The 72,089-nt window shown below is 40.6% G+C and overlaps 1 protein-coding gene across 4 annotated transcripts; it reads left to right on the forward strand.

Moving 5' to 3' along the window:
- The first annotated feature begins 9,157 nt into the window (after nt 1–9,157).
- On the forward strand, nt 9,158–36,158 carry FMR1 (fragile X messenger ribonucleoprotein 1). Of its 4 annotated transcripts, XM_072124372.1 has the most exons (17): nt 9,160–9,500; nt 16,647–16,699; nt 18,311–18,404; nt 18,528–18,560; nt 25,572–25,643; nt 25,772–25,920; nt 26,318–26,411; nt 28,070–28,186; nt 28,336–28,506; nt 28,694–28,772; nt 29,490–29,599; nt 30,262–30,291; nt 30,536–30,622; nt 31,097–31,292; nt 31,644–31,820; nt 32,281–32,363; nt 33,309–36,158. In XM_072124372.1, exons 1-17 carry the CDS (start codon nt 9,249–9,251, stop codon nt 33,468–33,470), a joined length of 1,959 nt encoding a protein of 652 aa, XP_071980473.1. In that variant the 5' UTR covers nt 9,160–9,248; the 3' UTR covers nt 33,471–36,158. The 4 variants fall into 4 exon arrangements, with proteins under 4 accessions (XP_071980477.1, XP_071980474.1, XP_071980475.1 ...); XM_072124373.1 differs by lacking the exon at nt 30,262–30,291 and having other exon boundaries at nt 9,159–9,500; XM_072124374.1 differs by lacking the exon at nt 18,528–18,560 and having other exon boundaries at nt 9,159–9,500.
- Nucleotides 36,159–72,089: the final 35,931 nt, after the last annotated feature.

Raw genomic sequence — 72,089 nt, forward strand, 5'->3', positions numbered from 1 at the left:
CTGTTCCCTGGATAAGGCTGCCCCACCAAGGGCTCCCCATCCATCACCCAGGGACATATATTACGGACACTCAGGGGTTGCTCCAGGGAGAACCAGTACATGAGCCTCTCCCTCCATATTTCTTGAACACACACACCACTTGCTGGAGACCTATCAGGCTGTAGGACAGCCCTTTGGTCCCCATATCAAGGACCGTGACCACAGCGTTCCTAGGCCACAACCGCCAGCCACTCTGGTATTCTGGGCCCCGGCTGCCTCCATGCCCCAAGAAAAGGCTAGGCCCCGGTGGGGAATTAAATTAGGGGGTGTGCCAACACAAATTAGGGGGTGTGCCAACTGTCAGTCCAACTGATTAAATGTGCCCCATTATGTTTACACCTTCAAATTAATTGTATATGGGTTTTAATAAACTGTGGCCATTAAACTAAATAAGAACAATCTTGCTCTACTCTGTCCATACAATGTTACACCGCTTCTCTTTAGGCTAGTTAACTGTACAAGGAGTTTTTGAACTGGTTAGCCACTAAACCATTTGAGCTCCCCTTCCCATCATTAAATATCAATGCAATTAGGTCCTCAATATTTTCATTGTAGTGTTTTTATGTAGGAATAGGTTATATAAAGTACTTAAGAGCACTCAACCTACAGATGACCCTTAGTTACAGACGAACCTCTCTGGCCTCTGTGACCGAAGGTGAAGCTCCCTGGATGCTTTATTTTAGTCCTAGGCTGCAATTATCAACTATCTGTAATAAAGCTTTATTGATAATTGTTGATCCCATGAAAGCACATAATTTTGAAGGTCTAATAGACAAAAAAAATTTTCTGGATCTACAATTATAAAATATGCCAGTTCCAGCTTACATCCAAATTCAACTTAAGAACAAACCTAAAGAACATATCTTGTATGTAACCTGGACATTGCCTGTATATACTGAAAACTGAAATAAGTATATCAGTCTGGTCCGCTAAAACCATTCTCATAAGACGAAGGTAAACATGACCTTTTCCATAATACTTGGAGTCCCTGGATCTCTTTTAGAACCCTACCAGCCATGTCCTGCATCTTAAAAAGTCTACTCCTAGATCTAGGGTGTTTCTCTACTTTCCCTCCCCTACACCCACTTCCCTTTCTGTTTTATTCCGTATGTTGTCTTGTGTCCTCATGTTGCTTGTAATCTTGTCTACCTAACCATTCATCTTAGCGATATCATTGCATTCGATACACTTGCTGTAACATACCTCAATTGTCAATGTGCATTCTAAATAAAGCTGTTATTGAACCATAAAACCATTCTCATTTTCTCATGTGGCCCCAGATGCTTGAGCACAGGCTTTTAGAGGTCACTTTGCTTTGAACCTTAGTTGACCTAATCTTTTTGTCCGAGGCTTGCAGTAGTCTGAAGGTACCATTCCATTGGGGGTCAGACATGGAGTTTGCCAATTTTTTTTACACTTGCCCTTTAGTTTAAGCAAAGCAGTAGTGAACTATCTCTACTACTGCACCAGTCAAAAAGGCAATGTGAGAGCTGCATTCTCGTGAAAGGTAAGAGAAAAGATCACTTTTAAAGGGTTACTGATGAATTATTCCCTTTGGTGAACTCTGAAATGGAAAATATCATCCGAATATCCAAATCAACACTTTTTGCTATTTGCCATAAGAATTTGAACAAAAAAACTATACAGCTTTCATATTGGTATCAATGAAAACATCAGCACATCCCGCAAACAATACACCTTACACAGCTTCGTACACTGAAGTATATAAAAAAAGTTATGGATGTCAGATTTTGGCGATACAAGATACGTTTTTTGCAAGGATTTTTATGTTTTTTTTTAAGTCTATTGAGACATAACTAAGCGATACAAATTTGCTATCTCCACAATCGTACTGGTCCATAGAATAAAGGAGACGTGTCTTTTCAACCGTACATTGAAAACTGTAAAAATAAAGCCCCCCAGACTATGACTCAACTGTGAGGGATTGGTAATTTTCCAGCTTTCCAGTACGTGGCATAAATTAATAAATCACATTGAAGAAAAAAGAAAACGCGGCCACTCACCATAAAAAACTTCTTCTTTATTTTGTCTTCATATAAAAGGTACAGTGGCACAAGCCGGTCAGGATAGAGGTGGGAGCAGGGGGTAACACAAGGCAACAGCCGTTTCGCGCCGTCCAGCGCTTTCTCTAGCCTCTGTGGAGTGGCGTCCACACCTGATACTTAAACTAGTAGGTGGGACGTTACTTCCCTGTAACCTAGTAACCAAGAACGCTCTCAATCGAGAGCGCAGAAACGCTATGTTCCTGAAGAGCATTGTGCAGACATACTAAAAACAATTATATTAGTGGAGAGAACGAGTTCTTCTGTACGAAAACTGTAGGAAAGCAATAAATCGATCATATTTGCATTGAACAAGGAAAAATGTGGTGCGGACGTATCAAGAAGGTATGCAGATTTCTTCAATAATACGATCCTATAAGACTTATCTGCGAAACAGCATTGACCATGATATAAAATTGCATGAACATGTACATAACTTATTTTGATTAGATTACAGAAATACCCCCATGTCATTTTTGTCATTAAGACCTAGGGGGCCCATTGCGTTAGTTCTCATGATCCATCGCGCCTCCCTTCTCAGAAGATCTCTGTGGCGATCCCCGCCATTGGGTGGTACTGGTACGTGTTCTATACAGCCAAAGCGGAGTATTTGTGTATTGCCTCCGTGTATTTTATTCACGTGTTCAATGAGTCGTGGGGCGCCCTTTTTGCTTTTGACTGAGTGACAGTGTTCACTGAATCTAATGTATAGGGGACGTATTGTTTTCCCTATATAAAAAAGCCCACATGGGCATATGATCACGTAGACTACAAATTGTGATTTGCAGGAGAAGAACTGGCGCAGTGGTATATCGATACCACCCAAACAAAGGTGCTTAACTCTTATGTTCTGATCGCAATGTTTACACTGGCCACATTTAAAGTTGCCAGCAGGAATCATTTTATTTAACCAGTTGTTTTTAGGGGGCGGTAGGCGGCTACGTACCAGTATATCTCTTATACTTCTCCGTCTAAAGGAGATGAGGGGAGGTGCTGTGGTCAGTTCCTTCAAGAGGGGATCCTCGGCTAGCATGTACCAATTTTTGTATATGATGTTCTTAATCTTTTCGGCTGTAGGACTGTAATCAAACGTAAAGGTGAAGCGTTTTGGATTATGCTGCTTTCTCTTAGTATGTTTGGGGTGCAATAAACTCTCGCGTTTAAGAGCTGCTGCTTTTTGGAAGGCTTCTTCGATAATCTTAGGGGGGTAACCTCTTTTAGAGAGCCTCTCCTTGAGATCAGCTGCTTACGCCAGAAAAAATTCTTTATTGCTATTTATCCGCTTTAAACGGACAAATTGACTGTATGGAACAGAAGTTTTAACATGTTGTGGATGATAACTTTTGTGGTGTAAGAGACTATTTGTAGCTGTGTCTTTCCTAAAGACAGTAGTGGACAGGGAGGAATCTCTAACCTGTACCAGTACATCTAAGAATTCACATTGTGTCTCTGCAATTTTGAAGGTGAATAACATATTCATAGCATTATCATTAATATATGACATAAATTCTTGAAACACCTCTTCTGTACCTGACCACACTACAAAAATATCGTCCACATATCTTAAAAAACATTGTATAAACTTAGCAAAGCGATTTCTTACTGAAAAAACATACTTATCTTCGAACACAGCTAAGAAAACATTGGCGTATGTGCACGCCATGGGCGTGCCCATGGCTGTGCCGTCGATTTATTTAAACCACTGGTTCTCAAATTGAAAGGTATTATTGGTGAGGATAAAGCGGATGGCATTGCATACAAAGTCTACAAGACTAGTATTGCGATTGGAATTAAGAAGTACCTTTTTTACTGCCTCTATCCCTATCTCATGGGGGATTCTGGTATAGAGGCTTTCCACGTCTATCGTGGCTAGTTTGAAGCCGTAATGCCAAGGGACGTTTTCGAGGTTGCGGAGGAAATCATTTGTATCTTTTAGATACGTGGGGATCTCATGTAAAACTGGTCTTAAGATCCAGTCCACGTATCTAGAAAGGGATTCAGTGATGGAGCCTACTCCGGCCACGATGGGGCGCCCTGGGGGTGACTGTAGGGTTTTATGGATTTTTGGGAGGAAATACCACCCTGGTTTTTGTGGGTGTGGCGGGAGGAGTTTTTCTGCGAAGGTTTTACTTAGCAGGTCTTTTTCAATGCCCTTTCTAAGGAGGGCACAAAGATTTGCTCTAATTTTGGGGGTGGGGTCCGATGGTAATTTCTGATAGACATTGGAATTATTTAATTGCCTGTACGCTTCTTTTTTATAGTAATCCCGGGACATAATTACTGCGTTACCCCCTTTGTCTGCTCTTTTTACTACCAGAGCCTCATTATTTTTTAGCCAATCTAGAGCTGCTTTTTCTTTTTTAGTTAGATTATCGTCATCTTTACTGTATATTAAGGCTTTCATGCTCTGTAGGACTCTCTTATAGAATTGATCTACAGCTCCTCCTGGTGGGATTAAATCTACATTTGTTTCCGCCTCTGAAGCCGATTTCTGTCTCGGAACCAGGGTTGGGGGTATCCTGTTCTTCTAAGTCCATAAGGGACAATAGGAAGGAGGAGAGCACATCCAGAGATAATTATCTTTGCTAATGGATAATTCTGCAACCGAGTCCATGAATATCGAGATGACTGAGGACGTGGCTTTGCAATCAGGTAGAGAGGATGCAGGGGAGTTTTTTGCTCAATGTAACCAAAAAGACGAACTACAGGTTCTGAGCACCAAGGTCCTTGAGCAAAGGATTTTTAATCTGGCAGAACGCGAGGTACAAATTTTTTGGACTGTTAACTCTTTACGCTCCTATGATGCCAGCAACAGAGTCCCAAGGGGACTTAGAGTGTTCAAGAATGCCTCACAATTTAAAGATGACCCCACTTTTTTGGCAGAGTGGAAAAAACTCCACCTCGATCACTCTGTTAGCCTAATGAGACTTGTGCTATCTAGGAACGAAAAGGAATATGTGGCAGTGACAGAAGAATTATGCAAAACAAAACTAAAATTAAGAACAAGACTAACAGAACAGCAATTCACCACGTTCATTAAAAAATTAGAAAAACGTCTTATACCTATTCAAGCAGAAGTAAAAAAAAAAGAAAAAAGTTTATAGTGGGACAAACATGATTTTGATAACGTCAATATTTTTTATTGGGGCAGCCAGAGGCAAATTGAAACACGCAAAAGATTTAACAGCAAAAAGAAGCCCAGCGATTATTGGACAACAGATTCCGATTCAAGCGTCTCCGATGAAAGCGCCGGAAATCGGGTTCAGAATTTATAATCCGAGTTGCCCACAACCACAGAGAGGAGCGGCCCTTTAGGAAAAGCAAGAGGAGGGGCCGCGGAAAAAGGGCAAGGAAAAAAGAGGAAGCAAGTGTCATGGCGGCAATAGGAGAAGGAGCCCCCACTATGACAGAAAAAGAGACTAGCGATGACAGCCTATTAGTGATTAACCTCACAAACATTGACTTAAGCCCTGCATGTATTTCGGTACTGTCTAAAGGTCTTGGGTTTTGTCTTACTAATGAATTTGATTTTGTTGAGTTTGAGATAGACCTCTTCAGGAGTGTACGTAACATTAACCTGAAGAGATTTTTCTCAATAAATGAGACTAGGGACAGGAGTACTGCGATATCTGCAGCACGCGAACCAAAAAAAGAAGGGGAACGACCAATACAGATCGGTCCTCTCGGATTTATTGTGAATGAACCACTGGAATAGCAAGATAGAGAATTCCTATTGTCCCTTGTGGACTTAGAAGAACAGAATACCCCCAACCCTGGTTCCGAGACAGAAATCGGCTTCAGAGGCGGAAACAAATGTAGATTTAATCCCACCAGGAGGAGCTGTAGATCAATTCTATAAGAGAGTCCTACAGAGCATGAAAGCCTTAATATACAGTAAAGATGACGATAATCTAACTAAAAAAGAAAAAGCAGCTCTAGATTGGCTAAAAAATAATGAGGCTCTGGTAATAAAAAGAGCAGACAAAGGGGGTAACGCAGTAATTATGTCCCGGGATTACTATAAAAAAGAAGCGTACAGGCAATTAAATAATTCCAATGTCTATCAGAAATTACCATCGGACCCCACCCCCAAAATTAGAGCAAATCTTTGTGCCCTCCTTAGAAAGGGCATTGAAAAAGACCTGCTAAGTAAAACCTTCGCAGAAAAACTCCTCCCGCCACACCCACAAAAACCAGGGTGGTATTTCCTCCCAAAAATCCATAAAACCCTACAGTCACCCCCAGGGCGCCCCATCGTGGCCGGAGTAGGCTCCATCACTGAATCCCTTTCTAGATACGTGGACTGGATCTTAAGACCAGTTTTACATGAGATCCCCACGTATCTAAAAGATACAAATGATTTCCTCCGCAACCTCGAAAACGTCCCTTGGCATTACGGCTTCAAACTAGCCACGATAGACGTGGAAAGCCTCTATACCAGAATCCCCCATGAGATAGGGATAGAGGCAGTAAAAAAGGTACTTCTTAATTCCAATCGCAATACTAGTCTTGTAGACTTTGTATGCAATGCCATCCGCTTTATCCTCACCAATAATACCTTTCAATTTGAGAACCAGTGGTTTAAACAAATCGACGGCACAGCCATGGGCACGCCCATGGCGTGCACATACGCCAATGTTTTCTTAGCTGTGTTCGAAGATAAGTATGTTTTTTCAGTAAGAAATCGCTTTGCTAAGTTTATACAATGTTTTTTAAGATATGTGGACGATATTTTTGTAGTGTGGTCAGGTACAGAAGAGGTGTTTCAAGAATTTATGTCATATATTAATGATAATGCTATGAATATGTTATTCACCTTCAAAATTGCAGAGACACAATGTGAATTCTTAGATGTACTGGTACAGGTTAGAGATTCCTCCCTGTCCACTACTGTCTTTAGGAAAGACACAGCTACAAATAGTCTCTTACACCACAAAAGTTATCATCCACAACATGTTAAAACTTCTGTTCCATACAGTCAATTTGTCCGTTTAAAGTGGATAAATAGCAATAAAGAATTTTTTCTGGCGCAAGCAGCTGATCTCAAGGAGAGGCTCTCTAAAAGAGGTTACCCCCCTAAGATTATCGAAGAAGCCTTCCAAAAAGCAGCAGCTCTTAAACGCGAGAGTTTATTGCACCCCAAACATACTAAGAGAAAGCAGCATAATCCAAAACGCTTCACCTTTACGTTTGATTACAGTCCTACAGCCGAAAAGATTAAGAACACCATATACAAAAATTGGTACATGCTAGCCGAGGATCCCCTCTTGAAGGAACTGACCACAGCACCTCCCCTCATCTCCTTTAGACGGAGAAGTATAAGAGATATACTGGTACGTAGCCGCCTACCGCCCCCTAAAAACAACTGGTTAAATAAAATGATTCCTGCTGGCAACTTTAAATGTGGCCAGTGTAAACATTGCGATCAGAACATAAGAGTTAAGCACCTTTGTTTGGGTGGTATCGATATACCACTGCGCCAGTTCTTCTCCTGCAAATCACAATTTGTAGTCTACGTGATCATATGCCCATGTGGGCTTTTTTATATAGGGAAAACAATACGTCCCCTATACATTAGATTCAGTGAACACTGTCACTCAGTCAAAAGCAAAAAGGGCGCCCCACGACTCATTGAACACGTGAATAAAATACACGGAGGCAATACACAAATACTCCGCTTTGGCTGTATAGAACACGTACCAGTACCACCCAATGGCGGGGATCGCCACAGAGATCTTCTGAGAAGGGAGGCGCGATGGATCATGAGAACTAACGCAATGGGCCCCCTAGGTCTTAATGACAAAAATGACATGGGGGTATTTCTGTAATCTAATCAAAATAAGTTATGTACATGTTCATGCAATTTTATATCATGGTCAATGCTGTTTCGCAGATAAGTCTTATAGGATCGTATTATTGAAGAAATCTGCATACCTTCTTGATACGTCCGCACCACATTTTTCCTTGTTCAATGCAAATATGATCGATTTATTGCTTTCCTACAGTTTTCGTACAGAAGAACTCGTTCTCTCCACTAATATAATTGTTTTTAGTATGTCTGCACAATGCTCTTCAGGAACATAGCGTTTCTGCGCTCTCGATTGAGAGCGTTCTTGGTTACTAGGTTACAGGGAAGTGACGTCCCACCTACTAGTTTAAGTATCAGGTGTGGACGCCACTCCACAGAGGCTAGAGAAAGCGCTGGACGGCACGAAACGGCTGTTGCCTTGTGTTACCCCCTGCTCCCACCTCTATCCTGACCGGCTTGTGCCACTGTACCTTTTATATGAAGACAAAATAAAGAAGAAGTTTTTTATGGCGAGTGGCCGCGTTTTCTTTTTTCTTCAATGTGGTTTATCGGACTGTCTTTAGTCACACGCTGATCACCACCTATACACTTCTATTACAGTGGACGTCATCTCAGGACGATATATACTATTACATCTATACACCTATGTGAAGTGGCCCGGATAGTGCCTCTTTTTGCTCGTTCTTTTTGCTTGATAAATTAATAAATGATGCCAGTAGAAAGTTTGCTTTGTCTCACAGAAAACAAGCCCACATATAACTTTTTAAACAGAAAACTCAAAGATATGGCTTGCGGAAAGATCAAAGTGAAAAACGAAACGTAGTTTTGATGGGGTAATAGAGACCACAGGCCTAGGTCATGTGACTAAGCTGGTCCCAGTGTATTTTCTATTGGTAATGGGAAGAAACATGAGTTGTATCCATGCTCTATATGTGTATATATACACACAGGCCATGGTGCAGGCTGAGGGGCTCCGTCCTTCCCCCGGCCGCTCCCGCCATCCTCTCTCTCTCCCTCCTCCCTCGCGTTCCTCTCCCGCCGCCAGACGCGCTCTTCAGCCACACCCCTGTCTGCTCCCTCACCTCCATGGCAACCCCAGCTGAACGTCCCGCCCCCTAACCTGACGTCAGCCGCGAACGTTCCACACAGTCCAAATAAATAAATAACTGGTCGTAGAATGCAACGTGATTGGAGCACATCGGCGAACGCCGCCGTTCTATTGGTTCGTGCGTCCATCAGTCGCGGCTGACGTCACGGAGTTACTAGGTTAGGCTGCGCCCGCTGTTTGTGAATGGGCGTGATCGAAGCCGCGGCCTCCGTCACGTGATCGCGTTTTAATGTTTACATTCGAGGCGGGTGAGGGGGGAATCCTTTCGCCAGACGGGGGCCCGTTTCGGTTTCATTTCCCGGGAGGAGGAGGTGACGGGAAGGCCGGCCAGCGGCGCTCATGCTGCGGTGCAACCACTGACGAGAGGAGACAGAGGCCTGGAGGGACCGCCTTATCCGCAGCCAGTGACCAGGGCACCGCGCCGAGCAACATGGAGGAGCTGGTGGTGGAGGTGCGGGGCTCCAATGGAGCCTTCTACAAGGTGAGGCCTGCGCATCCCCGGCGGCGGATGGGGGGATGCCCGGGGGTGCAGCGGTGCAGGCCGCGGCTGGAGGAAAGGCCGCGGCTATAATGACTTGCAAACTTCCCCTCCCTCCATTCATAGAGCACAGGGAGCCATCCTGCAGCAGCATCTCCTGTCACCTCCCTGCTGATAGGTGCTGTCACCCCCAGGGTGCCTGGAGGGGGTCCTGCTGCCAGTCACCCTGACATCTGCAGCACCCTCCATCCATTCTGTCTGCTCCGGGCAAGCAGGGTGACAGCCAATATGGCCACCCACAAGGCTGGCACCCAACTCTACTGGGGTTTGGACATTAATCATTCCTCAAAAAAACAGGGATGGCGCTATATTCCAGATAATTTGGTGATGGAGCAGCACCCTTCATATGTGGTGGCTCCCTCAGGCTGGCACAGGTACGATTGTGACAAGGATGCGCAGAGCACTAGAGGCGTCTGTAAAGTTGCTGCTGGATTCAAACTTTTTTTTGTTATGTGATTATTTGTTTGAAAGAATTTTATTTGTTGACAACCCACAAATCGGGCGCCCTGGAGATTAGCGGGTAGCCTGGAGATTAGCGGGCGCCCTGGAGATTAGCGGGTAGCCTGGCAGCATCGGAACATGAGTAGCAAGAGATCAGAGGCGAGAATCGCTTCCTTTAAAGCCCAGTACATACCTGCGGCTGTTTTCAGAAGATTGGAATAGTCTTCCATTCTCCTACTGTTTCCTGTTGCCGATATTGTACAGAATGTTACCTTCCTCCCCGCTTCTAATATTTAACCCTCTGACATCTTACCGCATGCTTTCTGCTCTAGCGGGTGAGGACCAGAACTATAAAGAGATAAGTAGTGGTGCAGAGGGATGGAGATGATTGACAGCCAACCTCCCACTGTCAGATATAACTCCCATCAGATGTCCCTTGTCAATAAAACCTTATAAATATTGTATTCTATGGATTGCGCATTGTGGACCCCTTCCATTAGTAGACCAGGATGATGTGGTCCTCGCAGCAAGAAACACTTTGGACACCCCTAATCTAAAGTCTTCAGATGCCCCTTCCTACCCTGGCATAGGAGACTTATTCGCACACAGCCGACTGACGACCCTTTTCTATTGGCTCTGGAGACTTCTGTTACGAGTCAAAAAAGCTGACCTTTTCCAGGGTCTCAGTATCAAAGATATAAATCAAGATCCAAACAAATTTCACAAAGACCTTACCGGGGAACTGTGGGCCTCCCCTGTAGATGGGCATAAGGTGCCAGTCATTGTGTGAGGTGTACGTCAAAGGAGAACAGCATTTCTGGGACCATAGGATGTATCTGACCATTAGATGTGGGGTAAAGCAGAACAGATACATATGTGTAAATTGTGTTTTGTTTGGATGCTTCCACCTGATCCACAGTGGTATTCACAAAACGTCACTCTTCTTTGAAAATTAAAAACTCTGAACCATGTCAAAGAGAATTCAATCCTCTGATTTAAACCCATGATGGATTTTCCACACAAAGCTCCTAAATGTCATATATTTTGGTTATTCAATTCCCTTTCTCAATGCCGCACCCTACAGAAGACCTGAATTGCAGCAGATTTTCCACGTAGATTTGTGTATTTACAGGTCCTATAGAACGATCCAGAGATTTTTTTTTTTGTGTTTTACTGTTAAAAAGTCAATTTTAATAACACAAGTATATGACAATGAGGAGCTTCTACTAATATAACACATATGATGATGCAATAGTCCTCTCCCTGGCGACTCTTTATCTGTCACATTCTGTCCTGGTATTGGTTCTTCTAAAATAGAATTTCCACTTCTATCCATCATCAGTTGTTGCAAGTCCTTGATCCGTCCTCTGTCAGGTTAGAGATACTTCTATTTGGAGCCAGTGAGTCGGGGAACGCTCAATGGCAACGTATAAGTCATGTTGTAAAAGTAACGTAGATCATGTCACCAGGACCTAGTAATGTAGAGATGGGTTACACCTATATTACTGCAGATCTAGGCCAAAGTCCTACTCGGTTCCACGGGAAACAGATGCCCCACCTTGGAGCTGTTTTAGTCACCATATTGATTGTCAGGAAATTCTCTCAGAAACCTGAGAATAGAGATCTTAAAGAGGTAAACTCTTGTATGTATTTCCAATTTAGGCTGCGAGAAAAGATATTTAAAGATATTCACCATTTTTTATAAACAAATGTACAGAGATAAAGAGCTACTTTCCTCATCTTTTCTGGGGAATCCAGTGCCAATACTCTGGTGGACATCCTTTGCCAAAACTTGCTGGTGCTTTGGAGTTGGTTAGCCAAACTTCCGGTCCTGATGCTGGCACAAACAACCAGCACGGGACACAGGGCAGAACAGCACATAGAGGAGAGAATTAGTCATTTTAGTTTTAGAAGTAGTCCTTGTCTCCTCTGGGGCGTCTCTGCCGTTGCCTGCGCGGTGCAGTTTCCGCTGTCAGCTCCCAATGCTACACCCAGCACTAGATGACGGAGGCCAGTGACTGGTTACAGCGGAGGAGCTTGCTGCTGGGTAATGGTGGCTTTCCTTCTTTTATAACATTTCCTGCTGTTAGGTTCATCTCTTCTACTCTCGTACAGCCTCTTCTGTTTAATTTTTATTTTGCATTTGGGGGTTTTTGACTCAGTTTTATTACAATATTGCGCAGCTGAATAAGAAACTATTAGCAATTGTGGAAAACCCGTGGAGAGTGGGACGAGGGGGATGTAATCTTACAGCTTCAATAATGATAGCAATCTGCACGTTGCCCAAGTTTAGGCTGCAGAGTATTTCTCTGAAGGACACATTAGCCAAGTAGGACTCCTGTAGAGATTCACTCCGATCAGAGATCAGACAGGAGATGCTCCTCGGTTTCACCTCTCATGTCCATCTGCCGACATTATTCTTATCACTGATAAATCCTGATGAAAGATGCTTTTGGCAAGATTTTGGTTGATGACGTCCTAATGTACTGCTTGTAGTTAGTGACATAGTAAAAACATTATGTTCTTTTTCAGGTATTCGGTATGTGGAGAGGTTCTTCAATGTTATTTCTGTACTTAAAAAAGAAAGCTGCCTCTTTTTTTTTTAATGGAGAACAAGGGTGACCTTTTTTATTCCTTGTCCAACAGACCGACACAGCATGAAAAATTCTTTTTATGTTGGTTTTCTGACCCTTGAGTAAGTCCCTGTGTGTGGGGAAAAAAATGTTTTCTACTTGTCACGTTCCAGTATTGCCTGCTCAGTGGTGTAGTGAAGCCATCGTATTACAGCCTGTCTTCACTTTGCATGCGCCAGGGTTATGGCACATACACAATGAAGTCGGGGCGTGTGCAGGTCCGGGGAGGACCAGAAATGGTTCTGATCTATCAGGTAAGTATAAAAATTTTTTTATATATATATATATATATATATATATATATATATAGCACTCACAGAGGGACTTACTAAAGGGCGATTTTGGGACATTAAACCACCAATCCATAAGGACCTGTGGATGATTTAGTGTCCAAATCACCCTGACAGGTCCTCGCTCAATACGCCAGTCTTACCCCTAACTTTCTAAACATTTGACCATCATTGTTGTTACTTTTGTTGCTCATTTAAAGGAAATCTACCACTTTGAAAATGTTGTTTTAAACCAAGAATCCCTCCTGCTAGCAGAGTCCATGCTGATGCAGGATAATGTTCTTGATGATGCAATAAACCTTGTGTTTTCTCAATAAAAGAACCTTTGAAATTTAGCGAATCAGTGCCGGGTGCTCCTGTATACAGGCTGTTTCTAATCATGTACACATACTGTATTTTCTATATTCTATTCACTCCCTCCCTTCCACAGCGCGTGCGCGGTCCTTACACAGCCGGCTGCTTCTCAGTGACAAGCGCGCATGCGCTATGAAAATTAAAGAGTGAATAGAATATACAAAACGCAGTTGGCGTGCATAGTTATAAACAGCCCCAGCGCCCTATGTAAAACACCCAGGAGCAACTGGCACTAATTTACATAATTTCAAAAAGTTCTTTTATTCAGAAAACACAAGATTTATTGGATTATCGAGAACAGATCCTGCATCAGCATGGCCTCAGCTAGCAGGAGGTATGCTTGGTTTACATTTTCAAAGTGGTAGATTTCCATCGAAGAAGTTGCTCAAAGTATTGTTACCAATCTAATAGGTGGGTGTCTGGCTGCAGGGATCCCTTTTTGTATTGACTTTTGGGGCAAGTCGAGCCTGTGTCCTGCTGCTACATTCAGTAATTTGGGAGCACACGAAATTGCAGAGCAGAGACCGCCAAGTGATGTGCTTAGCAATTTGTGAGGCTCCTATAGTATTGAGTGGAGTCACAGGACATGAGCTCGACCTGGCACTTACTGACACCTCTCCATACTTATGGTTAGAATTGTGCTTGGTAATTACACTCACTTGAATCCCCCTCGTATGCTAATCCCGACGTTAAAGGGGCGTCTCCCTGTAGTGGGCCATCACTCGGTTATTGCTTACAATAACCAATGCAAAAACTCATAATATAACTCTTGGATGAACTTGCCCTTAGTGATGATCTTCTTTGACCAGTTTTATGTGTAGTCTACCATCTGTTCTGCAGTAGGTATTTGTACCCTAAGGTAATTCGCTTTGCAAGACTAAAATATAAATACAGGGTTGTTTGTTCAGTTCCACAGCTTTTATTACCTTGAAGGAAATCTGACCTCCAAATCCATCATGTTAATCCAGGGGCACTGGGACAGTGGTAATCTCCTTATATTTATCTATGGCCTTCTTTTTTTCTAACATCAACTTTTAAAATTATGCACCAGAAGGGCTTGTGGGGGCGTTACCAGAGATGCTCCATGCTATAGCTTCACAGGCTGTTTATTCCTAATTTCTTTGTAATAGGTGTATGAAGGTGTGTGAGAGCTGCCGCACTAGAGGATGTGGTTGAGGGGAAATTTGAGTAGATTTATATGGATGGTTTGATCATCAATGTCAGGATCACAATGATGTCTTTCCATATTTTGGGAGATCTATCATTATGCAGATATATAATTGCTTGCTGTATTCAATTATCCATAAAGGGTACAGAGAAGAGGAGGTCCACTTCTAGCATAGGCCAGGTGCATCATCACAAGTCTGGCAGACAGATGCTAAAGATATCGTATGACAATGAACGTCCTATGGCACTTTAGTCATGTTAGGAGGTACAGTGTGTCTCTATCGATCATAATGATGTAGTGTCCAAAGTTTTTTTTTTTTTTTTTTTTTATGCGTAATGCTGAATCTTCCATAATATAGAAGGGCATAATTGTTATCCTCTTGTCATCCCCCATAGCAGGTTGCTGGCGGCTTGTGGGCCCGGTGACCGCTTCCTTTTAAACCTGATTTCTCAATTTTTAAATTCTAAAGTTGAGCACATTGGCCTTAAACATTCCCCTTAATGATAATTAAATCTTTCTGAGTTATAAAACAAATGTTTTATTCCCAGACAGCATTTGTGTACCAACAATCTTTAGGGATATGACAAGGAGACTTCCTGCAGATCGTAGTCATGCATTCGTCTTGTGATGTCTCTACTGCAAGGCAGCCGAGGATCCTGGGAGTTGCAGTCTTTCTGCGGAATGCGCCGACCCTGTTAATCTTTGTTCCATGCCAAAAGGGTTAAATGATAAAAAAGCTGTTAAAAAAACTATATCACAACCAAAAAAATTCGAGGACCTTGGAAAATAAAAGAAGGAGCATCGGAGGTGCTCTGATTTTCATATTTTGCCTAGAATGGCCATACAGCCCCTTTAAGGATACTAGAGGCAAACTGGCTTTTCAAGTTTGATTTGTACTTTTTGCCTAATTAAGGCAAATCAATTATCCCATTGTGTTGTAGTACAATGTTACTGGAGAACTGAGTATCTCTACAGTCTCTATTTGTGCATGTCTTATACAATGTATATATGAAAGAGTCTGCACAACCTATAAGACCAGCGTTAGTGGTGGCATTTATTGGACCTGCTTTCTCAATATCTATCTCCTCTGGTTGTATTTGTGGTATTTACATTTTTACAGGTGTTTGCCCATGAAAGAAAGTTCTCAAAGTTGAATGTTTACACAATAAAGATAATTTGTAACCCCCTTTACAATTTTACTGCGTTATATTGCTGTTCACTCAGTAATGGTCAGTGTAAAATTCCAGAGTGTGGGCGGCACTAGCTGAGCAGACACTTCACGATTCCTCTAGTGCTTTGTGATGCTGTGTGCTGACAATGTGCATGAGGCCTAAGTCAGGAGGGACACTTTGCACACATGTATCGATTTATACTTGTATGATTTAAACAGACCAAATTTTTTTTTTTTTTAAGTTTGGTCAGATATCCGTCTTAGTACTATCCAACCAGGCATTTTTGTTTTCTTTTGGTAGTCCTAGTGTCATTAAAGTTGTACCAAATTTCATCAGCTCACACACTGACAGACACTGATGTCCTGCCGGCATGTACACATCACATCGGGAGGAGAACTACAAGCTACAGGCAGATACGTGTTTTTGTTTTTTTTTAAATCCATGGAAAGGGAGAGGCATGCACATCAGATCTGAATGTTGTGGAAGAGCAGAGATGTAGCAGAGCTAAGCATGTAATATGCATCTCATGGATCTCATCATCACTGATCTGTCTGATCTCTTTATGTGTCAGATACTAGAACAATGTTTAGAAGCTATATGAAAGTGTATATAAACCTGTACTCTGATAATCTAAGCACATTGTCAGCTCACAGCACAGAGGAATCATGAAGTGTCTGCTTGGAGAGTCCCCGCCCACACTCTGGAATATTACACTGACCTTCACTAATTGATGGGAGCTAAAACAGCAATAACAGAGTAAGAAAATAGCATGTGCACTATTGGTTTTCGGGGCAGTGAAAATCCATAGCAAGTTACTGTACAATACCCGAGGATGGACAACCTTATATGGTGGATGATGGTACAAGCTGAAGAAATGAATGTTATATATGCCGCATGTCAATTATTTTGTACTTTATTTCAGTTTGTTGTTTTATGTCTAGAGGCTTTATATTCCCTTGTATATTGTAGTTCCACGATGGGGTTATTTTCTATATCTCTTTACCAGAATCTCTTTGTCTCCTCTCTTCCAGGCCTTTGTGAAGGATGTACATGAGGATTCCATTACTGTTACCTTTGAAAACAAGTAAGTACCCGAGGTGACGATAACCGAGGCCAGATGTGCCGAGCACCCAGCGCATATCCTGCCTCCTGTGTTCTATATCATTACACGGCTCTGTTATATCATGATAAGTCTTCTATGCCCAGTGTTTTTCATAATCTGAATCTAATTTTTTCAATCTGAACTAGAAGTATTGTTTCATCCGTAACTTAACAAGTAGAATTAGGACTCTTCTTGTGAGGGTGCAGTCACATGTTGCGTTTGAATCACAGACGGCTCTGAAGATTTGCCTAATTTCATTGTGTTAACATGGAGTTTATGGAAACTAGTGAACTGTATGTAAACATGATGTACTGGAGTAACCCGTTCCTGCACCTGGGCGTAACAGTATGTCCTATGCGGGAATATACTTTCCACACTGGGACGTGTTATCATGTCCAGCTTCTGGCATCGGTTTGAGAACAGAGCCGGCACCAGAAGCAGCGGGTGTCAGCTGTACAACACCCGTGATCGGAGCTATCGCCGATCGCAAGTGTTAACCCATCACGTATGACCGTTGCTTAACCCCTCAAGCTTTCTGGTGGATCTGATCATCTTCAGTGCAGCATGGCCTCCCTTGTCTGACTGTAAACTTTCAATACATTAGCATTTTAAGTAGCCAATGATGTTCTTAGTACTATAAGGGGAGGACCACTGCCTGCTAGGGATGCAATGATAAATAGCCCTGTCCTCTCCTGACCCAGCTTTATTCCTTCCTTCCTTCACAATGTAATAGCACTTTTATTACTGCAGTTTCAGTATTTTGCTTAAGAGCGCAAACCCCTAAATGGCAGATCTATGGACTTGTCCATGTAAGACCCTGAACAACTTAATCATGTACCATCATCACCAGGGCTAGGCTTCCCTCCTGTATAAACCCCTATCATTGTCATTAAAATGATTGTTATTTTGTTCCGAATCATGTGCCCTCCCTGTGTGTAGAGGAAAGTATAATGCGTCCAGGCAGGGAGGGCACATTATTCTGCAGCTGACCTGGTACTTTGGAGGGTAATGACTACAAATCTAGGAACGTGTTGTTCTTTATGAGGGTAAGTACACAACTAAGTTAATGGAAATCTACCATCTAAACCAAGCATGATAAACCAGGGACACATCCTCATAGATCCAGGCCCCGTGATTGTTATCTATGGTCTCCTTCTTTCTAACATCAGCTTTTAAAATTATGCTAATGAGCCTGAAGAGCTCTGGGGGCATTACAGCCTCTTGGTGCTGAGACTTCCTGTGCTGCTGTGAGATTACATCAGGCAGAGGAAGTGCTGAGCGGGAAACCGTGTCACAGCATGGGAGACTTCGGCAACACCCACAGAGCCCTTAAGACTCTTGGCATAATATTAAGAGTCGATTTTTAGAAGGATTGAGGCCATGGATAACAAATATAAGATTACCACGGTCACAGTGATAGATCTGTAAGTGTCCCTGGTTTATCATGATGATGATTTTGAAGGTAGATTTCCTTTAACTGGCTCATAGGAGCTGTATATTTTGTGTAATATGTTCAGTTTGTGGTAAAAATTGTTATACCATTTAGTGCATGGCAAATGACAAAGGACAACTGTGATGGACTTGTATTTGCAGCTGGCAGCCAGAGCGACAGATCCCATTTCATGATGTAAGGTTCCCGCCACCTTCAGGTTACAATAAGGACATAAACGAGAGCGATGAAGTAGAGGTAAGTAGGAGCCATTGTGCTAGTTGAATGTGTGTAACTTCTGTCACCTCCCTTTCCCTGTGCTGTTCTACTGTATCCAGTCATAGATAATAAACTGTTCTCTTTTCCATTTATTCTTTTTAGTTTTTGAGGGTGAAAGGCGAAGATGATTTCATGGTAGGTTGTCAGGAATGCCAGTTCGTTGAACGGAGCATTTTCTTTTTTCCGCAGACAAGCCGTGCGCCCTGTATTGCTTTGCTGTAATGGGGCAGATTTACTAATCCTCTCTAATACCTAGGGCAGTGGTGGCTAACCTATGGCACTGGTGCCAGAGGTGGCACTCAGGGCCCTTTCTGTGGGCACTCAGGCCATCACCAGAGATGATTCCAGGTAACTTCCTGCAGTCCCAGATAGCCCAGGACTTGCTGTGCACAGAGCCATTTTAAAGCGACAGGACCACCTGGACTACAGGAGGAGTGGGAAGGTGTGGACAGATCTGGATCATCATTGTAGCTCCTGCTCCGGCCCTGACAATTCTTCCTGTTTATGGGACCCTGGAATGAAGCTACAATGATCATCCAAATTTCTTCTATTTTCTGCTTTATTGGTTTCCTCAGGGTGCTGGTATCAATGTAAGCTGGGACAGAGCAGGGAGTGTAAATCACAAATTAAATTTCTGTGTTGGCACTTTACGATAAATAAGTGGGTCTTGGTTGTAGTTTGGGCACTCGGTCTCTAAAAGGTTCGCCATCGCTGACCTAGGGCTTGTCTCATGAAACACGGACCACATGGTAACTGGATTTCATGGACCAAACTGTGCCCCGGAGATGGGACAAGCATCAATCACACTTGTATGTGCTACAAGGAGCCGGACAGCATCTCTGTAGCTCCAAAATAACGTTGCAAGCTGTTGTCTCACAGGGATGCTGAGAGTTGTAGCGTCATATTTTGCGATGATACCTGGAGTCCCATCTCTGGGGCCGGGTTTGGTGCATAAAATCCACAAAATACTGACCACATGTTGGGAATGCAGCTTATGACAGAGCAAATCTGGTGCATCTAAGCAACCTTGATGCCAGGGTCTTGGTGCAATTTTATCCTACTTCTTGAGCCACACCTCTTTTTAGCAAACCCAACCCACTTGTCAGGTAAGTTGGAAAAAACATGTGTTAAGCACCTTAAAAAATAACTAGTGGTGCACAGCATGCAGGACAGCTTCTCTACTTGTATTAAGCCATCATTTTGGCAGAATTAGCTTAGTAAATCTGCCCGCTGTTTCGCTGTGTGTACACTGTGTTGTCATCTTGTTTGGACGTAAAAAAAAAACTGCTTAAAGGGAGCCTATCAGCAGGGACCTCATTTTCACTAAAGACAGGTTGCAGAACCTCATTGCAGCTGCATTGCAAAGATTTCTTTCTGCCTTTTCTGAGCATTTGCATTACAATATAATTGTGTGTTTTAACTTCCCTCGCACCTTGACAGAATACCAGGTTTTTTTTTTGGTTTGGATGCATTAGAAAAAAATAGTGACTCTGTGTCTGTGCTGCTCACTCCTCAGCTCTCAGCCTCCACCTTTGTGCCCCTGCACAACTCCTCTTTCCTGCTCTTTTACTCACACAGGGACAGATTGCAGGCATGGCATGCTGAGCTGACATCAGGGGTGGGGGAGGAGTTGTACAGGAGCAGAAAGGTGGGGGCTGTGAGCTGAGGAGTGAGTGCAGCTCATGTATCCAAACCAAAGCAAACTCAAGGATTCGGAGCAGGATTCTGTCAGGGTGCAAGGTAAGTTTATACACATAATTATATTGTATTGCCCAAAAGCATCTCTGCAATCCAGTTGTAATGGATTTCTGCAAGCTGTCTTTAATGAAAATATGGTCCCTGGTGACAAGTTCCCTTTCAGATCTTCATTGCGATTGGTGTTTTGGGGTCAGTGTACAGTTGCTGAGACAAGACCCCTTTTTCATGGACACTCCTAGTCTTGCAGACATTTTATATGCTGTGTCTGAATTATGTTTTTGGATGGGGTATTGTATCTGCAGGTCTTTCATGTAGTTAAAGGGGTTGTCCTGCTTCAGGAAATCTTGTACATATGGCTCTGGGGGTATAAAAGTAATAGAGCTCATACTCGCCCTTTGTTTTCTGTTCAGGTGCAGTACCACCTCTTACCATCATCTTCTGTTTGTACACAGAGGCCAGTGGTGATGCAGTGACTGCAGCCACAGGCGTGCATTGTCAACTTACAACTTGTACAACCCCTTTAAGCATAATGAATAATACAATGTAAGATCAAGATATTAACACGTATCTATTATAAAATAAAATTCTGGACATCCAATCGGTGGTGACTGCTGCAACAAGATTTGTGATAACCGTTAGGTCTGAACTTACAAGTTTCCAATAGGAGGGACGGGAGAGGCGCAATGTATGGATTTCACATCCAGTTGGGCTAACAGAACACTAAATACAGGGAACCTGTCATCCGAAATTGACCTAATAAATGATTCCCAGTATGTTGTTAAGCAGTTGAAAAGCTTCTAGACCAGATTTCTTTCATGGCCCAGGTTGGTGGCATCATCAAGAAAATCAACTTTGAAGTGTGTTGTAAGTTGGATGTATAAAGTCAGGGAGGCGGAGAGTTTAACACCAAAGTCAAGCTCTCCCTGCCTCTGAACACCAACATCATGCGCCAGACTTCAGGAGATCTGGTCAAAGATGTCCCTGGATGCAAGACCGTCACTTACAGTGAATGGGGCGTTCTGAGGCAGAGAACGCCAACTTCAGTGTTAAAGGGGTATTCCAGGAATTGGCATATTTCATATACAGGTGAGTCAGTAAAATATAAGCTAATGTGTAATTAGTTGTTATTTAAAATTTGCTCCCCTTAGCAGAAAAATGCTGCTGACATTCACTGTAATGAGGAATTAAAATTCTACTGGCCCTTTTATCAGTCCGTTGATTTTCTCCGCGCGGAGCAGACACAGGACAGAAGATGGCTGCTGGTCACATGTCCACATCACATGTCCTGCACCTGCCTTGGCAGGTCATGTGATCACCACTAAGTTCGGCTGTAGTTGGTTGGTTGCAGTGCATCCAGTATGGTCAGTGTTGTGGTGATGGCAGTTACACATCATTACTATGGTAACAGAGCAAGAAAACCTGTTACATCATCACTGGGAGCAGAACGTAAGAGGGAGGAGGAGTTACTGAGAACTAAAGGATCTTGGGACTTGTAGTTTCCAGTGGCAGCCATCTTGGTGATTACTCTGCCTACTTTAGAGAGGCCATAGAATTTTGTGAATCATAAAATCAAACAATCTAAGCTCTATTTTGTGACTAATGACATTGAGTTTTGTTGTATGCATTTATTTATTGCATTATGGGTTTTTGTTTTCAATGGTCATATTTCTGGAATACCCCTTTAAGCTCTCTGCCTCCTAGACTTCACTAAACCAATTTACATCTCACTTGAAAGTAGATTATCTTTATGATGCCACCACACTACAACAATGAGAAAGAGGTCACGGTCCAGCCAAGAATCTCCAACTTCACATTTCTTTATTCAATATTTCATCATTGAAAGTTCCAAGGCATTGGGAAACGTCACCACACTACACCATGAAAGAAAGAAACACGATCTAGAAGCTGCTCAGCTGCTTGTCAACATACTGCTAGTGGTTTATTGGGTCAATTTCTGATGACAGGTTCCCTTTAAGCCCACAGTGATGGAGCCCAAAAGACACAATTGATTACACTGGAGTCATTTGGGCTTCCAGTCTTCGTCTGTGAGATGTGAACTTGGCTTCGCTCAGATTTAATGTTATTTTGAGTTCCTCCTTTTGGAGTGGATATAAATGTGTGGTTATTTAAGGCTGCATTCACACAAGTGTTGGTGAAGCTTTATTCCGGTTTTTCAGATAACGGTTAAATGGGTCTTCCCATTGCCAATGTTTGCTTCCCATCACAGAATTGGGGGGGGGGGGATATCAAATCGTGGGGAGACGATTGCCAGGTTCCAGAATATGGACATTAACATTTCAGCGGCCCTGCCATGCCGACCCAAGGCATTGGCTTGTCCTTGCATATACTGCTGATCCTCTGAAGATCTGCCCCATGTGTTCCTATTCTTTTGATATTTGTTATCTAGTTACATGCTCTGTGCAGTGTGTTGCGTGCCCTCCTGTTTAATTATGGTTGTATGGTTTTTAGTTAGGGATTTTTGTGCCATTTCCAGGCAGAAAACAATGTGCCCTTGGCTGACAGACTGCCTGAGCCAAAAAGACAGCCAGGAATTGGGATCTGCTCTATAATTTGCAGCCCGACCAATTGGCTTTCTGAGGACTGTGGGCATGAACCTAGAGAGCTAAATGGGGATGTGTGCAAATCGCTGGAAAAATGTCCCTATTATAGCTGTGCATGCAGACTTAGACCTACATTGTAAATGGATGCTATTGCAACCCTAAAGTGAACCTCTCAACAGGAATTATATTTTAACTGGCGACCCGTTCCAATAACCTTAGTGAGCGGATGGCGCACTTCACCCCGCCCCTAACTGGCTCGCCACGATACAATCGGGTTAAAAGTGGAGTGGCATGAGGTGAATGACTTCGCTGCGACTCCCTGTTATACATTTAATAGGGAGCTGTTTAGGAGCCAGAAGAGCCGAAATTCCCATCACTAGTGCACATGACAGGAAGTGGGGAGGGAGCTGGATGAGTGTGGACTATGGAGAAGAGGAGACTGACACAAGCACGCACAGGCTGCAGGCTGTTTGATTAGTGAAAAACTGAAAAGTTCCATAAGATCTCAGACACTTTACTGTCACTTTTTACTGTGTTTTTTCGTATAACTTTGGTCTATGTTTTCTATGGCAATGCTTAATTGAAGGACCCATTGCATTTGCGTACAGTGGGATCTCCCTCATGGGTCTGCTGTGCCATGAAATCATGTGTACACCACTTGTTTTTTTTTTATATTTTGCAGGGTTTTTTTTTTTTTTTTAATGATGGCTGTTTATTATTCCCACCACTACCCATTATGTTCCACAAAAAAAAAAACGTTGAGCATTTTTGAAGAGGCTTCAAACTTTTTAGAATTTATTTCTCCAACTTTAGAATTTCCAACATCAAATCCATCTCTGCTCTGGAGACTAAGCAAAGTTGGAGCACATTTAGCCTGCTGCTATATTTATGGACTGGTTTGGAGCCCTTTTAGAACAGACTTGGACATAGAGAGGTGCAAAACATTCCCGGAAAGTAAATAAGTTAGTATATAAGAAGGGTAACATGTCAATTCCAGGTTAAAAAGTCTTAAAGGAAGAAGTTTGAATGTTTGAAACAAAAGTGGATGATGTTTTCAACCTTCTATTTAACTAAAGTGTGTCCTGGCAACATCCTCTGCTAAGCAAGTATGTCCCCTGTTTGGGGGGGAATAACCTGCCAAATACTTTGAGTGATGGTTTGTCCACCGTACCTATTAGATGGGCCTCCCCTCTGCTTTCAGTGGAGAGGGGAGGGGTGAGGAGCACTCGCCCCTCCTGCACCCAGCTGAATGCTTGCCTGGGCTACAGCAATCCACACATGGCAGACCTGGAATATACAGCATTGTCCCATAGCTGGTTTATACAACACAACCAATATATTGAATCAGAAAAGAAAAAAAGAGAAGTCTTAAATCCAAAAGTACAAGACTTTTTTATTTTCCACACAATTAAATGGCAAAACAACAGAAACAAACATTTAAAAGTTAACAATGTATGCCGTATGATGACAAAGGCATGTGATTATACGGCATACATTGTTAACATTTAAATGTTTGTTTCTGTTGTTTTGCCATTTAATTGTATGGAAAATAAAATCTATAAGTCTTGTACTTTTTGATTTAAGACTTCTCTTTTTTTTCTCTTCTGATTCAATATATTGGTTGTGTTGTATAAATATAGCGGGGGGTCTCTTCAACACTGTACTTTATGCCCTTACCCCTAGTCTAGTTTTCTTTTTGGGTCATCCATAGCTGGTATATGTGGAAGCCTTTTGTAAAGCCCAATTCACACATTCTGTACTGTACAAATTTGTCACCAGTAGTTAGTCAGTCAATGGTTAGTGAGTCATTGGACAGCAAAATTCCCTCAAGAACTTCAATTACCCCATATTAGAAAAAAACTATGTAATTGTATAGAACCTGGCTGGTTCATACGCTGAAGGCCATACCTTTTGTAGTTGAATGGGACAAAGTTTCCGTACGTAAAGGGGTTGCCCATTTTCAGTTTGTGTAATGAAATGTTCTAAAATTTCTAACACCTGTGTGACATCACATGACCACGGATAGAACGAGCTGTGCACCTGTGTGACATCGCATGACCAGAGAGAGATCGAGCCATGTACCTTTGTTGACATCACATGACCAGAGATATAATGAGCTATGCACCTGTGTGATATTACATGACCAGAGATATAATGAGCTGTGCACCTGTATGATATCACATGGACATGGATATAATGAGCTGTGCACCTGTGTGACATTACATGACCAGTGATATAACGAGCCGTGCACCTGTGTGACATCACATGACCAGCAATAGAACGAGCCATGTACCTTTGTCGACATCACATGACCAGTGATATAATGAGCCGTGCACCTGTGTGACATCACATGACCAGCAATAGAACGAGCCATGTACCTGTGTGACATCACATGACCAGTGATATAATGAGCGTGCACCTTTGTGACATCCCATAACCAGGTTCCAGTTTTTATGCACAGGAAGTAAACAATTAGGCTTTCTATATTCTATAGAATGACAGCAAGCAGAGCTATAGAAAACCACAATGAAGTTATACAGAAAGTAATTGGAAAATTGTATAATTTCTAATTACACAAACTATATCAATAATTAAATAAGGGGGGCACAACCCCTTTAAGATGCCTAATTTTGGGGGGGAAGCCTTAGAATAGACATAAAATTCTAGATAACCCTGAAATATGAGTTTGATCTTTCGTGCTTCGTATACAATGTGTTGTATGATTTGTACATGTATGTGATACACATTCTTATTTTATATGCAGATTAGTTGCATCTTTGTTTCCAGGAAGACATCTCGTGTATATGAAAGTTACATTCTACACTTGAGATGTGATGTGTTGACCAAAGATTCCCCTGATTTAATATCTCTTCAATATGTTTTCCAGGTTTATTCCAGAGCAAATGAGAAAGAGCCATGCTGCTGGTGGCTTGCTAAAGTTAGAATGATAAAGGGTGAGGTAGGAATATGTCTCTGTTTTCTCATGGCTTGCGGATAAGAGGGGGTGGGGGGAGGATTTGCTCTCCGAGTACCCGGAGAAGAGTAATAATATCAAAATCTTCTGTTCTTGTTTTTCTTCTGGTCTAGTTTTATGTAATAGAATACGCGGCTTGTGACGCCACCTACAATGAGATTGTCACCATAGAAAGGCTGCGCTCTGTAAACCCTAACAAGCCAGCAACGAAAAACACCTTCCACAAAGTGAAGCTGGACGTTCCGGAAGACTTGCGGCAAATGTAAGGATTTTAAAAAACGAAGCTGCATCAGCTTACAGTCAAAAACAAAAACTTCCTTCCCTCCCCCACTCAAGTTGACCCGCACCGCCGCCCCTCACTTTAGTGCCCATTTGTATACAGAGGCAGATGCTCCTGTCTGGTTTGTTCCCCTTTCCCTATATAGCAGCGTATCTAATGCTATATCAGGTGTGTGGCATTGGACGGATAGGAGTGAGCAGGGAGCAGGCAAGGTCCTAAACAATCTGGGTGGCTGAGTGCCAAAAAACGCCTTGAAGGTTTACAGCCCAGTCTTAATGAATCCCCAGCCTCCCCATAATGATTTATGAAGTATATTTTCAATGGCAGTGTATGTAATCTGTATATTCCTGGTACTTAATTGTGATTTTCTTGCTTCTAGGTGTGCAAAGGAATCTGCTCACAAAGACTTCAAAAAGGCGGTGGGAGCATTTTCAGTAACATACGATGCAGAAAATGCCCAACTTGTCATCCTGGTAAGTATTGTCATTACACTACACTACCAGATGCAAGAAATGTGCTCTGTGTGTTGTGCCTTTTGTGCCTGCTGCATTGTTCTGTTATTCAAATTGAATTTTGTCCACAGTTGGATAGTAGTTTCTTTAATATTTTGGCAATCATCTACCTAAATCTACCATCAAAATCAAGCATGATAAAACAGGGGCACATACTCTTAGACCCATGCAACATGACTCTGGTAATCTTCTTATATTTGTTATCCTTGGTCACCTTCCTTCTCAAATAACTTTTCTTATGAGTCTGAAGGGTTCCAGGAGCTTTACTATAGCCCCTACGTGCTGCAGATTCACAGGCTGTTACAATGAGCAGAGCATGAGGGGAGATCTGCTCTGCTCATTATAATAGCACGTAAAGCTGCAGCACCGAGGTGCTGTGTTGATGCACATCAGAGCCGTTGAGGCTTATTTGCATAATTATAAAATTTGATTTGAGAATAAAGGATTTCATGGATAACAAATATAGAAAGATTATCACAGTCACAGTGCCTGGATCTAGGAGTAAGTGTCCCTGGTTTGTCATGCTTGATTTTGATGGTAGATTTACTTTAAAGTGAACCTGTGATGCAAATTCACTTTAAATAAATACTTCATTTAAAAACTATGATCAAAAAGCAATTGCCCTTATCAAATAACACTGCGTGAGTCCAATAAGGCCCTGCATGTTCAGTGGTTACTGCATTGCCTTGCCTCTTTGTTCCTAATTGACAGGTCTTCTGCTGCTGTCATTGGCCACTTCATGTGATGTGACCAGGGTGACTACTCTAAGATCCTGTTACATCTGCAACTTCCACCCCATGTATGTATCCGATTACATATAATTACAGTAGCCTCCATGGAGTAGAATAAAGAAGGGAGGAGTAGAAGTCCATGGATGCATGCTGTGATCATGACATGATACCACCACATGATCAGATACGTACATGGGGTAGAAGTTGCAAACCTAACTGCTTAGAGGCGGTATGGGAAGGAGTAGATGGGAGGGATATGCCGAGCAGGACACGCCTCTCTAATGCCAGGTATATAAGATAAAGTTGATTCATCTGGATCTAAGGGAAACAATTTTCACCTAAAAGAAGGTTTTCAGTTACTTAATAGGGGTCTATGGGAACCTTTCCCTAGCTGTATTTATGAAAATGTGGTGGCAGATTCTACCTGAAGCTTAACAGATAAGTTACAGATTGCCGAGGGTGCAACTGCTGATCCAGAGACTGCGGTGAATTGAGCAGAAATGAGTGATGGGTTTACTCCCATTCCCACGAATACAAGTGCACACACAATAGAAATCCCTATACTACGGCCGTGTTCACACCAGCACTTGTCCTTTCCATTCTGCAGTTATGAAGCGAATACTGATTCACGCTTTGGCTGGCGCAGAGTCCCACTTATTAATTCTCACATTGCCTCCTTTATCTCTCTCTGATGATTGTACTTTTTCTCTACATGGACAATTCCTAGTATAAATCCCAGCTGTGTACAATATAGACAGGTTTTATTGGTTTAAAACTTTAAAGCCTCACATCTACTTTATTAAATGTTTCAATAAGTAAAAATCTGAGACAAGTGCAGTTTTATTACATTGTTTTATATACTGTTGGCTTCGCTTTTCCTTCTTTCAGTCTGTCAATGAAGTTACCATCAAAAGGGCGAACATGCTGAGCGACATGCATTTCCGAAGCCTCCGGACAAAATTGTCTCTAATGTTGAGGAATGAAGAAGCCAGCAAGCAACTTGAAGTATGTAGCTGTATAGCCCCTCCGCTTTATAAGATGTCATTCACCTGACCAAACCAGAACAGGGCAGAGTTACTGGATGTCAGGATGTGATTGCACAGATCAGCTTGTGGCCAGCATGAGGAATACATGATGTGTTTGTCTTTCTGCAGAGTTCCCGGCAGCTAGCATCCAGGTTCCATGAGCAATTTGTTGTACGAGAAGATCTGATGGGTTTAGCGATCGGCACTCATGGTGCAAATATACAACAAGCTAGGAAAGTTCCAGGAGTGACTGCTATAGATTTGGATGAAGATACGTGTACATTTCATATTTATGGTGAGGTACGTGTTACCCTACTGGGAATGGCGGTCATATCCCAGCTGTCACATACATGTATGTAGCATTGCCAAAAGTTTACATGCAGTATATAAAAGACATATATATATATATATATATATATATATATATATATATATATATATATATATATTGCAACTTTATATAACTCAAAATGATTCACTTACTTAGGACCAGGACGCTGTAAAGAAAGCAAGGACATACCTAGAATTTGCTGAAGACGTAATCCAAGTTCCTCGAAATTTAGTAGGTATGTAAATTTGGTTAGTTTAAGGGAATTATATACGCACGGCTACGTTTATACACTCAGGAAGATCTTTTAGCTCTTCAACGCCAGTTTCTGGCATAGAAGAGCTGAAATAATTGCAATTACCTGCACACTGCAAGAAATTGCAATCATATTTGCAGCTACGCCACCTCCACACCATGTGGGCCTGGCACAGGGTGAACTTTCGTTTGCAGGTTTTTCCGTAAAACTATGCAAGGTCCGACCTGACGTAGTTGTGCCGATTGTTGCCGTCACCTGACAGATGCATCAAGAAGCCTAAGCCTCTTGCTGTATCCAGCGGGCCAGGGGTGGCGTGGTCTCTATCGTACAACGTGCTCCGGCGTATGAGAAGTCTCCCCCACACTCTCTTTTTCTTGCTAAAAAGTGCATTTTAGGATCTAAAAAATACAGTGATTTTTACAGCAAAGAGCTGACTGTGGCCTTTGCCATTACATAACATGACACATAACGTTTTATAGTCCAGTATCCAGAACATGGCGGTTTTGCCTGTAATCGGCTCTTCATTCTGCTTCATTTATATGCAACATTCAATTATTGTAGACCACAGGATGGCGGACTGCAGCCACCAGGATCAAATTGTTCTTTTAATAGGGAACAAATAATTGAACATTATGGTTACTGATGATCTTTATGATCTTTTATATTTTGTCAAATTTTTTTTTTTTTTTTTTTATACAGGAAAGGTCATTGGGAAGAACGGAAAACTCATTCAGGAAATTGTGGATAAATCTGGAGTTGTTAGAGTTAGGATTGAAGCTGAAAACGATAAAAATATTTCCCAAGAGGAGGTATACATTTCCTTTTATTTGATCTTTGGCTTTCTGTTCTTTTTCATTGCAGATTTATGTGATATTTGATCTCAGTGTTTCATCTATAGACAAGATTTCTGGCTTGTATAACCCATTGGCTGCCAATTTTTTTTTTTTATGATGTTTGTATGGACAAACATGTTTGTATGAAAAACACAGGGCAAAATTGTTTGAAAAACAAAGCTTTCTTCCTAAGGCAGCTCCTCTCCAGACTATGGGTATTGAAGCTAAGCTCCATTCGTCTCTATATAGCTAAGCTGAAATACCAGCACAATCCATGGTCAGATGTGTCGCTGTTCTTAGTAGAAATGTATTCAACCTTCTGGACAACCCCTTTAAGAGCTACCTCTTGTATTGACTCACAGAATAAAGAAGTTGTGATGTTCTTACAGCAAAGCGAAACTCTAAATGCCAAAAAATAATTTGGAATAATAATAATTTGGCTCATGGGATGCAATGTGGTCATTACGGTCAGTCAAGGGTTAAATGGGAGGAGGAGTTAACTTTGTTTATTTTCTTTATTTACTGATGGGATAGGAAATCATACAGTTTACAAGGGTCACATGACTGACACTTCTAACCCTTTCTAAGGGGAGTATTGCTATAGACTAATTTACGGCTGTACCGTTTTTATCTTCTAGACAGGGGCCTACTGCACCAGTATGAGAAAGGTATGTGCGCAGAACTTTACATACATGTATGTTTGAAAACTGTATGATTTCCTATTCTATAGATAAATGCATTAAAAAAAAAAAAATCAATAAACCAAGGCATTTGGCATTTTTACAGCTCAGCAGCGCCGCTCCTGTGCGTGGGTGGTGGCTGGCATTACAGATTTACTAGAAACACATTGTGTATCATGTGTACAGGATAATATTCAGAAAACATATTAAAATTGTCATGATCTACTTTTAGGGGATGGTTCCCTTTGTGTTTGTGGGCACAAAAGACAGTATCACCAATGCGACCGTTCTTCTGGACTACCACCTTAACTATCTGAAGGTAACTTTGTCAGATTTAGGGTCTTATTACATTCTAATATTCATTTGCTTTTAATATCGTAGTTATTTTAAGGCTTTTAAATGCGAGAACACAGGCTGGCGCCAGCGCAGTCTCGGGTCCTAAGCCGGAGCTACTGCGCATGCACAGAAACCTGATTTGCAGACAAGTAGCTGTGCGCTGTAGCTGGATTAGTAGGTGGAACGCAAGAGGCTACTGAGGCGTTTTTTCCCATTATCAATTAAGATAATTGAGGGGGGGGGGGCTGTCAAAAATGGATGCGTTTTCAAGAAAGGCTTCCCTTTTCAAAAACTGCATAGGTTTTTTAACAGACTGCTTAAAAACTGCGTAAAAAACGGGTTCAAAACACCACGTGTGCCACCACCCTAAGGTGGTAGGTTTCCTTTAATATAGATTTACCAGTGATTGACCAAAACAGATGTCATCAGAAAATGACCATATTTCATACCCTGCTAGGAAGTGGACCAACTTCGTCTGGAACGGCTGCAGATTGATGAACAGCTCCGACAAATTGGCGCCAGCTCGAGGCCTCCACCAAATCGCCCTGACAAAGACAAGGGTTATTTGAGTGAAGACTGCAGCGGAATAGGACGAGGAAGCCGACCTTATAACAACAGGGGACGCAACAGGAGGGGAACTGGTTATGCATCGGGTAAGTCAGTAAGCACGTGTAGTACAGTGATCTGAATAATAATGTGTACCTTTACCATATGGTGGAGCTCCAACACATTGTTGCGGGCCAATTTGTCATTGGTGTGTGAGGTCCACTCACATGCCAGTGACAGTAAAAATGTTTGTGTGTATGTAACCTAAGGAAGAGCACTGCATCCTTTTCTTTGGCCCTGTTCCTCGGTCACATGGTCTCTTAGTCCCATCCCATCCAACTTGTCTAAGTGCTGTAGCGTCAACAGTTAGACATATGGATATTGATGACCTACCCGATGGACAGCAGTTAACTCCCAGAAAGCCCCTTTAAATGAGACCACAAAACATTTTGTTGCAGGTACAAATTCAGAGGCATCGAATGCTTCAGAGACCGAGTCTGACCACCGAGATGAACTAAGTGATTGGTCCTTGGCACCCGCTGAAGATGAGCGTGATAATTATATCCGGAGGGGCGATGGGAGAAGGCGTGGTGGAGCACGAGGTCAAGGACTGAGGGGACGTGGGGGATTCAAAGGTAATATTTTTACTAACCGCATCCAGTCTTCTAATATTCCCACTATTAACCACTACTTGAATAAAGTGACATATTGGGCGACATGTATTATCCTATCTGCACAAAAATAATGCTGGGATTTTACTTACAGTCCATGTAAGATTTTGGCGCACATCTGAATTTTATGGCGCACGACTGATTAGTTCCGTCTACCCATTAATTACTTACAGCCGAGCACCATTTTAATACATCGGGCTGTGCTTTCAGGTGACTGATCTCCAATGCCAAAAGTGGTGCTTGCGCCAGAATTGGTAGACCCCCCCTCCTATTGTGTTATGAGAACTTTTGGACTTTGTACGATCAAGTGTTTGTGAGCTTAATGATCTCTGCATTTAAAAAGTTTCCATAAAATATTAAACCCCTTTACACCCTCTCTGGGACTTTTACGCATGTTATGAGAATGTTGCTCTGCTTGTTCTAGCAAATGACGACCAGTCTCGAATGGACAACAGACAACGCAATTCCAGGGAGCCTAAAACGAGGACAGCAGATGGCTCGCTCCAGGTATGTCAGTGTTATTTTATCAGTATTTATTTGTTTTTGGATATCTAGCAGAATCTGTTTTATTTAGTTTGTTCTAAATTTCATTAAGGCTGCATTCACACTACCGCAAGGGGGACTTATACACTGCCGGCGTATATACGGCCGATATACGCCCCACATAGACGGCAATGGGCATGCGGCACCGTACCGCTCCATACCCCGTGAAAAAATAGGACATGTCCTATTTTTTCAGGGCATATGGTGCCGTGCGCCATGTATCCCTATGGAGAGGGGCGGGGGTGAGCAGCGTGGGCACCGGTCGTGTGAATCCAGCCTAAGGTAGTAGTGCACACTTGGCATTTACTGCTCAGATTCCATTTAGTTGAATCCAATGGGAGGGATTTATCATAAGGCGGCGTATGATGAAATCCGCACCACCAGATACATTAAGAGGCTGCCGCTTTCCCCACTCCTATACTAGCTGCGCTCCCTTCACCTGCTTTCTGCTGGCAAACGGAGGCCATATTGGCCTATGCGGATGGTTGCCAATGTATGGCATCCATCCCCGGCCTCCGCTAAGCCTATACTGTCGATGTTTCTATAAAGATGCAGCTGTCCATTTACATCACTCCTCCTCTCACTTCCGTGAGGGAGTAGCCGAGCAGGAGGACTTATCCCACTGTTGGAGCATACAGTGGGGTAAAAAGCTTACCTCGTTTGCAAGGATAAGGCAGATGGCAAAAAATTGGGTATGAACATAGCCTTAAAAAGTGCCTTTATTTTCTAAACACCAGCAAAAAACATTACAAAAGGACATTTTTTCAACATTTTAGAGAAATAACCTTAACGGAGAACAAAATTAAATGACGGAAAACCCCGTTGATCCAGCTTGAGACTACGTATAGAATCTGAGTAATACATTTTAATGCGTGACCGCTCTTTTTTTTTTTTTTTTTTTTTTTTCAGATTCGTATTGACTGCAATAATGAGAGAAGTGTACATACTAAAAGCTTGCAGAACACGCCCATCGAGGGCAACCGACTCCGCACTGGCAAGGACCGTATTCAGAAGAAAGAGAAGTCGGAGGCAGTGGACGGGCAGCAGATGGTGGTTAACGGCGTACCGTAACTTAACATGTCTCCTGTCAACCCTTCACACACTAAGCAAATTCTAAGATTCATCCTATTTCACGTAATAGAAGCCTGTTAGGCCAAAGACAAATAGGCGAGAAGACATGGGGCATGAAACAAAGCGTTCCTGTTAGCCTTATTTTGTTTAGTATTGGCTTAAAAAAAACAGTTTTCAAAAGTCAGACAATGGAAACCTATTTGCATTATCAAAAAAAAAAAAAAACCTACTGAGGCTTTCAAGTACATATTGCACTTGACTTAAAAAACTAAAAAAAAAAAAAATAATAAAAAAAAAAGTATTTTTTGTTTAAAAGAGAAAATAAATGAAAAAATACTAAGCTGTGTGTTGGCATAATTGTGTTCAGTTGCACTATTGTCAGGCAGCTGAGTGGTAGATGACATGAACACTGCATCTATTCAGCCGGGCTCATGTTTCCACTTATGCAGTATGTCTTACGTCATTCCTTCACCCTCCAGTTCATTGGACAATATCTTAGTGGGACCTAATAATTGTGCAACGTAATGTCATTTCTTATTTGGTTAACAAAAAAAAAAAAAAAAACCCTGGCGAAAAAAAAAAAAAAAGTTGTATGATCTGTGCCTTTTTTATATCTCAACCTGTACGGCTAGTGTTTGAATGCAGAAGTCATGGGAGACGATGTAAGTGTAATATATATGTAGCAAATCCTTTAAACCCAATAGAACTCTTAAGATGAGTGCATGCTCTCCACACATACCTAGACGTAAGCCTCAGAAGCAAAAAGTTTGACATTTTTGGGTTTGCACTGATTATGGTCATGCCAGGGACCCGATTTCTTCATAGGCAGAATAGTTGGGACCATTTTTTTATGATATTAGTAATGATTTAGCTTCAGAGTGTCACAGAATTGTGTCCAATGGATGAGTGAGACTTGTTTAGTGTCTGGACTTTCAATATCCTTTTTATTTTATTATTATTATTTTTTTTTTAAGACTCCCTGTTCCTGTGCAGGAAGGATATGTAAATGCTTGTATACACCTGAAGACCTTATGATCATGTTGTTTAATGAACCCCCCTTATGTGTAAAGTCCATCAGCAGTTTAGACCCCTCATAACCGATGATGATGCTAAGGGTGAGGCTACCTACACACAAACGCACCATAGATCCGTGGTCCGTTGTTTGCGCTACTTGTGTCGCTCACGTTTCACTGTCCAAAATGATGAAAAAAAGACTGTCCAAGCTGAAATTATGGGCAAGAATAGGACTTGCTCCATAATTTGTGGCTTGGGCAGGCGGCTCACACTTTTATGTGAGCCCATTTAAAAGATTTTGTCCAGTATATGAGCAAAAAATAAAAAAGGGAGAATCCAAGCGCACATCTATCATGTAGTATATCGGAATCAGTCGCTTATATAGACAGAACGTTGTACAGGTGTGTTCTCACCTTGTTTGGTCAGGAGACTGTAGCAAGGGGCAGCCCATGGAGATCCTTGTCCCAGTAATCCTCGGGGGAGGTAGGTACAGCAGGGGATGCAAGTCTAAAAACTTGACTACCTTTTAAAACCTTCTACTTTAAGGTGCTCCTCCTTATATTAAGTTCTTTTTATTGATGACCTTGATTTTGAACAGAAATGTAACTATAGGCACATAGATGAACCTAACTTTATATCCTAGACGCATTTTGAGACCATACCGAGCTCTTCATTTGCTATCAGCCCGGGTTTGGGCTCGAAACGCGTCTTGGGTGTAACGTTTTAAGTTGCCTATAGAGAACTTGTTTTGTTTTTTTTTTTTGTTTTTTTAAATGAACCTTAGCAATACAAAAACTTTTAATATAAGGAGGAAATCCTTGAAGTGGAATGTTTTGAAAGAAGCTGTTGCCATCGGTTGCCTCAGCAGGACAAAACAATCCATTATTGTGCAGGAAGCCTTAGGGAGTAGATCATTGTGGACTTTCATGGAGTACTTAGAGGTCCATATCTTAATGCTTCTTGGAATTGTGATCCGTGTGCCCCAAAAGCAGAGCGGGAAGGTGCAGAGAGCTCCAGGCACTGCACATGTCAGGGCTGCCTCCCGGGCATCATGATGCGGGGGCAATAGATGTGGTAGAGTCTGTGACCATGCTTCATGTTATGTTTCCTCTGCCCTCCCATCATGAAGGATCCAAACTGCTGACTTGACTCCGTTCAAGATGTCTATTGACAATACAGCTGTAGCTTTCATCTTAGTTTGTCACGTACATTTCTTTATCGCCTCTGAATTGACAGCATGTACTTAATAAGCCCTAAAGATAAGCCTTGCTTTCTCCTCTTCTACCTGAAAGGGATTTTCATGTAGTTCCCCATCTTCCTGCATACACAATGGCATCTTGCTGCACTTAATTTAACAGATCTAAAAAAAAAAAAAAAAAATTAAGGAATTGCCAAACACTAATTTTAGTTATTTATTTTTTGTTGTTTTGGAATGTATAGTATTTGGAAACTGAATGATTTGGTACATTGCACACATCATCTCTACGCTGGTTTGGTTTAAAATACTGTAGATAACTAACCAAGGTAGTCTAACCTTGTCAAATGGCCACAAGGCGTTCTCCTCTGTACATAATAGCTACAATATATTGGACTTTATGTTGACATTTGTTTGGTTATAGTGCAATATATTTTGTATGCAAGCAGTTTCAATAAAGTTTGATCTTCCTCTGCTAACTGCATCGGGTTGACTGTTCAGAATTAAAGAATTGAAGCCCCTTCTTTTTTTTTTTTTTTCCGCCCCCAGTGTTCCTTTTGTTTTAGGGTATGTTCACACAACGCTAGTATGCTGCAGATTTGTTATTTGGCTATTATAGTGTATTGCAAAGTGAAAGGGATGTCAAGAGTTCCCATTGGAAAGTCTACTATATATATTTCCAGTAGAATCCATGGAAGAACTCTATGAAATCCATAGTGCAAAGTACTATACATAGTATAATTGTAGAATCACATTTACAATAAGTGGGAAAATGCCTATAGTAATCTTGATATAGGCACGGAATAAATGGAGAAACTACCCCTATGGACACATCTTAACAAATCTCATCAATGTGTTGCAGGAATAATCTGCACAGAATTGGACATGTGGTGCCAATTTGAAATCCTCGGCCTGTGGAAATTTGTGCAGTGTGTACAAGCCCTTAAAGGAAATCTACCATCAAAGTCCATCATGATAAACCAGGGACACTTACTCATACATCCAGGCACTGTGACTGTGGTCATCCATCATGGCCTCCACCCTTTTAAAATCAACTATTGAAAATCCTACCCCCTCTGTGATCTGCCTTCACAGACTATTACACTGTCTGACCTTCCTCCCTGCTTCCTCAGCTCTTCCTGCTCACTGCATAAGTGCTGAGGAGAGACAGTGTAACGGTCTGTAAAGCCAGATCACACCAACCGAACACTGTGCTGGGGATGGGACTCCAATCATCGTAGTAATTTTGTGTTACAAGGAGTCCCTGCTTCTCTGCAAAACAATTCAGCTGTACTGAAAACGTCATTAGAAAGTCATCACATGATTAGAGTCAGTGAAAGGTTTTTCTCCATGCGTCATATAGAACCATATTACTTGGAGTCCCCAACACTGCACAGTTTGGGCGCATTTTGTGTGTTTATACGCTTAATTTTTTCATTAGTAATCTGACCCTAGTGGCAAGTAACTAGTGACTATAAGAAAAGAGCAGGAATTGATGTTCAATTCAATAACCTAGAAGGTATAAGACACATGGAGCCAAACTGTCTTTCTGCAAATAGAAAGAAAAGAACGGGGAAAAGAAAAAAAAATCACTCGGTGGCTTTTGTAGTGGCCCATCTGTTCTGCAACCCTTTCTTGAGCATTGTGCAGGTTCTGTGGCACATTCACACAATATTTTGGTCTAATTCAGCGTGACAAGGCCCGGCAATGGATTGTGGTCTGGATTTTCCAAAGGAAAGTGTGGGTCAAATAATGCATTTAAAAGCTCCAAATCCGAATGTAGAATCCCACCGTAAACCTATCCGGTTGAGTGTTGTATGTGTAGCATGCATCTGTAGGATGGTGCAGATTACCAGCGAATCCATGGTGAATAACCTGCAGCAATTTCATCCTATGTGTCCCTGGCCTTACATAAGCACATACGTTGTGCCAATAAACGGTTTTTAAAGGATATTTAGGATTATAATTTTTCTTCTTTGGTTTAAAAACAGAAAAATAGAAGCTTCCCTGCATTCCATAACCTATGATAATATTAATAATATTTCTATTAATGAGCTTTGAATTTGGATTTAAGCGAGAAAAAAAAAAAGTTCATTAACGATTCAAAAAAAATTAACTTAATTTTATAAAATGTTGCCTTTACACTTTTTAGTAGGGCGGCAGAATCATTGTTGCTGATGCCATTGTCACACTCTCTAGATTATTATATTTGTGGGGTTGTTGGGTGCCGACAAAAATAAATAAAATATATAAAAATGAATAGAAATGAAAAAAATAATAGAATTAAAAAATGAATATAAGAAGCCATGACTTCACCTCCACCATATGCTGCCCTGGACTCTTCATTTATGGGAAATGACCACTTGTTGGCCGAGGAAGTCAGTGGGTTTTTCTTTTCATTTCAGAGAATTTTTTCTAACTCTTTTCAGCAACCCTGTTAATATACTGTGTAAATGTTAGAATGTCTGATTCCTATCACAATGTATTTGGATTTTCGCATTGATTTAATGGGAAATATTGAATGTTCCAAATATGTCAGTGACACTTCTCGATGGTTTCTGTTGGCTCTTAGAGTGAATATATGCGCGTCCCCATCATTCGGGAGACTTGTGTCATGCCGATATGTTTTCTGCTGTTGAATATCCGAGTCCCTTAGAACTAAACTGATGGCAATTGATATTTCTGTAACTACTGGCTCTTACTTGGCTTTCAAAATTTCATAATTCTTCAACATTGTTTTGAATAATCTGTCTTTGTGTTCTCATTGAAAATGATATATTTTCCCTAATAAACCTGGTGCTGCTGTTCTATAATGCAGTATTTTTTTTCTGAGAAATCTTGTTATTTGTTTCGCGGACTCCAGTGTTGTTTAAGGCTTCCATCACACAGTTTTGGATATGCAATTTCTTTTCCAAATATAAAGGTGTATATGAAAGTCCTTGGAAAAAAAAATTAAAATAGTCCAATCACTTTAAAAAAATGAAACAACACTACCGGGGTATTTATCATAGTTCTAGCACCAGGCACTAGAGTTGCACAACTTATGCAAACCTTGATACTTGTTCAATACTTTCATCGTACTGAATTTCCTCCGCTGTTCTAGTAGACTCCTAGTATCTGTCTACAGTGGAAGACATCAGACAGGGGATCCTGTATCTCGTCATCCCTTAAAGGGAACCTGTCACCAGGGTCCTCATTTTCACTAAAGACAGGTTGCAGAAGCCCATCACACCTGCAGTTCAAATCTGCCTCTCTGCCTATTATAAGCATTTGCATTACAATATAATTGAGTGTTATAAGTTACCCTGCACCCTGACAGAATCCTGGGGTAGTCACAGGGGCTGGACTTTGGTTTGCATGCATTTCAAAAAACAACATGTGACTTGTCTGTGTTACTCACTCCTCAGATTTAGCCCCCACCTTTGTGCTCCTATACAGCTCCTGTATATATTTTTTAAAAATCTACCGGCTAAAAAAATTCCACTGACTTAAAATGTAGAAACTTATTATAGTCTTATACTTATATTTTAGCCAAAAAGATAAATAATAAAATATAAATCCATCTTTGGTTGAGGACACAAGGGCGTAATTCCTGCAGGTGAGCCGTAGTAATTACAGTCACAACTTTAAAGGATTTTTTAAGCAAACCTTTCAGTAAAACCATTCAGTAAAAAGCTGCCATTCCGCATGAATCTTCCACAACTTGTTCAATTGCTGTGTTCAACTGAATCTAATTGATTTAAATTCGGTGCTCGGGGCCCTGGATGCCTGGAACGCAGCCAAAATATCTTAAAAACATCTTAAAATGCAAAGACATGACTATCTGTACTTAACAGCTGACGCGTTTCGGACAGAAGAAGTATTACATGCCATTAGTGATAGCTAATGGAACCATAAAGGAAGGGACAATCCATCGTGGGGCTCATTTACTAAGGGTCCACGGACCGCACTTTCAGCGGGTATTCCATCGATTTCTCTGATTTCAAGGGGTTTATGTTGCACACGATGGGATTTTGGTGCATCGACGCCAGCTTTCATTCGACAAAAATCGGGGCGGCAGACGATCCAAATGATTCGGACTAAGCACAGGATTTAACTTTTTAATTGTGTCGCAAGACAACGCACTTACATGCACCAGGAAGAAGATGGTGAACTCCGGGAGACTTGAGCGGGGAGTGACACATGCAGGATATCGGGCGCACAATCTATGTGGATCGCGGCACAGTGCAACATCGTTGGGCTACCGGATTGGTGATCGGGACTCGGACAGGTTAGTAAATATGCCCCCGTATTTCCCATTTCTTATAAATCCAATTGTGGCTTAGGGTTACTAAAAAAAAATGTAAAAAAATAATACTATACAGTCCTCTATTGGCCCCAAACAGATCTTGAGATATCATCTTTGCTTTAATTATAGGGTGAAGAAGTATAACATTATAACTGTATGTTTACACACATATATTAGATTTGATTGAATTAGGGAATGGAACTTACCGTATTATTGCAAATTCCAGGTGGTGTTTTTTTTTTTTACAGCTTGTTCATTTGTTGCTGTGGCAACTAGATGAAAATACAGGGAATTGCTTAGCAACTTAAACCAGAAAAATATACATTTAAATAAATGAAAGAACTTGTCAACCAAGCGGCTGATCTCTCTGCAAATTCTTGTGTATATAGATGGCATACATTTTGCCTAAATTTCTACCATTTATCAGACCGTGTTATTTCCCTTCTCTTTCTAGCATTGTTACTGCCAGTCACAGTGTAAAAAAGATACATAAAAAGCATAAACCCAAGCTTAAAAAAACATTACTTTCTTACTGCACAGCAAATCCTGTCCCAATGAGGAAATCACTTCACAGTTCTAGGACAGCAGGAATACTACTCTAAAGGAATTTTGCTGCACACCAAAAGAAATGTTAAAGTGTCGCTAGATGATTGGTGATTTCTGTCTATGTGTCTAACTCTACTCTCCTCCTATCCAACCACAATTTACTCACTTTCTCTACCAATTCGGATTCATCCTCTCTTGTAGTCCACAGGCCTATACAACTACGTAGGAGTCTCAAACATCTGGATACCTGCAAACTCTCCTACCTCTATCTTCCATATCCTCATTCAAGGAGGTAGAAACTGCTGCCACCTTCTACAACTCCACAGTTTCTTTTGCCCTGGACTCAGTAGTCCCCCTCACTCCACTACTTCTAGACAACTGAACCAGCAACCCTGGGATTTGGAATTTGCCACACACTTTAAAAACAAAATATACAACATCAGGGAAAGTTTAAACCTTTATCCCCTGTAACCCACCCACAATATCCAATCTCCATCCCTATTAACCGACAGTATCCAATCCAAGTCACTGTTAACTAACTTCTCTTCCCTTACTGATGAAAAAGTTGCCCCCATGCAGTCAAGCTGACATCTCACCACTGTGTCCGCTTAACCAAATCCCATCACATCTTATCCTCAACCTCACCACTGCGCTCATTCCAGCCCTAACTCATCTCTTTAACCTTTTGGTATCCACTGGTGTTGTTCCAAAACATCACAACTCTGTTCAACTCCATCTTGACCTGTCCTCTGCTTTTGACACTGTCGAACATTCTCTCCTGCTGCAGATGCTTTGTTCTCTTGGTAACGCTTACCACGCCGTCTCCTAGATCTCCTCATACCTTTCCAACCGGTCGATGGCATCCCTCAGGGCTCTGTCCTGGGACACCTGCTCTTCACCCTCTAGACCGCTGTCCTGGGACACCTAATAAAGTCCTATGGCTTCCAATAGCATTCATATGCAGATGACACACAGATTTATATTTCTGGTCCAGATATCTCCTCTCTTCTAGCCAGAATCCCAGATTGTCTGTCAGCCATTCCTTCTTTTTCTCTTCCCGTTTTCTAAAACTTAACATGGACAAAATAGAACTCATAATCTTTCCTCCACCTAACACATCCCTCCAACCTGACCTAACCATCACAATTCATGGCTCCACACTAATGGATCCATGACTCCCTGGTCCCTAAAGTCTGTTGCCTTGGAGCCATCTTTGACTCTGCCTTATCCTTTGAGCCTCACATCCAGGCCCTTACTTCAACCTGCCACCTCCATCTAAAGAACATCTCTCGCATTCAAACCTTCCTAAATCCAGAGTACAAAATTACTAGTCCATGCTCTCATCATCTCTCGTTGGACTACTGCAACATTCTTCTCTGCAGTCTCCCAGATAACTCCCTAAAACCCCTCCAATCTATCCTAAACTCTGCTGCCCGGCTTATCCATCTGTCTCCTCGATTCTCCTCTGCATCTTTTCTCTGACAGTCTCTCCACTGTCTGCACAGCAAATTCAATTTAAAATACTAACCATGACCTACAAAGCCAGCCACAACATGTCCCCTCCACTTTCCAAACCTTCAAACGTAACCTGAAAACCCACCTGTTCAGGATCGCCTATAATGCTCAATAACTGTTCTGCTCCCTCACCTCATGTCTCTATCCCCCCCCCATATAGATTGTGAGCCCTCACAGACAGGGTCCTCCTCTTACTTGTCTCCTGATCACTGTAGTTTTGTATTTTGTACTTGCACCTGTTTTTGTCTTCATGTAATGTATGTGACCCCCTCACTGATTGTACAGCACCATGGAATTAATGGTGCTCTATAAATAAATAATAATAATAATAATTATTTCCTGTATTTTGCTTTGACTAGCATCACAGCATCAGGGTATCTGTCCCTCTTTAAAAAAAAAATATGGTCCAGTCTGGAAACCAACTTAATATGCATATTTCCCAGAAAACCCTAGTGGAGCATCAATGGCTATAAGTCTCCACACAACTACAAGGTGGCAATAATAGGCAAATTCTCCATAAGGAGAACTGTTACTTCCTGACCCTAGTCAAAAGCCTCTTACTCGGGCAAACCAGTTCCCTACGCTGTACTGAAGAGACACAACCACGGTGAAACAGTGCTGTATATAGTTGAAAATCTGTTCATTCTGTAATGGTTATACTGGTTTGACTTTAATCCCAAGTCATGCTTGATGGTTAAGGGGCTGCCTTTCAAGCTAGCAAAAGAGGCTTTTTTTCCATGTCCCATCTAGGAAAACTTATTTGCATATTTCCCTGATCCTCAGTGTTTTTAGTTTAAATGAATAGACTTATTATAAGCTATCGCCAATCCTCAAACAAATGTATTGAAGGAAGCCAATGCCAGTCGAATCCACATGCTAACTTGCAATGTGGAAAACCCTCCATTGTGAGGCCCACATGGTGTAGTAGGGCAAATGGATACGGTGTGTATCTTACAAGTATGGATAGTTGGCTGTTAATCCTTCATCACCTACTCCACTGAAGGAGGACTAATGTAAAACTCTTTGAACAATCATTAGAGAACAAAAAGTGAGAGTGAATCAAAAGAAGGCATACATTTATATGTCCAGAAGAAAGGTAAATGAGTACCACTTTGGTTGGAATAGAGACAATGGATCTTGCCATGGGTCCAACGTTTATGGAGTACCTTGAAAATGTACACTTAAGGCATCAGGCTGTATCTTTGGGATATCATATGGGCCAAGGATGTCCCAGTTACTACTTCTAAACATTTGCCAATATGGTTAACTCAATCCCATAAAAGTGATGGTTTATAAATTCCCATTCCGTGATATATAGTAATCCACAGCCCTAAATGTGCACTTTTTACTGGAATCTTTAATTTGTCTATCTCTCTAAATAACAGTCTTCACTCAGATAAGCCGTTTTATGCATTTCCATATAAATTCGAGAGTATAAATAAATTTATTGTACAGCTCATGTTACAGAGATTGGTTCTAAGCCATTCTGCCTTCAGTAAGCCGGAAACTTGATTCCAATGTATTTCATATCACTGTACTTCAAGGCCACAAACAGTGAGAAATAAGATTGTAGCATTTGCAATTTCTGGTAAGAATGCATTACACATGTACTGGAATCCTGTAGCAAGTTCATCGCCACAGGAAATGTTTTATAAGGCATGACCACTTCTTATTAAACATTCAGGGACATCTTTCTTATTAAACACCAATGGCTGCACATCGCCTCTTCCAAGCATATGTATTCCTGAATTTTTATTTATGAGATGGAAACATTATGTAAGTATTTCAAACACACATGTACAATATTTAGATATCAATTTTTATGACATATATTGTATAATTTTATGTTTTTATATAATAATAATTTTGCCCGGTTAAGTAATTGTAAAAATTTGAATATTTAGTTTTTGTTTGTGCTGATCTGAATAGATTTGACGTTTGGCTTCTCTAGAATGCTGTCTAAGCTGTCCCTTGGTATTTTACCCATGAACTCCTATGTGGATATATAGAATTCACTGCAGTGAAGCACCGATTTCTACCTCCAGGAGTAATCTCTATTCAATGTCAGCTGGTTAAGAAACATTTAGGCATGGCACTAACCATACAGACAAAGACATGATCAGTGGACAAGCCAAGGTCAGGGCAGGTGGTACAGAGTCAACATGGATTCAGAGTTACAACAGTTGGAACAGGTTCAGAGTCAGGTAAAGCACTCAGAGGTTAAACATGGGCATATAAGCAAACTATATGCTGACATATTTGCAGGAGACCTAGACACAAGACTCCTAGCAACTTAATTGCTCCAGTTCCTTCCAGTGGAAATCTGGGTGCATCGCCACTGGATGAGCGGTTTCATAAAAATTTGATCCGTCTTGACTTACTACAACTGAAATTTAGGTCTGTTGTTGATACATTGATACCTCAGACACTAACAGGAAGGGTTGTGAATGTTTCTTGTAGAGTAGAATGCAACCCTTCTTAGATGTAAGACCTGCTGAGCCCCCTTCCTCCTCCCAATAGAGATGCACAACTAAACTTTTTTAAAACATTCAAAAACACATACAGAATAATGTGTAAATACAGATGGCTGTTAAAAATACACCAGATACCCTTACTCCATACAGAATCTTTCATTGCAGCCAATTGGTAAGAACAAAAAAGTTATTTTGTTTACTTATTAATGTACACTCTGCGTCTTATCTCAACATAAAAAAACAGAAATGTAGATATTTTTGCTAATCTATTAAACAAGAAATACTGAAATATCACATGACCATACATATTCAGACCTGAAGTGCTGTTGCACTTAAATTTTACTCACATGCTGTACATTTCCTTCTGAGCCTCCTTGAGATGATTATACTTCTTCATTGGGGTCCAACTGTGTCTAATTAAACTGAATAGGAAAGCCACATACCTGTCTACATAAGACCTCACAACTCATAGTGCAAGTCAGAGCCCATGAGAATCATGAGTTCTAAAGAACTGCCCAATGAGCTCAGAGACAGAATTGTGGCAAGGCACAGGCACAACAACCACATCAATTTCTAAACCTGGCCATCCAGCCAAACTAAGCAATCGTGGGAGAAGAGCCTTGGCGAAAGAAGTAAAGAAGAGCCCTACAATCACTGTGGCTGAGCTCCAGAGATGCATTAGAGAGATGGGAGGAAGTTCCACAAAGTCAACTATCACTGCAGCCCTTCACAGGTCAGGGATTTATGGCAGAGTGCACCAAAGGAAGCCTCTCAGTGCAAGACATATATAAAAAAAAACCATACATACTGTTTGCAAATAAACACATGAACTCCTAGAACTAAATGTAACTATCCCCAGGTACTTTTTTAGTAAATGCTCATAATTTAGTGTAAATGTGTTCATTTTCATGCCATTAACTTGGATCTTTATTTGCATTTGTTTCAGATATGATCTCAAATATATACAGTATACATAACTTTATTTTCTACTGAAGTTTTTATTGCTGGGTTGGACTGGCCTGTTCCATTAAAGATAAATGTCTGTATAATGGATGTGTAACAGACGGGCAGGTGAAATATTGCTGAGAATATATTTGGCTCTCAGACTCAATGTGTCTCTCAATCCGCTCCTCAAGCACTCTTAAGGATATCCATGTCTGAGCACAAGAGAAGTAATTATTGTCTCTATCAATTAGCTGAGGTTTGGGATACACTTAAAACATGACCTGGGGGTACTTGAGATGAGAACACTGAGATATGCGAAGTGAGAACAGTAATATGTATAATGTCCACCAGATGGTAGTAGAAGCCTTACTTCATTTTATTGTGCTTCACATTTACCATAAAGTCTATTTTTTTAACAATGAAATTCACGGAAAAAAAAAATAACTGTGTTCAAAAAATAAAGTTTGATAATAAATGTGTAATGAAAGACATGCTACTCTCTTCTGCAGCACATTGTGGGAATCTATTAAATCTGGTGTAATATACATCAGAGTAAAAGATCCTATTTATTAAAGGAAACCTACCATGAGGAATCTCCCATCAGAAGTAGATCTGATGGTAGATTCCTCCCGCGGCCTCTGTCCTAATCGGCATTTTAATAATCTTGGAACCTAAAATAACTTGTTAAAAACTTTATTTTAGTAATATGTAAATTATCTGCAGAGGCTACTGGGGCTTGGAGTAGCCAAATCTCCCAGTGCCCGGCCAGGCTAGTACCCGCCCCAGTAGCCTCTGCAGTTAATTTACATATTACTAAAATAATGTTTTTAACAGGTTAGTTTAGCTTCCAGGATTATTAAATTACAAATTAGGACAGAGGCAGCGGGAGGGAAACTATCATCAGATCTACTTCTGATAGAAGATTATCTTTAAGGGGTGCAAGCCCCTAGTAAAGTGGGTCAAGTGGTAGATACAAATGAAGCGTAAAAAAAGTGAGTGACTTGTTTTTTGCAAGTGAACAATGTGCAAAAAAGTCCAACAGAAATGAAGGAATCATTCGAGATTTGCCTTTCTTAAACTTTGCTGAATATTTTTAAGAATCAAATCGGTTGAGAACCAATGTTGCTTTTATTGTGCTGGAAATGTGTATGTTATCCTCCTCTAATCCACTGAAGCAGTTTTTTGCATTGAAAACCTTCCTACCTTGAATTTTTTAATTTTCTGTTTTTATTAAAAAACCTTAATTATTGGACCGGGTGCAATTGGACTGTAACAAAAACCATAAAAAGTCCTTTAAAATCAATAGAAGTTTTATTGGTTCGGTAGACTTCCAGTATTTTTGTACTTACATCATTCATCCAAAGCGAATCAGAAAATATTAGGATTCGAATTGGTGTCTGAAAATCACCAGATTCGTAATGCATATATGTTTTTTACTTTGTGTTTATGTATTTCTTTGCTATGGTACATATTCAAATAATAATTCAAATCTATTATTTTATCTATCAATATATTATTTATACTTAATCACTCCACTGCTCCTTCAGAGTGCACCAACTTTTTTTGGTGCACCTTTAACATTGGGTATGAACCACTGCATCATAAGTGGGTTGCATGGTCTGCTTGTGTACTAGAATGACCTTTTCAGTGGAGAATTTTGTGTCGGATCGGGCATAGTGCAGCTTTTACACAAATATGTCTTGAACAATTTGTAAATACAAGCAGTTTGCACTAAAAAGAATGTTTTACACAGTACATTGCTGGAGTATTGAGAGAGAGCTCTGTTACATCATTCAGCACTTCATGTCATGTGACCAAAGTGATGTTATCTAAGGTCCTTTACCCCTTGAAATTTTCAAAAGCTACCCCGTGTATGTATCTGATCACATGAAATCACTGCATGTCGAGAACTAGAAGCCCATGGAAGCATGCTGGTCACATGACATGAAATGTTGAATGGTGAGAGGCATGGGAGATAGGGGGGAGGTGCAGGACTCAGATAAGGAGGCCATGCCCCTTCTGACTCACAGCTATATGCCAGGTAAGAGAACAAAGCTGATTTTATGGGGAAGTGAGGGAAACAATTTTTAGCTAAAAGAAGGGTGTAATTTAGTTCATAGGGCTCTATGGGAACCTGCCGCTGTATTTATGAAAAAAGTGGTGACAGAATCCCTTTAATTCTCATCCTTATTAGACTTTTTTTTTGTCTTTACTTTGTTCCATGCGTTATTGCCTATAAACTAAATGCTTACTGGGTTACAACATCTCCAAAAACGTTGCATAAATCTGTTTTCCAATGTAACAAAAATGTTTCCTCTCCATATAGTGAACACATTATACACCTGCCTGGAGGGAAATCTGGATTATTATTCATGGGAAGGAATGCAGTTCATATATTTGAATTTTAAGTTCAACAAGACTTGTTTCCAGCTACTTTAATGGTGTCACAATAGGATTAGGTTTTTCAGCTTATGAGCTTTTTTTTAAAAGGAGTGTAGTAGACCGTATGCCTTTATTAGTGATAGAGACATCTCTTCCATAATAGGGATTATTGCATAGGGCTTTAAAAAAGGGTTACATAATAGGGATTGTGGTATATGTGTATAGAATTGAGACTGAAAACCTATTTGATGTAACTGTACAAAATATATAGAAAAGTATTGGAGAGACAAAAACAGACAAATGACCATCTCATGTTATCAGGAAAGGGACCCTCGTATCTGTAATGTGGCCACCCAGATATATCCATGGCAGTATTTACCATAAGGCTACGGAGGGCCTGTGTCTAGATGTGTTGTTTTTTTTGTCATCTCATGCTTGTTTAGGCTGACTATGGTTACGACCCCCCGGGAGTTATAGTATACAGGAGTAAAAACAATTCAGAAAAAGATGGGATGCGTAGAAGGGACTAGACAATAAGACAAAATGTATTTATATCAAAAAACACATATTCACAGGACAACAAAGATTAAAAACACTTAAAAAATACACCCGAATGGTGTATAAGACTGCCAGGGACTAGTGAGCCCTGAAATCCCTCTGACTTACCCCTGAGGAAGTCACCAGTCGGGTGACAATACGCGTGGGATCTGCCCCCACATCCCTCTCCGTCTGACTCTGCCTGTCTGCTCATTCGGAGTCCACTCCGTCCGGATTGATATTACTCATACATCGTTCCCTTTAGGAACCTGGTATTCCTTTACAGTCAGGCTTTCTCAGCACCAGGTCCCTTTTTTGCACTTAGCACTTTGTCATACTTGTCTTATACTCATTATTTTATCTTGTACGCCTGGTGTTTCAAATTGTACAGATTTGCTTTTTCATTATTGTCAGCATTAGTCAGTACGTGGGAGGGATTTCAGGGCTCACTAGTCCCTGGCAGTCTTATACACCATTCGGGTGTATTTTTTAAGTGTTTTTATTCTTTGTTGTCCTGTGAATATTTGTTTTTTGATATAAATAAATTTTGTCTTATTGTCTAGTCCCTTGTACGCATCCCATCTTTTTCTGAAGTGTTTTTGCATATTGATTTTGGGGATGCGTGGACATTGTTTACATTCTCAGTAGTGCCTGCTCCACGTGTTGCTTACCAGTATACAGGAGTATAGAGTATACTTTACCTTAGTATATAGGAGCAGAATGATGGGGGTTATAGTATACAGGAGTGGAGGAATAGGTATTATAGTCTGTAGAAGTAGATGAAATGTGGTTATAGTATATAGAAGTAGATGAATAGGGGCTATAAGTGTCAGACTGGGGTTCCTTACGCTCACCAGGAAAATTAATCTGTGGGCCCATCTTTTATCATCCCCCAGGAAATAGACACCTCCAAATTGGGTTGTTTTCTGCCATCTGACATCTGTGGCTTAGTATTGGGTTGAACTAGAGCCCATTGGATGATCCTCTGGAATTCTGGTGGACCAGTCCAACAGAGCTATTGTATATACCATATATAGACAAGTATAAGCCGATCCGGGTATAAGGCGAGGCACCTAATTTTAACAAAAAAATGGGAAAATCTATTAACTTGAGTATAAGCCTAGGGTGGGAAATGCATTGGTCATAGCCTCCCCGGGAAGGGGAGGGGGGAATGGTTAATCAGAAAGGTGAGTACAAAGTATTTCTTTAGACTTGAGTACAAGCCAAGTTAGAGTTTTCAGCACAGTTTTTGTGCTGAAAAACTCAGCTTATACTCGAGTACATAACGTAGAAGTGTAGGAATGGGAATTAACCCCTTAGGGATCACCCATTCGGATTTCTCTGTCAGTCACTAAGGGGTATTAGACTAGGCTGACAGGTTTCTCCATGGGCCTAACCTAAGGTCTGCACGGGCCCACATACAGGGTAGAGCCGTGCCCCGGCTGTCTTATGACAGCCAGGACGCTGCTCTAACAGTGCAGATGGAACTCCGTTCTCATCCGGCTGTTAACCCGTTAGATCCTGCGGTCAATGTAGTGCCCGCCGGATCTACATACCTGCAAAGGGAGGGGGCTTGCGATCGCAGGGTGCCGTCTTCAAATCCAGGCAGCAGGGGACCTAATGAAGGTCCTGGGTTTGCCATCCCCTGGCTGGACTGAGTAGCTGCCTAGTATGAACTATTGGTCACATGATCACTAGTTCATATGATAGTATTGTAAAAACCGTAAAAGTTAGAAAAAAAACACAAAAATAAAAGCCTCTAACAAATATAAAACAATAAATAATAATCTATAAATAAATCTATAAAAATGTAGAAACTGTTAACACCTAATGAAACCTATATAAATTTTGTATCCCTGTGATTGTACCGAACCAAAGAATATTACAGAGATGCTATTTGGAGTGAACAATGAAAGACGAAAAAACAAAGCCCACAAGAAAATGGCGCAAATGTGGTTTCTTGTCAATTTTACTACATTTTGAATTGTATTACCACTTCCCAGTACAAGGGATGGAGTATAAAATACTGTCACTAGGAAATATAATTTGTTATGCAGAAAATGAGCCCTCATACAGTTCTGTACATGGAAAAATAAAAAAGTGATTGATTTTTTAAAGTAGGAAACGATAAACAGAAAGTAAAATGATAAAAGCCCATCAATGGCAAGGGGTTAAAATTCCCCATATACCACATGATAAAAATTTACAAATTCCCTGGGGTTTGTTGCCACAAACCCCAGGGAATTAACCACGTTAATTTGGCATTTTGGTTGCGTTTGGAAACGCAATCCAAAGGCTCCACTCATGATCACATATTTTGGTAACATTGCATTTCCAACGCGTTAACTAAATGCAAAGGTGCACAGCTCGTTATATCACAGAGAGTAATCAGAGCCGTGTGATATAACAAGCTGAAATCTCAAAAAACAAAAAATGGACTTGCTGTCACGGCAGGGATATTGGGAATATATTTAACACAAACCGCTACCAAAGGTAGCGCAAAGAGTACCCATATCCGGACAGATGAATGAAAATAAAACGTCACTTTTATTATTATCCGAAAGTAAAAAGTGGTAGTAGAATCACTACTGGTTGCTCAGCTTGAGATAGAAAGGTTAAAAACACAAGTGCCTAGGCTAACAGATTGCACAAAATAAATCGGAGATCAAACTGTAGGGAGAAATAGTGGTAGAGACAAGGACCACTGATAGGGGTAAGGCTATCTAGGGTACCTACTAGGTGTACCTCACAGCTGCGAGTGTATACCCTAGGGATGAGTGCTAGGGTTAAGCTTAGTAAGCTGAATGAACCATGGTAAATGTATCTATAATGTAAAGGGTTATTATCATTTAAACCCGATGCATTAGGCCCCTTCCACACTAGCGAGTGTGATGCGATGAACTCGCATCACACTCGCAACGCAAGCTGCCGGGAACGCACGGCCTGAACGCTGCACCGCGGGAGTGAACTCAGCATGTCAGTTCACTCCCGCGGTGCAGGGTTCGGGCCGTGCGTTCCCGGCAGCTTGCGTTGCGAGTGTGATGCGAGTTCATCGCATCACACTCGCTAGTGTGGAAGGGGCCTTAGGTTCGGTAGTATGTGATCAAACACGATCGCATTACATACCAGACCAAACTATAGCACTTCAACTTAGGTAATCTTACTGTCTAATCCTAAGTGGATATAGATTCTCAGGTAATGACTAGCCCCTAGAAACCGCTGAACTGCCCCTTATGATCTAAGAAGTGAACTGAAGATAGCCTAGGCGCTCCTGCTGTTAAAATATACAGAAATTAGCCCCCCGACATGTTTCACCAGATAACCGGCTTCATCAGGGGTCGGGCTAATAGCCGGTTTAAGTTAGATGTAAGTTATATGTATAAAGTCAGGGAGGCAGAAGGTTTAACATTGAAGTCAAGCTATCCCTTCCTCTGAACACTGCCTCATCTTTTTGTGATTGACATCATGTGCGGAACTTCTCAACCTCTTTGACATCATAAAACCAATTTACATCTCACTGGATCATTCCACCACTATGGACCATGTTAGAAACATCATCAAGAAGCTGCTCAGCTGCTTGACAACATACTGCTAATGGTTTATGACAGTGATGGCAAACCTTTTAGAGACCGAGTGCCCAAACTACAACAAAGACACCGCTTATTTATCGCAAAGTGCCAACATAGAAATGTAATTTGTGATTTATACTCCCTTCTCTGTCACAGTTTTTGTTGATACCAGCACCCTGAGGACACCAATAAAGCAGAAAATAGTCCCAGGTACAGCTGTCACTTTAAAATACCTCTGTGCACAGCAAGTCCTGGGCTGTCTGGGACTGCAGGAAGATACCTGGAGTCATCTCTGGTGATGGCCTGAGTGCCCACAGAAAGGGCTCGGAGTGCCACCTCTGCCATCACTGGTTTATGAGGACAATTGCTGATGACAGGTTCTCTTTAAGGTTGAGTTTACTGGTTATATGTTACATATTACAGTCAGAACCCACTGCTCCGTCCAATATACAGGCCATTCATTTTCTAAAGTTAGAAAATCCCTTTAATTCGCTCCCAAGAAATATAATTGGTATCATTATTAAATAGTTATCCAGTTTTGCATCTAACCTTCTGCCATCCCTTTCAGCAATAATATTGCAACATCCTCTACGGATTAAGCTCATCGTGGCCATACAACATTACATTTTAATACAAAAATGAAATAGTTACTATCCTCTGCAAATGGCTTTAACTGCAAATGCAAAACATACAGCCTAAATTGAATTAGACCTTAGCAATCTGTGCAGTGTACAACCAGAAGTTTCACAGCAATCTCAATTGAAAAGTCAGCTGTCATCTTTCAAACTAGTGCCCCTGCAGCTAAGCTGCCAAAGGATGGAACATGTCTATTTTTCATAATAGCTCTTGGATGTTAATGATGTATATCGGCTGGAATTGTTTTCCATTGTAATAATTCGAAATTGTCTTTTCATAAAAAGATAATATATGACTAAAAGGGAAAAAATATACAGCACATTAATTTTGTGAGATATACACCCGACTCAATTTCCTCCATGTTTGCAGATTGGGTTTGTCAGTTCTGCTACATCACTTTTCAGAGATTTTTTACAATACCTCTTATGTATCATTTCACCATTTTTCTCCGACTCTGCCAACGTTTAAAAATAATACATTCTTTTGCTTATTTGAAAAATCCCCAAACTTTTGGACTGATTTTTGTTTTTATTAAATTTCCATAAATAAGAACTTCATCCTGGTATGTTAACACAGATCACTGATTCTAGATAAGTATCTGCACCTCCCATCCCTCCTTGGCAAATGAGGCAGTCGTGGGTGACTGGATTTCTCAACATCCATATGTATAAGCCCTAAAGAAAGTAAGAAGGGAATAAAGTCATGGTTGTAGCCTTAGCATTTCTTCCTTAAAGTGTACCCAACCTTTCAACAAAGTTTGAAAAATCAGTCGTTCAATAGGTTTAAATGAAAAATACAATAGTATCTGTCATTGGGGGGGATTTACTAATTCTGGTGCAAGCACAACTGTTGGCATCGGAGATCAGTCTCTGGAAAGCAGAGCCCGATGTATTAAAGTGGCGCACGGCTGTAAGTAAATAATGGGTAGATGGTAATAATCAGTTGTACGCCAGAAAAATGCCGACATCAATGAGATGTGCGCCAAAATCTTACATGGACTGCGCCTTAATTTTGCTTTCTGACCAATTTTTTCCTGGTCTATTGTGCGCCAAAAATTGTGCCTAAAAATGCCGACAAAATACACATAAATGTGACAGATAATGTGGAAAAGTTAGGCCACCCCCACTTGTCCGAAAAAAGACGGAAGAGTCGAGATAGTCGGAAACATCTGTTCTTTCTGATGCAAACTCATTATAAATGATCCGCAACAATTGTGCAACCAAAAAAATGAAAGATCACGGCATTTTTTAGGCGCAGATACGATAATACATGTCCTCCTTTATGTCACTGCATTGTCTAGCAGCTGTCATCTTGGCATTTTGTATCTGTTACTTGCAGTTCTCTCTGAGCTAGTGGGTATAGCCAACTGACTCAGATTCTACTCACTTATCTCCTCTTCTGCAAATCCTTGTAAGCAGGAGCAGATTTCCATGAGCTCTATGGGGGAGATTTATCACTGCTTCCATGCCAGCTTTCTCGCCTTCAAGCAGTGAATTAATCCCAAAATCTTGCATAGAGCAGTCATGGGGGCCCAGTGGGCAGTAGAGAGGATGGGCATGGAGTTTATTTGAGAAAAGCAAAAGTACACCAAATCGGCATGGTTTTGCCTGGCGGTCATGTCGCCTGCCAGATACATCAAGTGGCTTAAGACTCACAATATATCTTGCCGGATGCAGGGAGTGTGACAGCTCTTGCGCTGACTTATGATTAATCTCCCCCTATGAAAATTCTTGGCCTCCACCAGTCTAATATATCTAATGGTTGGACACTTACTGTTTACATAGGGTATACTGCTTCCTGGAAAACGGTTGGTCCCTCCACTCAGCCTTTAAGGGGTATTACCATCTTGGCATTGACAGTAAATCTCATTCATCTATCATTTATATGTATTTATTCAAGTGGATTTTATTAAAAGTATTACCTGTGTGACAATAATTTCTTATAAATGTGGCCAAGTTGTCCATTAAAAATGAGATAGCTGTCCTTGGATACGACCACTACTGTGCTTTTCCAGCAGTGACTAGGCACGCACTATTAAATCGTTCCTGACCTCCTGGATTCAGCGCTCATTAACACAGGACAGTGAGATATGCAGTAACTTCTGACCATTTCATATGTAAAAACTATGTATTTGTACATTTGTGCAAGCACTGCAGCAGCAGTGGTCATATCCAACGACAGCAATCTCATTTATAAGGGGCTGCATTTATGGGAAATTATCTTTACATTTTTTTTAAATAACATCCAATTGAAGAAATGTATCTATATGGCAGGTGAATTAAATGTCAATGCCCAGTTGAGAATATCACAATATCCTTTTAAGTGTTACTCTGATCTCTTAACTTAGTGGATGAGCCTTGGACCCTGGGTGGCCATGCTTATATTAAGTAATCTAACATCCCAGTGGGATTTTTTTACTTAGTTACATAGTGAGTGTCGTTGAAAAGACATATGCCCATCAAGTACAAGAAGAGTAGGAAAAGGAAGAGACTGGATGGGGAAGGGAGTAAGGGAACACAGCTCTATATAATAATATACCATCAATGTTATTTTGATGTAAGAAGGTATCTAGACCCTTTTTAAAGCTCTTTGCTGTCCCTACTGTGAGCAGCTCCTGAGGCAGGCTATCCCACAGATTAATTGTACTTACAGCAAAGAAGCCTTCATTCCACTGGAGATCAAACCTTGTTTTTTCGAGGCAGAGACTTCTTGTCTTTTGATGTAATTTAACCTGGAACAACTTTCCATATTTTTGTATGGATCATTTCTACATGTTCCCGCTTATTTGTTTCTTTTTGAGACTAAATAAATCTTTTTTTTTTTCTTCACCCCTTACCATTTTTGTGCCTCTTCGAAGTTCCCTCTTTAGGATGAGGAACTCTCCCAGATTTACTCCAACGAGGACATATTTCCAGCTTCTAACCATTATGCTGACATGACAGAATTCAGCCAAGATTGTCCACTTACCCAATGTAAGTGGACAATAAAAGCTATTTTCTCTAATAATAGCAAATATATTCCAGACCGCACTAAACTTGTGGGATACCCTCTTAAAGGGACGTGTGCTATGGTTGTACTGTGTGTCACTCGGTATATAAAAAATGCCACTAATCAAAGTAAAATCCCATGCACTACTGAATTCTGTTTACCAACATGTGTTTAATTTATACAAATAAACATAAATATAAATATCTTGTTATACCACATCTGGATACAAGGCATATATACAATACAAGGCAATCTATAATATCACAGTAGGCTATGTGGCAGCTAAATCAACATACGTACGTGGATAAAAAAGATCTACTTATTTTTCAGTGTTTTCTTTTTTATCCACGTAGGTATGTTGATTTAGCTGCCATATAACCTACTGTGATACAATAGATTGCCTTGTTTTGTATATAAAACCTATCCAGATGGAGTATAACAAGACTTTATATTTATATTTTCTCTAATAATATTATCCTATTCTCTTGTGTTCCTTGAATAATGAAAAGTTTGTGAAAAAGTTAGTGACTATTTCACCACATGATGTAGACTTTCCTGAGAACAACTCATTCTACACTACACCATGGTAATGAAGTTGGAACCTGTAGTACAGTTAGGATCCAGCTGCAATTGTGAACCATTGGTCCGATAAGGTCTCATGGAAGCCGGATGCCTAATGTATAATGTAGATCGTTCTATCTTGCTATAATTATCTGGCGCTCATCAAATGTATGTAAGCAATGGAGGTTTCGCTATGTTCTACATGAGTAACCAAGGTTCTTGGTGTTACTTATTCGAGTGGGAATAAACCAAAAGATTTTTAAAAAGTATGTTAGCGATTTTAAAATAATTAAAAAAAAATCAAAACCCCAGCAAGCCACAAATGAAATATAAGAACCATGGCCATATGCTAAAAATAGTTGAAAGTCAAATATAGATCCTTACTCAAATTCAGACAGCAAATCAGACCCCAAAATCAATTTAGACCAAGCAATTTATATTACCACTGCATTTACTTACAGCTTTCCACACAAAGATCTTAAGGAGACAAACTAAAATCTTTGAGCTTCAATCCGACCCTGTCCACATCTTCTCACTATACTGACAGGACCAGGCAGCACAGGATGGGTCACTTTAAAATATCAGGGCACTATTTGGACTGCCTGAGACTGCAGGAAGGTGCCATGTCAGGCAAACTCTGTGCCTGGGAGACAGCCCGCGTGCCTACAGAGAGGTCTCTGAGTGCCATCTCTGGCACCAGTGCCATAGGTTTGCCACCACTGCTATAGGTCAATGTCATTGCTCTTCATGTGGATTTTAGTATTTTTTTAAGGAGGTTCATTGTTGTGAAGAAAGATATTTGTATGCACAGGTTCTAGATTCATATCTTGGGTGGCCTGGTACCAGAAAATTCTGGTGCAAGCGCAAATATTTCCCTCAGGCTACGTTACATTTATTTCTAAGCATACCATCCATGTGGAGCTGGATCTACAGCATTAGGCATGTTCCAGCTCAAGTGCCTTTTTGCTTTTTCTAACATTCAGTTTACCCATGGAAACATCAAGTACCTTGGTTTTGTCATTTTCTCTTTCTATTGGTTGTTGGGATTTTCAATTAAATTACATTTGAAGAGATATTTGTATGCACAGGTTCTAGATTCACATCTTGGGTGGTCTGCTACCAGAAATTCCATGCACAAATAGCACCGCAACCATAACCTGCAACATTCATACCATAAATAACTGGCAGAGGAGTCCTGAAAAAACTTTCCCCCATTCTTCTCATACAATTGCAGTTATTCCGCTGCAGAATTTTTTCAGCTTCCATCTCCCGTATTCTTCATTGACTTTTCTGTCCAAGTGTAAATGTTTCCCTCAGGCTACGTTACATTTATTCCTAAGCATACCATCTGTGTGGAGCTGGATCAACAGCATTAGGCATGTTCCAGCTAGAGTACCTTATTGCTTTTTCTAACATTCAATTTACCCATGCAAACATCAAGTACCTTAGTTTTGTCATTTTCTCTTTCTCTTGGTCGCTGAGATTGTCAACAAATTACCTTTAAAGCTTACAGTAAAAATGTTTATTCTTTCAGCACTTTAATGTGTTTCTTTGTGCCTTTAGTATATACTGAATTAAAACATTTGTGCCTGGACTAATCTATTATGGGAAGGATATATGCACCAAATCATGATTCACATTGAAATGACAATCCAGTCATAAAGTTCATAGGCAAAGAAGTGCAAATATTTATTCCCATTAGACTCAAGCTGACCTCTGACAGGGGATTGGTTGACTCTGCTGGTAGGCTTCAGAGTTAAGAGTAGACCGCCACTCCACCACACATGTAAGGCTTTGCATGATGTATTACGGTCCTACATAGGATAGATTAGGCATTAGTTAACAAACTATTTGGTTTGTTACTATATTGTTGCATAGGTGTGCTGAGATAGCATACAGGTGCAGGCCTCCAGTATCCTCCCACCAAAGTCATGTCTTCTCAACATCACAATGATGCCCCATAACCATTTATATTTCAGCTTTGTGCTAAGAATTCTTAGTCTAAGGCTACATTCACACACATGTATGGGGGACGTATATACGGCCGATATACGTCCCCCATACACTTCTATGGGCTCACAGCCCTGTACGGGAGCGGTATGGTGCTGAACACGTGCGGCACCGTACCGCTCCGTGCCCCGGGAAAAGATAGGACATGGCGCCGTGCGCTGTATCTCCCTATGGAGAGGGGCGGGGGTGAGCTGCGCTCATCCCCTGCTCCTCTACGCGGCGCCGATGTATGCCCGCCGTACTACGGTACGGCGGGCATACATCGTGTGAATGTAGCCTAAGACAAATGCCAGGCAGTAGACTAAAGAGAGAGTCTCCTGGGACCAAAACAGTTGATAGAAACTGTGTGTGTCCAGTCTCCAAAAAGGTCTTTAAATTTGGATGTAGAACTACAGCCCATAGCGTGCCATGACAGCTGCAAACCTTGCTATTAGTTTCAGCAGCCAATCTGATAAATAGGCTTTCTAGTGTTAGGTGGGCTGTCCTCGGTTGGAGAAGACTGTCTAGCACCACCAACATTTCAGTAGAAAGTAGCTTATTTAGTGCTAAGACTATTGGTAATGATCTTTCTAGTATGTAGAGGGACAACAGAAAACATTTCAACTGCACCAGAAGTAGATTTCAACAATTAAAGGGTGTGAAGCATTGGTGTAGATGATGAATGGGTTAGGTTTTCAATCACCCCATGACCAATGCATGTCAGTTAACCCTTTATGCTGCTAACTCTAAAATCTTTACCTATTGGATGAAAAAGTTGTCTACCAAAAATGTAGCTTCCATTGAAGTATATGGAGAATGTGATGATCAAGGGTGATAGGAATCATCAATATATCTGCCATGTCTATCAGGTAGAAAACTTCCTCTAAGGGATGACTGGCAATTATGGATAAATAGACTACGTATCGGTCAATGTTTTTTTAATTTTTTTTTTAAATTGTTTCTTTCTCTCCTTAGTTGGTGCCTCTGGGATGGATTAGGTGGGGGTTATATGGAAATATATTAATACACGTTGGCTATGATGTAACATGACGAAGTATTTGCACTCTGTATGTATTAATCACTGTTTGAAAAATATTGCATCATTGTTCTTATATTTTAATCTTTTGTGGTGTGAAAAAATTGAAGAAAAACATTTTTAAAAATATATGCTGTATATCTGTCATGTCTGTCAGAATGAATATTACTGGTGGGCCATACGCTGTCTAACGCGATAGTAATATAGCGAAATCACATTATTAGGAAAATCTGCTCATTTTTTAACAGAAACATCTGGACAAGTCCTTTCAAAAGACATTTGAAAGATGTTATACTGGTGAATCAGGGAATCCATTACATTTTGAATCTCAGTCTAGGTAGTTCTGTATGGATTATGGCTAAGATAAATTACATTTCTGGTACATGACTGTAACTGTATGGCACATACTATGAACATCATAAACCAAATGAATGAATAATAAAAACTAAGGGTTATTAATTGGTTTATTAACAAATTGGTTTAAGGACAACACTGAGATATTTGCATGAAGTTGAATATGATACTTTATACAAAATGTATAAATTGTAACTCCGATTAAAGATTTTTATTACGCCACCTCGATGGTAGGACATGGTGCTGGGGCAATAGACTGCGTTTGTTTTATGCAAACTATCTCAAATGTTAAACACCAACAGAAAGGAACTTGCCAAAGACCTTGACTTCCAGATCATATACTGTTTATGTACCATAACAAATATGAACTATGGTTTTGGTGGTCACCTCAGAAGTATAGATGAGCGGACTCGAACTTTAAATAGGACTGGAACCCAGTCCTATTGCCATATTGGTGGCTGTAAAGACAATCCGGGAAATTAATGCCCCTAGCTACTAGCCATAGCCGTGATTGGGCAGGGGGACAACATTAAGTTCAGGTACGCTCATCTCTACCTCTGAAGTGACCACCAAAACCATAGTTCATGTGTAAACAGTAAACAGTATATGATCTGGAAGTCAAGGTCTTTGGCAAGTTCTTTTCTCTTGTTGTTTAACATTTGAGATAGTTTGTATAACACAGACACAGGCAATTGCCCCAGCACCATGTCCTACCATCAAGGTTGCATAATAACAATCTTCCTGGAGTTTAAAGGGTTCTACTCATACAATTTCCTTCTTGACTTCTGCTCATTATTACTTCAATTTTCTTGCAAACAGACTACAGATTGAAGTTTCGACATAAAAAGCAATGTTTTCTAGACAGCTCCATCTGGGTCCTGGGGAGTTTAAGATGGTCTGTTTCACCAAAAACGTAAACGCTATACATCTACAATATTGCTGTTACGGGATTGTTTATCTGCAATGAGCAACAATTAAAACACACAGAATAAAAATATAAAATGATGTGGAAAGACGGCAATGCAATCCAAAGTCATAGACATGAAATCAGCATTTTGTATATTCATGTCTTATATGAAAAGATAAAGAATACAAAAAAGATGTGAAGTAACCAACTTACTGTGCACAGCCCAGATGGTTGCATAAAATAAATTGCTTTCTCCTTGGTGGGAGCTCTGGCAATTTGGCTGAGGGAAGCTGCATATCCTACTGAGATCTTCGAACAGCTGTTGATATTGCTTTTGCATCTAAACTTCTGCAAACAACAAGATGTTAAAGACACAATACATGTAATATTGTCCTGTCTTCCTTACTTCTGATTTCCAAGCCTACATATAAACATATCACTCTTCATATACTCAGACTGTAACATTGGGGCAGCTGATACGGGATTGGGAATACGAATTTAATAGCAGAAAGGAGGGGAAAAAATACCTAGCATATGATTGTCACTATACATATTAAGACTCAGCTGTGTGTATCAGCAGGGATGGTGCTAAAAGGAGCGGGGGATAATATGGGGACAATAAAATACTAAATTAAAAAGAATAAGGTAATGAGATTAACATTCTGGTTGAGCAGTGGCAGAGTAAGAGTAAGCTGAGCCTCCAGGTCATTAAAAGTCATGAGTCCCTATAGCCAAGGTGCACTTATTTTCACCCCCTGTCCCCGGCAGCCAGTTACTTAATGTCCAATACTTTAAGATTCTGTGCTCAAAGTTTTACTATCATCTCAATTTAAAAAAAAAAAAATTATAGTGAATATAAGGAACTTTCTGATATGGATTGAGGTAGAATAGTATTTCTTTCTCTGTTCTCCCAATATTGCCTTCTTTCCAAAGACAAGTTGTAGAAACCTATGGATAGAGAGGAGGATGGAAACTTTATTATTAATATAGTATTTTTTTTATTTGCAAAGGAATTTTTCAAGGTTTCTTATGTCTTTACACTATTTATTCATAAACAAATTAAAATGACAGCTTCAGGTTTTACTTGTACCCCCAGACTACTCTAATTCTGTCATGTTTTCTGGTAACCATTTGAGACTGTATAGGACAGCTAGAGATGAGAGGAGGCTTGTGGAGAGTGGCATTAGTAGAGAAGTGCAAGAAAACAGGACCTGGAGTGATGTTACAAGCATATGACTCATCCCATGCTTCAGGTCATTCAATTACAAACTTGCTGTTTTGGTTCATATAAATGCCCTTAGTGCTCTGGCCTCAGTGCCCTTAGCTGATGTCCAGTAAGTTCCACCCACTTCAGGAATAGCTGAATATGATTTTATAAGAAGGGATAATGGATATGTGAGGCTATATCTCAGGATAAGAAGAAGCCATCAGCATGATACAGGTATAGTTGGAGTTGTTATCAAAGTCTCTCTCCAGCTTTGCTAAAACTATGTTTTGTCAGTAATTTTACAGTTACACTTTAAGTTAATTTATCATTTATTTCTTTTGCCACCACCTAACCAGTCCCTGCAGGTCCCATCCACAGACTGAATACCAAACTGCTGATCATTGCTTGCCTTTTTTATTTTGTCTTTTTATCCTTTTTTTTCTTTTTGTTCATGTATCCCTAATATTATTGTTCTGTCATTGTTTGCACTATACCCTCTGTACTCTCTCTGCTGCTGTAATGCTGCTAATTTCCTCACTGTGGGACTAATAAAGGATTATCTTATCTTATATTCAACGATTGACTATGGGAAAACTTAAAGCTTCAACCAATGCCTCCTTACTCTTGTATTCTGTAAAGGTCGCATTGTCCAAATTAGCACCAATGGGGTTTATTTATAAGGACTTCTACGTCACAAATGTCCTCAATAACTCATTTAGCACACTACTTTTAACATTAAGAGGTGACTTCATAGTCATGATTCCCCAAGCATTATCATTCAGAAATGTTCAGTCCCGCATTGCTTGAAACATTCTTTTTTTAATAATCGTAAACTCATTTACTAGACTACTCTTTATTTAGAGTACCATTGTGAGTAGTATTATAAGAAATGCACTTACATTACGATTTCTTGGATTTTTTATTTTCTACTTCCTTAAAAACACTTCAAAAGATCAAAGCCACTAAGCAAACCTTGTATCCTTGTTTCTCTAAATCTATAATGTACTTTCTGGAGTTATATTCAACTTTACATCTTCAAAAGAATGTTTTTAATGAGTATAGTCACTGGCAATGAACCTAAATGTGACAAAAAGGAGTTTCAGATCGATATATCATCATGATCACATTCCTGGGTCTCCAATAGGGAAAATATGCAGCAAAAACAAGACTTTTTTTTCAAGGGTTTCTTCCGCCCAAAAAATCCCATTTCTTGGTTGGTTGAGGAAATGTAGGTTGTGCGTCTCATTGGGGACATGTTAATGACAATTTTAATACATTTCTTCAAAATATGTTGCATATGTAGACATATAGCTACAGTATACACATTCATCTATTCAGACTTTTAAGAGTTTGTCAGGAAATTGGACAGGAAAATTGACAAAGAAGCAGAGGAGGATTAGGGTACGATAAGTATTACTTACCCATTTATTCCACTACGCTTCCAAACCTGCTGCTCTGCTCCTCCCCACCAATCACTGTAGACTCTTGCCCTGCCTATTTACCCTGGTAAATGTTGCAGCCAATGAATGCCGTGATTGGCTTGTGACCTCTATATGACCTTAGTAGGATTTTGGCAATGTCACCGCTGTAGTCAAGTAATCAGCTTGGGTAGTGGCACAGGAACTATGAAGGAATAAATGAATGAGTAATGCTTCTTTTATCATTTTTCAACTCAGACAACCCCTTTATTGTAACAATACTGATTTTTACAATAACTTTAAAAAAAAAGTTGTTGCTCTTTTTTAATACTGTTATATGAATTGTAGCCATATACATTCTAGGAAAGCTTTCTGATCATTAATATCCGAATTTTCCCTAAATAAACATATTTCTTTGAAATGAAGGAGCTGCTAAACCCATCGGGGATGATTTGTGATGTGTGCGTTATTAATCCTCGACACAAGATGTTACCTGGAGGCCAAGCGGCATGCTGGAACTCATAGACGTCATTATTTGCTTCTCTTCAAAGTACATAAATGAAAGCAGAGGCCGTCGCTGTCAGGAGACTCACAAGTTGTAGACATCGACGTCCCATATATTTCAGCACCAGCAGAGATTACTACAGCGTTATTTTTTTAATGGCAACATTCCTCGCTTGGTAAACGGGGAGATGGATTATGCAAAACAAATACATTAGACTGCGCTTATTTTAAATGACGGAGTTCGAGCAAACATCTTCGGCACCTGTAGCCGGAGTAATGAACCTAATCTCCAAATAGTGGGATTTGAATTGGAAATGAATATTAAGAAAGCAAGGAAACATTAAATGCATTTCCAGGGGTTGTGCGCTCCTTCTGAATGTATTTAGCGCACTTCACAATGGCGGGAATACATCACATCTGTTACAGGTAATACTTCCATTGTGTGCTTGGAAGCCTCTCAGCAAATACGCATTACATCTGTCTGAGGCAGAACTCCGCTTGTTTCACGCCATTTGAAATATTAGTGTGTATTTTACATTCGTTCAGCTGTTCTATCTGAATGTTGGTTCAATCCAAGAGCGATTCCTGTGCAGGATGCCACAAATTACAGATGTCAGCGGCTAAATGCACATTACCCGCTACGAGCATAGCTCAAGGTGTGTGTGTTAAATTACAGATGGAAAGTTACGCCGCAAAATATGTTATGAATTAGAGCAATAAAGAGACCGAGCATAAGGATTAGAGTCCTGCAAAATAATAAAAACCTCACACAGTCTGCATAATGGATGCAAGGGAAAAAAGGAGCCGAATGTAAATTTGGATTTCGCAAAGCTCAATTTGGTTATTCGGCTATAAAAACCTGAGTCTCTTCAAGCAGGTTTACTCTGCATTGTGTAGCGCGGGTTTATTTATTTCATAGGTGAGATAAAGTTTGTTCCCGCACTGCTGTTCTGCGTTCTCCAAGTGGAGGGTTCTTCAGTGATAAAGAAATAAATGAGCACTAGTTGTACTCGAAGTGTAATACATTCACTGAGGAAATGGAGTTCCACAGCCTTTAGCTGAATGGGGGTGGGTCGTCGAGTTCGCAATTTATTTGGATACATCTCACATACAGGGATGAATGTATTAACAATGATCTATGCACAAAACATAAATATAGCATAGCGCTGCTACTGCTCACATTTATACCGATTTAGCAATAATCATCAATTATTAAGTCGTGTCCATTTAACAAATCTTTTTAATGATTTTGGCTCATCTTTTTTTAGACCTCTGTAAAGTCCCTTTGTTATTCAACCCATGCATGTTTGAATATGTTGACAACTGGGCATCCCACTTGTCAAACAGTGTTTACACATAGAGATGATTAGACATGGATACATGTGTAGGGATACACCCACAACAATAGGTATATTCAGAAATTTTGATGCGCCACAATCCGATCGCTTGCACCAAAATCCCGGGGCAATTCAGGTACAATCGGCGCAAATCGGAAATATTCGGGTAACACATCGGGAAAACGCGAATCGAGCCCTTAGTAAATGACCCCCAATGTGATATCCTGCATTCACTGATGTAAATGCATATAATAATCAAATGTAAGGATTTGTTGGTAAAATCCTCTATCCAATAAGAATAGTTAAAATTAGCTCCTAACTTTATTACAGTTTGTTCCTGACATTTCCTGCAGGCAGGGCCATTGTTGTGAACAGACTGAAGTTGGAAATCAGCAATTCCCTGTATACTCAAGGCATCGGAGATTTTCGCCCAGTTGCTGGAGCAATAGAGATTTTACAGACACAGTGTATTATTGTCATTATGTTCATGCAAGGTAGTAATTCTCTATCAATCTGCTGCATTCAACAACCAGTCATTTTCAGAACAATAAATATGTAAGTTGGGTCGCGCAACAGATGGGAAGCAAATTTCCAGTGGCATCTCCATCTCTGAATCCAAATGTGATATTCCTGCAAAGATAACAGTTCTAGGAGTATAAAAAACCCAGAAGCGAACAACTCAGTGGTCTGGGAGATGCCATGAGAGAATTTTAATTTATCCATATCCATCCTTTTTTATACCAGTCACAACATGGACAGATATAGGGGGTCATTTATTTATTTTTCTCCCTCCCCTTTGTCTTCACCATACTTGTCTTTGTAGTCTCTTGTTCTTTAGACTTTTTAGATGTAAATTTTTTGCACAACTGATATGCATGGTCTGGACTGGAGTGTTTTTATGTTTTTTAGGCACAAACATCTGAAAACAAGAGGAATACAAAGGCAGATTACTGCAACACAGCAAACACCAGTGCACGGCTTGAAAAAAAAAATGTGCAAATAACCCTATGCAACCAAAAAGTCACTAAAATACAACAAGACCCTTCTACTCCCCTCATCCTCACTCATTTCTCTACCCCTCCTCAGCCTCTCCCTTGCTCCCTCCACTGCTTACTTCAGCTTACTGCCACAAGCAATTCTCCTTTGCACTGCCCCCCTCCCCTTGGGACTCACCACACACTGCTGGCAGGGAGCCAGCAAAAAATGATTGAAGGCAATGGAATTATTGAGATGCACCACATAGGCATTTTTAAAAATCAAAATGCCAGAGGCTGTTGAAACCTGTCACATGTGAAAAATTACCTTCCTGATGACAGGTTTCCTTTAAAACCTACTTGCTAATATTCCAATGGAAGGGTCTAACTACACCTTTATACAAATATTTTGTTACTTGTGTTTATGCACTGAAAAAACAAGTTACTTAACTTTCCAATTAGTTCTAATAGGAAAACTGTACATAAATAAACTGCGTTTCAAATATTTGAGTGTTTCTTGTATATGGTGTGTGTGTATATTTGTATGTGTAGAGAATATATGGTGCTGTGTATATATGTGTGTTATGCATGTATAGTGTATGTGTGCATATGTCTGTGGAGTGTATATATGGTATATGTGTATTCTAAAGTACTACCTGTGGAATGGGGTGGACAGCGAGGATTTAGGTATATGCTAAATTCACAGCAGTGCCCAGTGGGATCTTGTTACTCTACTGACAATATGTAAACATCAATTATTTTCTGAAAGTGGCAATGCCTTTAATGTTACCCCCTTGTACACTATTTATTGTACATGTTAAACACTTCCGGGCTTTTTTTAAAGCCCCTTCCATGAGAACACACAACGTGGGAGTCAGGAGAAGACAACTGGGTACCGAGAGTATATCCACCACAGGAGAGACTTTACATTAATTTCAACAAAAGTGAAAGTAACTTCTAAGATGCCTTAGTCAAGTCTGATCACAGCATCTGATAAGTTAATGGTCCATGATTGGGGACATTGCTGACCATTGCCTCTAGGTCTTCGCTGTTTAAAACCGGTGCCATGTTTAAAGGGCCAACATCTACTGTACATGTATGAAAGATGTCACATATGAGTTAATCATACCTTTCAAGTATAAAAGTATAAAAGTTTAAATCTAAAATGTAGAAGTTTGGAAATATTTCAGACCAGACTGGGGAGTCTCCTGCACTCGGTACATACTGTACAGGCAGAATATTAGTTTTGATATACAACCATCACAAAATCAATATTGTTCAAAAGGCAGCGATGAGTCAGTTTATAAAAAAAAAACACTAGAAGCTACATCTGAGAGGATGCAGCTTATAACTTATGTTGTATTTTAAAACCATACTTTTGGTTGTAAAAAAAACTGTATTAAATTGGATTTCATGGCTTAAACTATTAACAATCAATTCATAAGAATGGTCATAAATAGGTGATTGGGGGGGCATGGCCTGGCTATGGCAGAGAAATGACACTTTCAGCACTTGCTCCAGAATTCTATTGGCGTTTTTACCATCTTGCCCACTCATTATTTGTATAACCTCAGCCTCTCATGGGGCCACAAAAACAGAGCACCCTCAAGACCCCTTCAACCTCTTCTCAGAAGCCCACTGCCCAGAGTATTACCCGATAACTTGCAGCAATGGCAGTCTACATCACCACAGGGGACTGGGATCGGCGGCCCTGGAGCTCCAGATGACATCAGGTTCCATCAGAGTGGTAAATCTCCTTCCATTCTTAACAACTTCAATACCTGGCAGAACAGCTTGATGACACAGAAAACAGAGGAAGACATAACAAAATCAGAGTAAGAGGACTGCCTAAATTGGTGGAACCCTTGGGGCTACATGATGCACTGCGCGTAATCTTCAATGATCTTCTTAATGCCCCTCCTGCTCGCTACAACCCCAACCACTTGGGTCAGAACCTCCTAGAGATGTCATGTGTCGTGTGCATCAATATCAACTTAAAGACTATAGCAAGAACCAGGGAGACAATCAAATTTCAAGGAGACACAATACAATTGTTACCTGATTTATCACATCAGACATTGCTTAAGCGAAAGGCTCTGAAGACCCTTTTGCAAGTACTTAGTGAGAGGGACATTCTGTAAATCTGGGGCTTTCCTTTGTGGCTTCAAATTCACTTTAAAGACCAGAATACCTACTGATATACCCTAACAAGGCTCCCACTGTTGCTGGGTCATTTAATATTCCAGTTCCGAAGTTTTCAAGATGGCCGGCTTGCCTTTACATACCGACTCAAGCCCTTATTGGTGTTGCCAGAGAGGTGGTCCTGAAGGGGGTAGAGGCTGAAGACATCATCCTGAAGTTTCCCTGAATGAGAAAATTGAAGCAGTGCAACTCTGATGTATTGGGACTCCTAGTTCAAAGCGGAATATTTTGCTTGTCTTAGCTGCTTTTGATATTATTATTCTGTGGAGTCCATTACCCTGTTTTTCTCCTCCTATCCTGACATCTTCGGCGCACAGACGGGAAGCCGGTGTTCTGTGCATGTGCAGAACGACCGGCCTGCGACAGCGTGGCCACTGCTCCAAAGCCAGAGCTACTGTGCATGCATATCCTCCAAGGAATGGGGGACATTAGAACAATGTAGTTCCCATATCCCTTTACGCTTACTTCTGTGGGTTTCACATCAGCAGAATGTAGGGTTGAGGGATGCTGCCCCTTTCCTTCAGCAGGCTTTAAAGCTTTGGCATTTTCTCATGCTTTTTCAAGGAGTATCTTTTTGGGCCATTACTCTCATGAAGGTGTCCACATCCTCGACCTCCTAAAGTGGTCCCCAGTGCCATCATATAATGTCATGAACACACAATCGAAAGCTGCACATTTGTCTTGGCTGGAATATACTCAATTAAGATCCTTTGTTAATTGCCCGGTTACTGATGCCGCCTTCAGTGATTCTTTGGAGGTACTTTGAGGGCCTCTTTCGCTCAGTATCCCCTCTCGAACATTGTATATCACAAATACAGGACATGCTTATTAGGGAAGCAGATCCCTTTACCCTGCCTTTTGTTGTAGAGTGGTAGCCATCAATATTCACTGCAGGCTCAGCTTCCATTGAAGAGAACGAAGTACCTGTGGTAATCCTGGATAGCCCCAATCGTTAAGAGGAAGCAGTCAACTACCAGCTCATACTGTAACGCAGTGGTGTTACAAACCCTGCTGCAATCAGTAGATTGGGAAGGTGGGTTTTCAATTACTTACCTTTGATGACTTTTTTGTCAATGAATATTTTAGTATACAATATTCCATTACACTTAAAATGAACCTGGAATGTCATTTATAGTTTGTGACAGGTTAAGATAACCTATGCTATGATGATTTTAAAAATGACTTTGTAAGCATCCTGAATTTATAAAACTTTATTTCACATTACCTGGCTTCCTACCAGAAGTGTGAAGTGAGTACCATGAACTGACTGGCAGCTGCAGCAGCCTGTGTCTCAGTCTCCTCTTCTTCACACTCATCCAGCTCCCTACACCTCTCCTCTCCCAGGCACACAGGCTGATGCAGTTGTTCTCCCAACACCCTCCCGGTACTCACAACACACTGCTGTAATGGAGCCAGGTAATGTGAAATTGAATTTTATAAAGTACTTAAATAATTTAGAATTCTGGCAAAGGCATTATTAAAATCAGCATAGAATAGACTATTGGAACCTGTCACCAGCTAAAAATTACATTCCAGGAGAAAGGTTTACTTTAATTGGTTATCCTATTTACACCACTGATATTTCCTATCATGTCAATGGCTAAGCATGGTTTCCAACCACAGCGAACCCCAGAGATCACAAGACCATAGTCTATTAACACTAATTACAGTATAGGGACCCAAAATATCACATAAACATTGGTTGCCAAGTACCCTAGGTAATACCCTTTAGAAGTATATACCTGAAGAAACTCATTTACTGCACTTAGTCAACATAGTCTATTGTAATCTTCTTTCATATCTGCATTAAGGAGTCTCCTTCCACCTTGGCAGAACCATTAAAAACCAGTGCTATCCATCGGATGCCATTAGTATGGAGTGGATCCAGCACTGCATTGGTTTAGAAGTAAAGCACAGGGCATGCGTGTACAATGTCTCAAGCTGTAAAAGAAGCCTTTGCTAGCATTATGTAATGTGTAAATCTTCAAAACCAGATTTATTTAGGGACACGGCTCAACTCTATAGGCTATTGTTTGAGGGCATTTCTTCAATTCCCAAGTCATTTAAATTTCTTTCTATTTCTAAATTTTTCAAATTTAAAAAATTGTAAAAACTAGAGCTTCTGTGAGGTTTCTGCAGCTTTTCTAAGACATGCAGAAAACTTCATGTATGTAAGAAATGGGGCTGGCAGCGGCTGCTGTCCGTGGTGCTGAACATGTAGATGCATCAAGCTCCAGTCACCCCATAATTAGACAAAACAGAATTTACTGTTTATCATAAACCATCAAATAAAACTCTATTTTTTATTGAATAAATATAAATATTTCACATACAATCTTGGTTTAGAACATTAGTATCAGGGGTTAAGGATCCATACCTATAGCACCAAAGTAGTCTACATTGACAGGATACAGGGACTATAGAAACTGTATGTATTCTTATCATATATATATATATATATGTATGTATATATATATATATATATATATATATATGAATTCTGTGTTCAACATAGCAATATCCTCCTGTCGCTTCCTCGTATCCTCTGAAGCACAAATGGCTAGCTTACCCAATACAATATCTTAAAATGAAGAAGGTCCTACTTCTCATTTGCAGCAAGCACTGTTACCATGGCGATCAAGCAGACTACCCCCTGACAGCTGAGCATAACAATGTGTTCTGACAGGTGGAAAACTCATTTATAAGAAAGCAGTCTCTCTAAAATGTTAACATTATAATAAAAATTTACACTATCTCCCAACTTTATTTCAAGTGCATTACAGCAGCGTTCAGTGTAGAGCCTCTGCAGAGCTTATCCTGATCAATGTAAAAAGAAATAGATTCCAGAAAAACAGAGTCCATTAGTAATGGCAGAATAACATGGGAGCGTGAGATCAGATATCAGATAATACTTACACATCTTATATACTCCCGCTGCAAGTTACTGTAAGAGAAAGTGTCCTGAGACTAAGTATATTCTATAGTCTAGATCGCGGATAGATAATTCATAGATAGATAGGTGACAGCTCGATAAATGATAGATACATATTAGATAGCTATATTGTAAATAATTCATAGATACATAGATGAAATATAAATAAATATGAGAGCCTGGGACCAAAGTACAGGGGTCGTCTGTAAGTCGGGTGTTCTTATGTAGCAGACCGTCTGTATATATATATATAAGAGACAGCTAGCAGATAATTCATAGATAGATATAACATACAACATAATAATGACCCCAGTGATTTGGAAATTCTTTGAATCTCCAAATCATCCCCAATGGTGAGTGTCGCACTACAACACTGTTTTTGGACAGGTCCAGACACTCTAAATCCCAGACTATTTAGAATGACAGAATATTCTATGATGTAACTGCAACATATTAAAGTAAAAACAGGACATTTTTAAAAAGGCATTTCCTTAGGCAAAATGGAAAACACAGGCCGGATCTTCGTACACATCAGTCACAATATGACACATCATTGGGAAATGGCGGCTCAAGTCATAAAAATACAAGGTATTAGCTTACAGCAATGAAGCTTTTTAACAGAGGCCAACACAGAAAAGTCAGGTGTTACAGATCTCAAACTGCTATACAGAATTAACAACCCAGGGCAAGGAGACATGTGGGACTCCAGCCTTGTATCTGTCAGCTTCATTATGGTCTCCACAGGTGGCAAAACAACACTTCATAAAAACATTGCACATTTTATTTTACTCTAAGCAAGCTGTGCTTTGGTATTTCACTAGAGCAGCCCCGAATACGTGAACTGTGTTCCTATGGAAGGCATAGAAAAAGATACATTTTGGAATGGTATACACTACCGTGTTATATCCAAACATAATCATTATGTATTCTCACTCATAGGCAGGCGTTACATTTAAGGGGAGTCAACCAGCTCCCAAAACACCCCACACGTAAAAACACAATTGTGATAAACACTCTAGAATCTTTCTAGTCTTATCTTGAGAAAATTATTTTTTTTACTCATGCAAATTAGCTTTCCACTGCCGGTGCTTCCCTTTTCTGGGCTGCAC

The sequence above is a fragment of the Engystomops pustulosus genome, chromosome 9 (genome assembly GCF_040894005.1).
Source record: "Engystomops pustulosus chromosome 9, aEngPut4.maternal, whole genome shotgun sequence".
Classification (NCBI taxonomy): Eukaryota; Metazoa; Chordata; class Amphibia; order Anura; family Leptodactylidae; genus Engystomops; species Engystomops pustulosus.

Bases quoted from the DNA above. Each gene is read 5' to 3' on its own strand.
- FMR1 (XM_072124372.1), top strand. From the start codon at position 9,249: ATGTTTACATTCGAGGCGGGTGAGGGGGGAATCCTTTCGCCAGACGGG. The intron at 25,644-25,771 runs GTAGGAATATGT...CTTCTGGTCTAG, and splicing joins TTAGAATGATAAAGGGTGAG to TTTTATGTAATAGAATACGC. The intron at 28,187-28,335 runs GTATGTAGCTGT...GTCTTTCTGCAG, and splicing joins AAGCCAGCAAGCAACTTGAA to AGTTCCCGGCAGCTAGCATC.